Source organism: Neoarius graeffei, chromosome 1 (assembly GCF_027579695.1).
Source record: "Neoarius graeffei isolate fNeoGra1 chromosome 1, fNeoGra1.pri, whole genome shotgun sequence".
Lineage (NCBI taxonomy): Eukaryota > Metazoa > Chordata > Actinopteri > Siluriformes > Ariidae > Neoarius > Neoarius graeffei.
Window position 1 is genome coordinate 71,239,727 of NC_083569.1, and position 64,136 is coordinate 71,303,862.

Consider the following 64,136-nt stretch of genomic DNA (forward strand, 5'->3'; position numbering starts at 1 on the left):
CCCTAATTTGAGTAAAACTGAAAAATATGTAATCTAAGTTATATTATTAACCTTACTTTCACGTTATAAGTTAAACAGATGTTATATTAAACTTTGTCTTTTCAACATTTTGGAAATTGGGAGTTTTCATGTTCTCCCTGTGTGGGTTTCCTCCAGGTGCTATGGTTTCCCCCACAGTCCAAAGACATGCAGGTTAGGTTAACTGGTGACTTTAAATTGACCGTAGGTGTGAATGTGAGTGTGAATGGTTGTTTGTCTCTATCTGTCAGCTCTGTGATGATCTGGTGACTTGTCCAGGGTGTACCCCACCTCTCACCCATAGTCAGCTGGGATAGGCTCCAGCTTGCCTGTGACCCTGTAGAACAGGATAAGCAGCTACAGATAATGGATGGATGGATGGATGGATGGATGGATATACAACACTGACAAGTGAAGTGTATAACATTGATAGACTGATTTTCATTACAGTGGCACCTGTGAAAGGATGGGATATTAGGCAGCAAGTAAACAGTCAGTTGATGTGTTGGAAGCAGAGAAACTGGGCAAGTGTAAGGATCTGAGCAAATCTGAAAAAGGTCCAGTTATGATGGCTGATGGCTAGGTGGCTGGGTCTGAGCATTTCCAAAACAGCAGGTCTTGTGGGGTGTTCCCAGTATGCAGTGGTTAGTACCTACCAAAAGTGGTCCGAGGAAATATAATCGGTGAAACTGCAACAGGGTCATGGTCACCCAAGGCTCAGTGATGTCTGGTCCAATCCCACAGAAAAGCTATTATAGTACAAAAATTTGAAAAAGTTAATGCTGGCTATGATAGAAAGGTGTAAGAACACCACAGACTAGTCAGAGTGCCCATGCTGACCCCTGCCCACTGCTGAAAGCACCTACAATGGGGATGTGAGCATCAGAATTGGACCATGGAGCAATGGAAGAAGGTGGCCTGGTCTGATGAATCATGTTTTCTTTTACATCATGTGGACAGCCGGGTGTGTGTCTGTCTCTCACCTGAGGAAGAAATGCCACCAGGATGCATTGGGAAGAACGTTAGCCGACAGCCACAGAGTGATGCTCTGGGCAATGTTCTGCTGGGAAACCTTGGGTCCTGGCATTCATGTAGATGTAATTTTGACACATCCCACCTACTGAAACATTGTTGCAGACCAAGTAAACCCCTTCATGGAAACGGTATTCACTAATGGCAGTGGTTTCTTTCAGCTGGATACTTTGCCTTGGTACGCTGCAAAAATTGTTCAGAAATGGTTTGAGGAACATGACAAAGAGTTCACTGTGTTAACTTTGCCTCCAAACTCCCCAAATCTCAATCTCATCGAGCATCTATGGGATGTGCTGGACAAACAAGTCTCATCCATGGAGCCACATTGCAACTTACAGGAATTAAAGAATCTGCTGTGAACATCTTGGTGGCAGATACTGCAGCACATTTTCAGAGGTCTTGTGGAGTCCATGCCTTGACAGGTCAGAGCCGTTTTGGTGGCACAAGGGGGACCTACATAATATTAGGCAAGTGGTAGTAATGTTATGGCTGATCGATGTATATACATACTGTGCATACAAAAAGAAAATAAAGAATTGATGAAAGAAAGCATGTATGTGTGTACAGACAGCAACAAGTTAAAGGAAAAAAACGTGACTTTCTTATGCTATAGGGTAATTATGCTGCTGTGGTTTGAGTCCTCTTGTCCCCTTAGAAGAAAGAGTCACTACACACTAATAAATTAATTATTTATTCCTACTGATCACCTTTATCCTGACGAAATAATGAAACATTTCTCTCTTGGTAGGAGTGGTCTCTTCCAGAAGGACTCCACTCCCATCGACAGGGCGTGAGGCTCACTGAATAATTTGACGAGAATAAAAATGAATGGTTGTCTGTGTCTATGTGTCAGCCCTGTGATGACCTGGCGACTTGTCCAGGGTGTACCCCGCCTTTCGCCCGTAGTCAGCTGGGATAGGCTCCAGCTTGCCTGCGACCCTGTAGAACAGGATAAAGCGGCTACAGATAATGAGATGAGAATGAATGAGAATAAAAATTATGTAAGTCATATGCTATGGCTTTGCACAGTGATCAGATCTCAAAACAATAGTAGAATTTAGACAGATGTGTTAAACAGCACTCTCCACCACCATCATCAAATCACCAACTGAGGGGATGTGATTTGAAATAATGATACTTAAATCTTTCCAGTACAGTTGCAGAGAATTGTAGAATCTATGCAAAAATGCATATGAGCTGCATTGTCACAGGTCTGCGTGTATGTGTCACTATTTTGCATATTTACTGCATCACCTTAAAGAGCCCAGTGCTACAACATAGCATATTTGCTGTTTGAAAAAGCCATATTCAGTCGTCAAAGCCATAATCAACTGGTTCACACATAGAAGCCCTCACCCTTCTGTTTTATCTCTTTACATCTATCAGCACACAGACTTGTCCTCTCCCACCTTTGACTCAGACAGGAAGTCAGTGAATTGACTGACAGGAAGTGTTCCATATAGATATACTGGAAAACTGTTCATGCTGTACATCGAACCAGGAAGTGATTTGTCGCTGACCCCAAACCCTTCCTGTATTGTTTGCCACCCTTCCGCTTTCTAATGGCCAACACCCAAGGCAGAGTGAGAGTTGTCTGGGACATGATGTCTACAGTTTACAAAGAACAGAGTAAAATAATTATATCCCTACTCCGAAAGGGAGCGGGGGGGGGGGGGGGGTTATACTGATTTACCTCTGTCCGTCCATCTGTATCTCTGTATCGCTGTATTTCCGTCTGTCCGAAACACCATTTTTCTCAGCAACCACAAATCATAGCCAGTTGGTACTTGGTACCAAACTTCAGCTTGGGGTTCTATACCGTGTGTACCGTTTTCAGGTCTGTCGCACATCGACTTCCTGTTTACGGACTGAATGTATTTACGAAACATATAGGGTGGATTTACAAAATTTTAGTAACACTTTTCTCAGCAACTACAAATCACAACTGCTTGATATTTGGTACCGAGCTTCAGCTTGGGGTTCTATACTGTGTATACAGCTTTCAGGTCTGTCACACATCAACTTCCTGTTTACTGACTGAATGTATTTATGAAATGTATAGGGTGGATTTTGACGCAATTTCAAGAAGCAAAATGCTATTTCAAAATGACCGTTTACCAGGACGCTATTTGAAATCCCTGGGGAGAGACACTGCTCTTTACTGACTTGTTTCAGGGTTAATTATTTGTTGAAGTCAACATGCATAATAAGTGTCCTGTTTCTTCGATTGCTTGCATTCTGATATAATCGAGAGCAGGGGGATACGTAAGTGAGCAGTAGCTCACAGCTGATCTTGTTCGTAGCAGTTAACTCCACACCGACAGTGCTTTCACAGTTGCAGGAGCAAAAACCGATTTATCGGATATCTCTGGGTGTGTGTATGTGCAAACAAAAGTACTGACATATCAAACAAGTCTGAAGGTCTTTTCCATCCTCAAGTGTTCCTTCCTGATCAGACTGGCCTGTACACTGTGCTGGAATTCTATAAGCATCAGAGTGATTGTATACACATGTGTGTGTGTGTTGGTGTAGTGTATTGTGCTCTCCCACCCTTGGCTTTCCTGTGACAAATTTCCACCGTTCATGCATGCACACCCACAGAAACATGCACGTACGCACAGTTACAATCCCATTCCATTATAACACAGACTCCTAATTTTCCCCTTCCCCCAAACTGCCAAAGAGAAACAACTTGCTGAAGGATCAAATCCAGTTTCACTCTGCGTATGTGTTGTGGCAGCTCTGCGCATGTTATGTTGGTGGAGTGTATGTGTGTGTGTGTGGATGACAAAGTACAGAGTAAACATTTATTTGTTGACATTTTCAATATGAGCTTTGTGTGGTTTGTGCGAGCTAGATGTGTGTATGTCTGTGCACGCACACACACACACACACACACACACACACACACACACACACACATTTCTCCAGAAAGTGACTATGATAAATAGCCCCCTTTGAGCGTGCACCTAGCCCCTCAGCGAGCCTTTTCAGATTAGGGATTCGGATGAGTGGAAGGAAAGGGGTGCAAACAGTATGTAGCTTGCCGTTTTACCCTTGTGCAATCTGAGCCCCTTCAACAGAGACAGAATAAATCAACACAACTCCGCCTTTCCTACCACACTGGGAAACAGTAAGAACTCTGGTACAATTACAGCTGAGGTTTTACAGCAGATTCCAGAAACTTCTGCATTAAACCTCTAAGAGTGCTTACACATTACAGTGGAAATTATATTTACATATGGATCATGTCTGGTTCATTTTTCATTGTGGGTGCCCTGGTTTGCCCCTAAAACACACTCACAGTACAAACGTCAAGAAAAAATAAATCTCTTGTGGAAGCAAGTTAGGGAGCTAAGAATATAAGCAGTGATTTTTTTTCTGGTGTTGTTGAGACCTGGCTGATTTCCTAGACATTCTCCATTTAACAATTATTCCACAAAAGTGAGTTGTATATGAGCTGATAGCCGATGAGGTGCGTAGCGCTGAGTTGGCTATAAACCATGTACGACAAGATTGAGCGGAATAACTTTTATTCTATCCACATTCACTGGATTTTGAGAAACAAATCATTTTTATGTTTATTTTTTGTAAATTCGATTAATAAAAACTTTAGACAAAACTCATCTCACCTCATCTCATTATCTCTAGCCGCTTTATCCTGTTCTACAGGGTCGCAGGCAAGCTGGAGCCTATCCCAGCTGACTACGGGCGAAAGGCGGGGTACACCCTGGACAAGTCGCCAGGTCATCACAGGGCTGACACATAGACACAGACAACCATTCACACTCACATTCACACCTACGGTCAATTTAGAGTCACCAGTTAACCTAACCTGCATGTCTTTGGACTGTGGGAGAAAACGTCCGACAAAATTATTTCTAAATTATAAATTATATTTAAATTAGAATGTAAACAAACCAGCGAAATGACAGTAGCAATTTGTGAAAAATGCTATAATAATAAGTCTTGAAAAAAAAAAAGATATGTTCTTACTGTGAAATACTTATTACCTCATCCGCTACGGAGTAAGCGGGGCGAGGTATTGTTTACGGTCAGGTTTCTTTGGGTTTTTTTGTTAATGATATTATGGGAAAACAGCTGGATCAATCTTCATGAAACTTTCAGGATGGATGCACTTTAGTCTCAAATACAACCTCCAACATTTTGAGGGTCATCCAGTCAAGGTCACCAAAAAGGTCAAAATCGTTTTTGTTGTGGCTACTGCCTCATATAGAGGTGCTAGCCACTACGTCATCGTGCTGCAAGCATGTAAGAATGTAACAGTCGCACACTGCACATGCGCATACATGTGTTCAGATTAAAATGGCCGGTGAGTGTATACAATTTGGTTCACCATTCGAAATAAATGGACTAGACTAAAGAAATCGCTTTGTTTATGCTTATTACAGAGGGAAATTGCGTTCCACTGAGCTCTAGCGCCGGGCCATTTCCAGGAAATTAGTTCCGGTCATGGCGACAGCGTGTGTATGTCAGCCTTGGTTTGGAGGTTTCAGTTTCAAAAACTGTAAGAGGTAAGAATAGAATAATATAAAATACAGACACTTGGTATATTTTACTTCTGTGATTTTTAAATTGTTCATTTTTGGATTATGCTTCATTTTTGTTGCTACTGCCTCATAGAGTAAATATATATGCTATATTTACTGTATGGACATGGGATCAGAAAACAATTTTATTTATAAGCAGTAGCCACATGTACCCATAGAGTACCTTTTTTTTTTTGCAATATCTTCCTTCATCTTCATCATAAATGCTACCGGGCTAGGTTTGTTTTGCCTGGCAACACTTGTTCCATGTTTCTGTACCCTGGGGTCACAAAGGACCCCAGGGTAACTTCTAAGCAACTGAAGGCCTCTCTCACATTGGCTAATGTTAATGTTCATGAGTCCACCATCAGGAGAACACCGAACAACAATGGCATGCATGGCAGGGCTGCAAGGAGAAAGCCACTGCTCTCCAAAAAGAACATTGCTGCTCATCTGCAGTTTGCTAAAGATCACATGGACAAGCCAGAAGGTTATTGGAAAAATGTTTTGTGGACAGATGAGACCAAAATAGAACTTTTTGGTTTAAATAAGAAGCGTTATGTTTGGAGAAAGGAAAACACTGCATTCCAGCATAAGAACCTGATCCCATCTGTGAAACATGGTGGTGGTAGTATCATGGTTTGGGCCTGTTTTGCTACATCTGGGCCAGGGCGGCGTGCCATTAATGATGGAACAATGAATTCTGAATTATACCAGCGAATTCTAAAGCAAAATGTCAGGACATCTGTCCATGAACTGAATCTCAAGGGAAGGTGGGTCATGCAGCAAGACAATGACCCTAAGCACACAAGTCATTCTACCAAAGAATGGTTAAAGAAGAATAAAGTTAATGTTTTGAAATGGCCAAGTCAAAGTCCTGACCTTAATCCAATGGAAATGTTGTGGAAGGACCTGAAGCGAGCAGTTCATGTGAGGAAACCCACCAACATCCCAGAGTTGAAGCTGTTCTGTATGGAGGAATGGGCTAAAATTCCTCCAAGCCGGTGTGCAGGACTGATCAACAGTTAGCGCAAATGTTTAGTTGCAGTTATTGCTGCACAAGGGGGTCACACCAGATACTGAAAGCAAAGGTTCGCATACTTTTGCCACTCACAGATATGTAATATTGGACCATTTTCCTCAATAAATAAATGACCAAGTATAATATTTTTGTCTCATTTGTTTAACTGGGTTCTCTTGATCTACTTTTAGGACTTGTGTGAAAATCTGATGATGTTTTAGGTCATATTTATGCAGAAATATAGAAAATTCTAAAGGGTTCACAAACTTTCAAGCACCACTGTAAGAAGAGGAGTGAATTTTCTGAATTTGTCTCCAGTCTCAAGACACTCTGCCTATCGCACTGCATCTGACATTGTTTGTACATTGGCCACAAACTTCAGAAACTTCTAGTCTGGAATCAATTTGATATCTGCACTTCTGTATACCAGTGCTAAACAGGAAAACAAACTTTTGAAACATTGGCACTTTGTTGTACACTGTTGCAGAAGAAGCTGGCAGCAGGATAAAAGTAACACACCATGTTCACATCAGAGAATGAACTTCCTCCTTCTCATTACTGGCTTTGGGCATTTTTAGGATGATTGTGAAGTATTTAGAACTGAATTGTTCCACATTGTCAGCCCCAAAAAGCTGTCCTTTTAGAAAGCTTATGAAAAATTAAGTGCAATCCTTTGATTGTAATAGTTTGATGCTTATGTTCTGTTTGCTTCTTAACATGGACGCATTGTTCACAGGTCATCCAAATGACCCAAAAATAAAACAGATAGAGGTACAGTGGTGCAGTGGCTGGCACAGCTCCAGGGTCCCAGATTAAATCCTGAGCTCAGGTTTGTGTAGTTTCCACTGGTTTCCTCCCACCTCCCAAAAACATGTCAGTAAGTGGACTGGCTAAAGATAAATTGCCCCTCGGACAAGTGAACAAATCCCATCTTGGATGTAGTCCTGCCTCACACCCCATGTTCTCAGGATAGGTTCCAGACTCACCATGATCCGGACCAGGATAAATCTAAAAGTTAGTAAAAGTGAATGAGTGAGTAATAGATGTATCGAAAGTAAACTTGTCCTTTTTGGTGTTCAGTATACAAAATTAACCATTTTCTGCCATTTTTACATTTCAGTGTAATTATTCATTTTGACTTGAACAGAACACAAGGGATAAGAGTAAGATAAGTTACCTATTGAGAGGGAAAAGAAGGGAAGGCTTTAAGGAAATGTCAGACCAGTGTATCCAGTGCACCACCTGCAGGATAAACGTACACTGAACATCTTAAAGCAGATACGTAGAGCCTTTATTTTTAAATGCATTTCTGAGTGGATAGTATCTCCATCCTTGACTCTTGTATGCTGCATAAATGGGAATTTTAAAAAATATATTTTTGAGAGGGGGCGTCACGGTGGTGTAGCGGTTAGTGCTGTCGCCTCACAGCAAGAAGGTCTGGGTTCGAGCCCCGTGGCCGGCGAGGGCCTTTCTGTGCGGAGTTTGCATGTTCTCCCCGTGTCCGCGTGGGTTTCCTCCGGGTGCTCCGGTTTCCCCCACAGTCCAAAGACATGCAGGTTAGGTTAACTGGTGACTCTAAATTGACCGTAGGTGTGAATGTGAGTGTGAATGGTTGTCTGTGTCTATGTGTCAGCCCTGTGATGACCTGGCGACTTGTCCAGGGTGTACCCCGCCTTTCGCCCGTAGTCAGCTGGGATAGGCTCCAGCTTGCCTGCGACCCTGTAGAACAGGATAAAGCGGCTAGAGATAATGAGATGAGATGAAAACGTAAAAGGCTAATTAAATAATCACATGAACTGAGCCAATCACATTCTGAAGCAAATTAAATAATCTTATACCGGTAACTTAAACACACAATACAAGTTACATGCATTAATCTAAATGCAGGTAAACAACGTGTTTCGTTTTTGTTGTTTTGTATACAAATGAGAGTCGTTTCTTACCCGTCTGTGCGTTCTCGCTTCTTGAAGGCCGATCTTGTGGCCAATTGTTTTGAAACAATCTGACTTTCAGTTGTTCGTTCAGTTCTCTGTTCATTCGCTTCTTCCACGTAAGGGCAAGACGGCAGCAATATCCAGCGCAGAAATAAGATGGCTGCTCCACTCATTCTCCATTTTCTCGATTACTGAGTACTCCGCCATTACTGCTTGGCTCAGGCAATTACTAAAACCCGGGATGGAACGGGATGTCACCGGTTTTAGCAACAACTGCGGGGAGGCCACTGCCTGAGCGATATGTCACATCCCGTTCCGTCCCGGGTTTTACCAACAACCCTCGGCTCACTCCAGAAGAACTGGTGCAACTGAACTCACTTTCCTTTAATAAATAAATAAATAATTTCCTTTTCTTGTTTTCTTTTTCTTTAATTGTTTGTACTGCACCCTCTTTCAATACGGGCTTATAGCCAACACTCCTCAACAGATCAGAGGTCTCGTACCAGTCTTCAGTAAAATGTACAGAGCAGAGGAGAGAACACTTCGTAGGCGCCCAATGTGCCCGTCAACTTCTCACAAAACACATCCAAAATCTTTGCAGTTTGAGCATTCTTGGTCCATGAATGCAACATAAATCCACCTTCTGTCGTGTTGCTGTACCAGCCAGCAACACATCTACGTGGCATGGTGATAAATTAGCTCATAATGGAGGATCGGAGTTGCAGTCAGCTCTGTGTTTTAGTATAGCGGAAATGGCGATGAGACCGATAGACTTCCTGCTGTGACGTTACGGACGTCAAGGTCATTCACTCAGATCGCTACCTATATGAATCATTTTAATCGTAAAAATTACTATATTAGATTTATTGTTAACGCTTAAAACTATTCCTGTGCCATTCTTGAGGTCTCAAGGCATTTATAAACGAAAGTGAGGCCATGGTTCTGCATACTGTATATGCTTTAACATTAGGATTGTGTATAGTATTTTAGATTAGTATTATACACAATATCAAGTCAAGTCAAGTTTATTTGTATAGCGCTTTTAACAACAGACATTGTCTCAAAGCAGCTTTACAGAAAATGAAGGACTTTAAACATGTGCTAATTTTATCCCAGATAAATTTATCTTTCTGTTCCTGATGAGCAAGCCTGGACAATTTATGGGTGAATGAATCCCATCTTGAGTGTACTCCTACCTGCCTACAGTATATCAAGTCAAGTCAAATTTATTTGTATAGCGCTTTTAACAACAGACATTGTTGCAAAGCAGCTTTACAGAAAATCAAAGACTTTAACCATGAGCTAATTTTATCCCTAATTTATCCCTGATGAGCAAGCCTGTGGTGATGGTGGCAAGGAAAAACTCCCTCAGACGACATGAGGAAGAAACCTTGAGAGGAACTAGACTCAAAAGGGAACCCATCCTCATTTGGGTGATACCAGACAACGTGACTATAAATAATTTGCTTCTATAACTGTCTTATATAGTCACAAAGTACAACTGTGAAACCAGGAAATTCATTATAGTTTTAACATGAAGTCCGTTTTGTTGAAGTTATCAGCTGTTCATTGATGGAGACTTGAGTGCAAAACTGTTCATGACAACGGCAGTCCTAAAGTTATCATGGCAATTGTAGTCCTCCGCCATCATAGCAAAACTGTAAGTGTCCAGAGCCATCTTCCAAGTGCGACTTTCGACTGTCCATATGGGGTACAGTATATCCCTAGTATATCCCTGTACTACACTGGAATAATCATAATTAATAAAAGAGCTTTTGCTATTTTATTTCAAATGCACTTTTATTGTGATTTTAAGACAAATTATAATTTAAAATATCTGTCACTGCATTATAATTGTTCAGCTGAAATTGTCTTCTACACCAATCTTATTCTCATGGTTGACCTTGTCAATTTAGAGTGAAAATCACGAACTTGGCATTGAAAGAGCTCAATGGCATCCGTCAAGTGAGAAACGGACACAATACAGAAAAGCCCATAACTCTGATACCGCCTTTTCACTGCTTCCGACAAACAACCAGACTACAGACCGGAAGTTGTTCATTTCCAGTGGAGAGTCGGACACAGCCTGCTGGGAGTACAAGCTCTACAAATGTGACCGTGTGACAGGAAGTAGGCCTGTATATTTCAATTAAAAATGTGTGCAGGGTTATTGAGTGAGTTCTTAACCATACTGAATGTTGAGTCACGCATCCAATTAGTAACAGGGATGCAAGTGATCAAACTGAGTAACATGATCTTTGTAACCCATAACATTTTGAAAATCTTTCCCCTAGGTTCTGTTAACCTTTAAATGATTTGAACCTCAGCAGCACAATGAGTGGTTAACACTGTCGCATCAGAGCAAGCAAATTCTGGGTTTGAACCTGCTGGTTCACCAGGGCCTTTCTGAAGTTTACATGTTCTTGCTGTGCCTGCATGGGTTTCCTCTGGGTGCTCTGGTTTCCTCACACAGTCCAAAGACATGCAGATTTATTCAACTGGCTACTCAAAACTGCCCATAGATGTGAATGAGTGTGAATGGCTGTCTGTTTCTCTGTGTTAGCCCTGCGATAGACTGGCAACTTGTTCAGGGTGTACCCTGTCTCTCGCCCAGTGTCAGGTGAGATTGGATCCAGCTCACCCATGACCCGTAATGGATAAGCAGTATAGAAAAAAAATGAGTGAATGAATGAATGAATGAATGAATGAATTGAACCTCTCAGGAATCTTGCAGTAACTAGGGATAGTTTAGAAAATGTTCTACCAACTGTTAGGGAAACGTGTCCAAACCAACTTTCTACTATCCATCATATAATTTCCATGTAAATGTTTATGTAAACAGGTTGTCTGTACCTGGAATGTTTGTTTGTAGTTTGTTTAAAAAAACCACTGAAAACAACCTTTGGTGAACTTCAAGAACTTCCCATAAGAGAATGTTATTTGGGAGCATTAGCTTGTAGATACAAATGTGATACCTACAGTATAAAGCAAATGTCCTGTTATGAGACCATGATCAGAACGTTCCTGGAATGTTAGTTTGTAGTTATAAAAATAGTTCCTGAAAGCGGCCTGTGGCTTACATTATAGGCCTACACTCATTGAGTACTTCATTAGGAACATGTACACCTACTCATTCATACAATTATCTAATCAGCCAATCATGTGGCAGCAGTGTAATGCACAAAATCATGCAGGTAATGTTCACATCAACCATCAGAATGGGAGAAAATCTGATCTCAGTGATTTTTGACTGTGGCATGATTGTTGGTGCCAGACAGATTAGTTTGAGTATAACTCAAATGACTGCTTTAACTGCTGGTCTCCTTGGATTTTCACACACAAGTCTCTAGAGTTTACTCAGAATGGTGCAAGAAAGAAAAAACATCCATTGAGTGGCAATGCTGAGGACAGAAATGCCTTGCTAATGAGAGAAATCAAAAGTGAATGGCCAGACTGGTTTGAGCTGACAGAAAGCCTACAGTAATTCAGATAACCACTCTGTACAATTGTGGTGAGCAGAAAAGCATCTCAGAATGCACAACACCTTAAACCTTGAGGCAGATGGGCTACAGCAGCAGAAGACCAGGTCGATTTCCATTTCTGTCAGCCAAGAACAGCCATCAGAGGTTGCATTGGGCACAGGCTCACCAAAACCGGACAGCTGAAGACTAGAAAAACATAGCCTGGTCTGATGAATCTTGATTTCTGCTGAGGCTCACAAATGGTAGGGTCAGAACTTGGTGCCAACAGAATGAATCCATAGACTCAACCTGCCTTGTGTCAACAGTCCAGGTTGGTGGAGGTGGTGTAATGGTGTGGGGAATGTTTTATTTGCACACTTTGGGGTCCTTAATACTAATCAATCATTGCTTGGATGCCACAGCCTATTTGAGTATTGATGCTGATCATGTGCAATGATTATGTGCATGTTTCATGGAAACAATTTACCATCTTCTAATGGCTACTTCCAGCATAACTTTGAACCATGTCACAAAGCAAAAGTCGTCTCAAACTGGTTTCATGAACATGACAATGAATTCAGTGCTCTTCAGTGGCCTTCCCAGTCACCGGTTCTGAATCCAATAGAACACCTTTAGGATGCAGTAGAACAGGAGATTCTTAGTATGAAAATGTATCTGAAAAATCTGTAGGAACTGTGTGATACAATCATATCAACATGGACCAGAATCTCAAAGGGATGTTTCCAACATCTTGTGGAATCCATGCCATGAAGAATTGAGGCTGTTATGGGAGCAAAGGGAGGCCTTACCCAGTATTACTATAGTGTCCTGAATAAAGTGTTCACTAAGCGTATGTCAGTTGTCGCATAAACACTTGTGATGAATGATGTGGTTTAAAGTTTCCAGAATGTTTCAAGAACAGCACAACATTATAAACTGAAATATATCAGTCCTGGAAAAATAATTAAATTCTAATATTATTTGTTTGTTTTTGACTTTAAGAAGGCTTTTGACTGTGTGTGGCACAGTGGCCTATGGCAGGTCATGAGAGACTTCCATATAGAAGAAGACCTGATCCAAGTTATCCAGGCGCTTTACCATCAGGCCCACAGCGCAGTTCTATTGAACAGACAGGTTGGAGCATCTTTCCGCACCACCGTCGAAGTGAGACAAGGATGCCTACTTTCCCCCATCCTCTTCAACCTGTTCCTAGAAAAGATCATGCAGAACACGCTAGAAAACCATCACAGCACCATTTCCATTGGAGGTCGCAGCCTATCCAACTTACACTTTGCCGACAACATTGACTTGCTAGCTGGGAGCAACCAGGAGCTTCAGAACCTGACCAACAGACTGACAAGAAGCACAGTAGTATATGGAATGGAAGTCAGCACAGAGAAATCGAAGGTGATGGTGAACTCCACTGCAGGCAGCCAAGCCAGCATCGTCATGAATGGTGAACCCTTGGAAGTTGTGTCAGAGTTCAAGTACTTGGGCGCTACACTCACACAAGATGGCACTAGCTCCAAGGAAATCCGGATCAGAATCGGGGCAGTGATGGCAGCAATAGCAAGACTCCAGAGGATATAGAAAAGTAACATGAGTTTTAAGACCAAATTCAAGCTGTTTCAATCACTTGTCATCTCTATATTCCTGTACGGCTGTAAGACCTGGATGCTGCTGGCTGAGAGCGAAAGAAGAATCCAAGCATTCGAGACCAAATGCTTTTGCCGACTCCTACGGATAAGCTACAGGGAGCGGAAAACCAACGAATTTGTTAAGAGCGAAGTCAGGAGACTAGTAGGACCCTACGAACCTCTCCTCATCACAGTAAAGAAGAGAAAGCTCGCTTGGTTCGGCCACACAACATGCCACAACACCTTTAGCAAAATGATCCTGCAGGGAATGGTTGAAGGCACACGCCGAAGAGGAAGGCAGAGGAAAGCCTGGATGAACAATATCACCGAGTGGACCCAGAGGAGTCTCACAGAGAACATCTGAGCCACAAGCGACTGGAAGAATTGGAAGAGGATATCGACCTCAGCGCCTGCCACATCTCCCCGATGACGCCAGTCAAGGGATGAGTGATTGAATGAGTGATTCTTTGTTTGTTAACTAGATAGCTGGTTAGCTAGTTAGCAATGCAACATTTGGGCTCTACACAAAGCTACCTTCTAATTTACACACACACACACACACATCACATATAGCCTATTTGTACTTTTTTCCTGTTTGTTTGGTTTTTTTTTTTTTAAATCAAACATGTAATGTAGACTCTTTTCAATCCGCATGTTAGATTTGGCACAGTTTTACGCCAGATGCTCTTCCTGACGCAACCCTCTCCAATTTATCCGGGCTTGGGACCAGCACCAAGAGTACGCTTATGCACCCCCAGTGGCTGGATACATGTGCATCAGTGAGAATGAGGATGAGAGTGTAGTGAAGATGCAAGTAGTAGACGTAAAGAAAGTTAGTGAATTCAAGTACCTGGGGTCAACTGTGCAGGAAAATGTGGGCTGCGATAGTGAGGTGAGAAAGAGAGTGCAGGCAGGGTGGAGCAGTTGGAGAAGGATTTCAGGAGTCATTTGTGATAGGAAAGTCCCAGCAAAAGTGAAAGGCAAGATGTATAAGACAGTAGTGAGACCAGCTGTGATGTCTGGATTGCAGACCGAAGAGACAGGAGGCAAAGTTGGAGGTGGCGGAGTTGAGGATGTTAAGGTTTGCGATGGGAGGTTGGACAGGATAAGGAATGAGCACATCAGAGGGACAGCACATGTGGAGAGCTTGGGAATTAAGCTAAGAGAGATGAGACTGAGATGGTCTGGGCACATCTTGAGAAGAGATGCAGAGCATGTTGGAAGGAGAATGTTGAGGATGGAGCTGCCGGGTAAACGAAAACGAGGAGATGCATGGATGTGGTGAGAGAGGACATGAAAGTGGTAGAGAAGGATGCGGAAGACAGGGAGCAATGGAGATCCGCTGTGGTGACTCCTAATCAGGAGCAGCCAAAAGAAGAAGAAGGAGAAGAAGAAACATGTAATGTAGACCAACAATATATATAAATAAATTAATAAATAAACAAATCTGTGGCCATCATCACTAACACCAATGTGGTTAGCGCTGTCGCCTCACAGCAAGAAGGTTCCGGGTTCGAGCCCAATGGTTGACGAGGGCCTTTCTGTGTGGAGTTTGCATGTTCTCCCCGTGTCCGCGTGGGTTTCCTCCGGGTGCTCCGGTTTCCCCCACAGTCCAAAGACATGCAGGTTAGGTTAACTGGTGACTCTAAATTGACCGTAGGTGTGAATGTGAGTGTGAATGGTTGTCTGTGTCTATGTGTCAGCCCTGTGATGACCTGGCGACTTGTCCAGGGTGTACCCCGCCTTTCGCCCGTAGTCAGCTGGGATAGGCTCCAGCTTGCCTGCGACCCTGCACAGGATAAAGCGGCTAGAGATAATGAGATGAGATGAGATGAGATGAGATGAGATGAGTGTCTCTGGGAGCTCTAACACTGCTGCTAGTCTAGAACTCGTTGCGAACAAAATGTAAATTCAACACAACCGCCACTAGGGGGCGGATTCCGACTGTCGTATCCGGAAGTCGAGAGCAGTGAGAAGGCGGAAATGAAAAACGCCTACTTTTGTTCCAGTACCAGAAGTAAACAACTGCATATGAGTGGGGGAAGTGGTGACTCTGTGGTAATGGCTTTGGGCCAGTCAAAAACATTTATTCCTCAACTGCTCAGTTATTCTGTCTCAGTCATAACCCTGTCTTAAGTGTAAGTCACTTTGGATAAAAGTGTCAGTCAAATGAGCACATGGAAATATGTGTAAAACACATTTACATAGGCTTTCTGAAAGTGGTGCTGGTTCAAACAAGATCTGAAACATGAACAACCTTATGCAAAAAAATAAATAAATAAAATAAAAATACATTTAAAAATGGAATTAGTATTCCAGATTTGGCTTTTATGAGTAAATTTTATTTTTATTTCCATTATACAGCAATGTGCTTTTTTATTTGTTTGTAGATCAGACTTTGTTGTCATTGTAGTTATACAACTGTAGCAGATTTAATATGAGCTTTAAAATGCATGTTATCCCCTCGGGGACTCTCCATAGGACTGCCATGTATTAATGCTCTCGCGAGATCTGTGTGTTTTTTTTTTTTTTTTTTTTCATTTCATGCATTCCCTCCTTGTTTTGTGTCTTGTTTTGTTATAAACGGGACGTTTATTCTCGTTGGGGGGACGTATGTAGCAGATTTAATATGAGCTTTAAAATGCATGTTATTCCCTCGGGGACTCTCCATAGGACTGCCATGTATTAATGCTCTCGCGAGATCTGTGTGTGAGAGTTGGAATGGTGGGAAAGTGTTCTAATAACGGATGTAGATCTGTGTCTCCTCAGTTATTACAAAACTCTATTTATAAGATAAGTACCAACGCTCGGTTACACGACAAAACTTAGTTTGGTAGCACTCAGAAAACAGCAGCAATAAAAATAATATAAATAAAATACAAGATAAAGGAAGTGGGGGAATTGCAGGGTGGGCAGATATTGCACAATTGTAACAGATTTGTATTGACATTCCTATGTATAAAGTGATCAAGTAGAATAAAGTGTAGTGGAAGCAAATTTTGCACAGATTGTAATAATTGTAAATGTAAAGTGATGCGCGTGTGTGTTTGTTTGTATCTTCTTCCCTCTGTTGATTTGTTTACAGTGTCACCGTTGTGTAGATTAGATTAGATAGAACTTTATTGATCCCTTTGGGAGGGTTCCCTTTGGGAAATTAAAATTCCAGCAGCATCATTACAAGATAAACAGAGACTAGAAAATAGAGAAAACTTCTAGATAAATTAAATTAAATTAAGTATTTACATATACAAATATAAAAAAGAATAAGATATGGGGAGGGGGAAAAAAGTCCAGCAGGAGAGGTATTGCACATTGTCCAGTATTGCTTTTTGTCAGGCTAGGCTACTGCTCCTTCCTGTTACCCCCCCAGAGAGGAGTTGAAAAGATCTCATCTCATCTCATTATCTGAAGCCACTTTATCCTGTTCTACAGGGTCGCAGGCAAGCTGGAGCCTATCCCAGCTGACTACGGGCGAAAGGCGGGATACACCCTGGACAAGTCGCCAGGTCATCACAGGGCTGACACATAGACACAGACAACCATTCACACTCACATTCACACCTACGCTCAATTTAGAGTCACCAGTTAACCTAACCTGCATGTCTTTGGACTGTGGGGGGAAACCGGAGCACCCGGAGGAAACCCATGGATAGAACATGCAAACTCCGCACAGAAAGGCCCACGGGGCTCGAACCCAGGACCTTCTTGCTGTGAGGTGACAGCGCTAACCACTACACCACCATGCCCCCTTTTTTTTCATCTCATCTCATTATCTCTAGCTGCTTTATCCTTCTACAGGGTCGCAGGCAAGCTGGAGCCTATCCCAGCTGACTATGGGCGAAAGGCGGGGTACACCCTGGACAAGTCGCCAGGTCATCACAGGGCTGACACATAGACACAGACAACCATTCACACCTACGGTCAATGTGACCATAACCCATGCGGACATGGGGAGAACATACAAACTCCACACAGAAAGGCCCTCGCTGGCCATGGGGCTCGAACCCAGGACCTTCTTGCTGTGAGGCGACAGCGCTAACCACTACACCACCGTGCCATTTATTCATCTAATTTACGTAAGAATACGTCTGGAGAAGCCTACAGTATGACATGAGCTTGAAGCCCCTGAGTTTCTGACAAACCCTGCTTGATGATGCGCATGCGCAGTGAGAGGAAGGCGGGGGCTGCATGTTTGTTTTAGCCCAGAGACCACGTGACTATCGGGTCCCTAATGCATTTAGCCAGCAGCAGTTAGCTTCCTCAAGTCTGGGCTGGGAGTGAGGAGTTACCCGCCTGCCTGCGCGCGCTCTGTGCGGATTATTGCACATTTTCTTGGGGTTTTTTTTTTCACGGATTTGAGAGGACGCCATGCCAGGTAGACCACTTTAGACTTTTTAACATTGTTGGGGCAGGGTTTTTTTTTTTAATTAATCTTGGGCTGGGATGTTTGTACTTCAGTAAGAACATGTTTGGACCCATTGCATGCATTTTTTTGCACATTAAACAAGTGGCGCAAACACACAAACAAACACGCGTGCACGTGTCTAAAGGGTTCACACGTCGCGTTTGCCTGTAAATCAGCTGCCGAGAGAGAAATAACTTTAGCCAGCTTTTTTTTTTAAATCCTATTGCTGTTTTTTTAACTTAATTTGACTCGACCTTTTGTTGGTTCACCTTTAGACTAATAAAATGTTGTTTGAGGCTCCATATGCTTCTCATTAATTAGGTCCACATTTCTGCTCGCGGTGTTAGAAAAGGGTGTAAAATTGTTCCCACCAAACAACTGTCTGACATAACGGCAACAATCACAATGTCCTACAGACAGACAGACAGGAAACACTGGGACACAAACATTAGCCTGCTAGCTGCTCTTTGTTTTGGTGAGACGGGTTCCACAGAGCAGGGCTACACACCAAACCGTGTGCAAGGGTTTAACTGTTTCTTACATGTTAAAATTAATCCTGATTGCGGCTTTGAAAGCGGAATAATGTTTTGTGTTTGCGGTGTTGGATCTCGAGGACATTTTGTTCGAGTCCTTCCAGCTGGCCTACGCGCTCTGAGGCTTGTTAGCATTCAGTGCTACAGGAGCGGAGTGAGTGTGAACGTGTCTGCGTCCTGGTTCAGCGCTCCATCATCCCTCCACCGCGAGGAGCGAGCGGTCTCCCGGTTACATAACCATCCGGCCCACTAGCATGCAGTTAGAACGCGTAGCACGCTTTAACAGTGTCTCCCAGGTGCAGGAGCTCTTAGCCAGGTTTATTTCTCTATCACTTTTAACAATAAACACTGTCTCAAAGCAGATTTCTAGAATTTGAATGAGCTGATCTGTCCTGTGGCGAGGAAAAACTCCTTCAGACCACATGAGGAAGAAACCTCAAAGGGAACCCATCCTCACTTGACTATGGGACAGAGCAGTTTTTAACAGGGACTCCTTAAAGTGAATGACGAATGACAGCTAGTGATTTGAACAATAAATGGTCCCTTGTCATTCAGATTCTTATAAATGGAATAACGATTGAAATGTAGGTGGAATGGGGGCGGCACGGTGGTGTAGTGGTTAGCGCTGTCGCCTCACAGCAAGAAGGTCCTGGGTTCGAGCCCCGGGGCCGGCGAGGGCCTTTCTGTGCGGAGTTTGCATGTTCTCCCCGTGTCCGCGTGGGTTTCCTCCGGGTGCTCTGGTTTCCCCCACAGTCCAAAGACATGCAGGTTAGGTTAACTGGTGACTCTAAATTGACCGTAGGTGTGAGTGTGAATGGTTGTCTGTCAGCCCTGTGATGACCTGGCGACTTGTCCAGGGTGTACCCCGCCTTTCGCCCGTAGTCAGCTGGGATAGGCTCCAGCTTGCCTGCGACCCTGTAGAAGGATAAAGCGGTTAGAGATGATGAGATGTAGGTGGAATGACATTGTTTCCAAGTGGAATGACATACTTGTAGGTTATGTTATCAGTGATATCCCCTTTTACAAATGGAATGACAGTGTTTTTAGGTGGAATGACATACTTTGAGGCAATGTTATCAGTGATATCACCTATAACCTAACCCTAGAAACAATGTCATTCCATTTGTTAATTTGATATCACTGATAACATTGCCTCAAAGTATGTCATTCCACCTAGAAACCTTATCATTCCATTTGTAAAAGGTGATATCACTGACATTAGCTCAAAGTAAGTCAATACATATATGGCCCTTTTCCACTACCCTTTTTCAGCTCACTTCAGCCCGACGCGGCTCGCGTTTCGACTACCAAAAACCAGCACGACTCGGCTCGCTTCAGCCCTGCTTAGCCCCTAAAACTCGCACGGTTTTGGAGTGGGGCTAAAGCGAGCCAAAGCGAGCCGAGTGAGGCTGGGGGCGTGAGCAGACACTCCCCTGTGCACTGATTGGTGAGGAGGAGTGTCCTCACATGCCCACACACGCCCCACGAGCACGCTGGGATCTGTAAACACCGTAAACCCGGAAGAATAATAATTACGAATTACGAGAATTTCTGAAGGCTTATGCGCCTCGCCTCATCTATACGCTCTTGCCAGTATCTGTCCGCGTTGTCGGTGACAACAAGCCACAGCACCAAGACCAGCAACACTAACGACTCCATGTCCTCCATGTTTATTGTTTACTATTCGGGTCGTGAGACTACCGCTTAAAAGCTCACTGATGTCACTGTTTGCGCTGCTTAACGACATCACATGACGTCCACCCACTTTCGCTAACTCCACCCAATGTGTCCACCCACTTCCAGCCAGCACGGTTCAGCGCGGTTGTAGTCGAAATGCAACTCCAACAGCCCCAGTCAGCCCGACTCAGCACGGCATGGCTCAGCCCGACTCAGCCGCGTTTGTAGTGGAAAAGCGGCAATAGAAACCCTGTCATTCCATTTGTAAAAGCTGATATCCCACCAAGCACCCACTTATCTTATCCTAGGGAGGTCTAAAACTAAAGATTTCAATCGTTATTCCATTTGTAAGAATCTGAATGACAAGGGGCCATTTATTGTTCAAATTTACTACCTATCATTCACTTTAGAGAGTCCTTTTTAGCATAGTTACTGCACATCTCACTTTACCTCACTCATTTGCACTATTCCGCACTACCTCATCTTAACAGCTGCTAGTTTGTTTTATACTGCTTATTTCATGTTTACCTGCTATACCTCAAGTGCCCTTGACTTGTTTATTTGAACATGTATATAATGTGTGTATGTACAGTGGTGCTTGAAAGTTTGTGAACCCTTTCTGCATAAATATGACCTAAAACATCAGATTTTCACACAAGTCCTAAAAGTAGATAAAGAGAACCCAGTTAAACAAATGAGACAAAAATATTATACTTGGTCATTTATTTATTGAGGAAAATAATCCAATATTACATATGTGGGTGGCAAAAGTATGTGAACCTCTAGGATTAGCAGTTAATTTGAAGGTGAAATTAGAGTCAGGTGTTTTCAATCAGGTGTGAGTGGGCACCCTGTTTTATTTAAAGAACAGGGATCTATCAAAGTCTGATCTTCACAACACATGTTTGTGGAAGTGTATCATGGCACAAACAAAGATTTCTGAAAACCTCAGAAAAAGCGTTGTTGATGCTCATCAGGCTGGAAAAGGTTACAAAACCATTTGTAAAGAGTTTGGACTCCACCAATCCACAGTCAGACAGATTGTGTACAAATGGAGGAAATTCAAGACCATTGTTCCCCTCCCCAGGAGTGGTCGACCAACAAAGATCACTCCAAGAGCAAGGCGTGTAATAGTTGGCAAGGTCACAAAGGACCCCAGGGTCATTTCTAAGCAACTGAAGGCCTCTCTCACGTTGGCTAATGTTCATGAGTTCACCATCAGGAGAACACTGAACAACAATGGTGTGCATGGCAGGCTTGCAAGGAGAAAGCCACTGCTCTCCAAAAGAACATTGCTGCTTGTCTGCAGTTTACTAAAGATAACATGGACAAGCCAGAAGGCTATTGGAAAAATGTTTTGTGGATGGATGAGACCAAAATAGAACTTTTTGGTTTAAATGAGAAGCGTTATGTTTGGAGATAGGAAAACACTGCATTCCAGCATAAGAACCTTATCCCATCTGTGAAACGTGGTGGTGGTGGTAGTATCATGGTTTGGGCCTGTTTTGCTGCATCTGGGCCAGGACAGCTTGCCATCATTGATGGACCAATGAATTCTGAATTATACCAGCGAATTCTAAAGGAAAATGTCAGGACATCTGTCCATGAACTGAATCTCAAGAGAAGGTGGGTCATGCAGCAAGACAACGACCCTAAGCACACAAGTCGTTCTACAAAAGAATGGTTAAAATAGAACATGGTTAATGTTTTGGAATGGCCAAGTCAAAGTCCTGACCTTAATCCAATGGAAATGTTGTGGAAGGACCTGAAGCGAGCAGTTCATGTGAGGAAACCCACCAACATCCCAGAGTTGAAGCTGTTCTGTACGGAGGAATGGACTAAAATTCCTCCAAGCCGGTGTGCAGGACTGATCAACAGTTACCGGAAACGTTTAGTTGCAGTTATTGCTGCACAAGGGGGTCACACCAGATACTGAAAGCAAAGGTTCACATACTTTTGCCACTCACAGATATGTAATATTGGATCATTTTCCTCAATAAATAAATGACCAAGTATAATATTTTTCTCATTTGTTTAACTGGGTTCTCTTTATCCACTTTTAGGACTTGTGTGAAAATCTGATGTTTTAGGTCATTTATGCAGAAATCTAGAAAATTCTAAAGGGTTCACAAACTTTCAAGCACCACTGTATGTATATATGAGTGTTTAGTCTACATCTAGAGTTTTTCTGTTTCTACTGTCAGTGTTTAGTCTGTGTAGTTCTTATCGAGTGTTTATACTGTTTGGTTTTTTATTATTCTATTTTTATTTATTGCATTGTCAGTTTGCACTGTGGGTCAGAGAGGACTGAAATTTCATCTGTGCTGCATGTCGAGCATGCAGGCTTTCGTCTAAACAGGGGAACAGGGGCGCTGCGCCCTCTTACTCTCGGCGTGCACCCCCTTACCGAGTCTGTGAAAACATCCCAGCAACACTACGTGACAATGTGTCTGAGCATCAAATACGTTATAATTGCTCCAAAAATATTCCAATCATAGTAGATACACCGCCAGACAGTGCAAAAACAATCCGAATTGGCGTTTTCCAGACTGAGGTGCCATGTTTAGTTGTTTACTTGTCGCGGCTGCTCTTGTGAGATTTGACATGGGTTACATACAAGGTCAGCTGACTTGTAGAGTGAGATTTCTCGAGACTGAATGACCTTTCACCCACCGGCGCGGGAGCTTTTGACAGAAGTAGTTCGCGAGTTGTTTTTGTTGACACTTGGGCATTTAAAGATGTCATCCAGCGTCATGAAACGGAAGAAAGCCAAAGACTGTCCAGGGCAGAAGAAGATTACTTCTTTCTTTTTCAATGTTGACAGACAATTTGTTACAATTTCCCTCTCAGATAGCCTCAGAATGTCCCATTGTAGCATTTTTCAAAGGCTTTGCACAGCGGGGGGGGGCAACCGGCACCATCCCCCCCGCTTCGCTCCCTCGCCAGGGTGAGCGCCCTCATACTAAATTTTTCTAGAAAAAACCCTGGAGCATGTATAGCAGGGGTGTCCAAACTGATCCATAAAGGGTCGTGTGGCTGCAGGTTTTCATTCCAGCCATGCAGCAGCACACCTGATTTGGCTTATTCAATCAACTGACACACCCACCCTTTAAACAAGGGTGGGTGTGGCTGCAAGTATTTGACTGTGTGAAGACAGTTCAGTTGATTGAATGAGCCAAGTCAGGTGTGCTGCTGCATGGCTGGAATGAAAACCTGCAGCCACACAGCCCTTTATGGATCAATTTGAACACCCCTGATGTGTAGCATATTTGACGATAAAGTTGACTTGACTTGGGAGACCAAATGGTCTCCCATACCCCTTTTCCACCAAATCAGTTCCAGGGCTGGTTCGGGGCTGGTGCTGGTTCACAACTCATTCAACTTGCGAGCCAGCTGAGAACCAGTTTGCTTTTCCATAGCTCGCGGTGCTAAGCAGAGCCACGTCAGTTACGTCGCTGTATAGAGGGCTACCGCATGATGTCACCGCGCTGCAAGATTTTATTAGGTGCCATATTGGAAGACCAAGTACATGCACTCGCAATATAAAACAAAGTATGAGCGAGAGTAAAGTGACACGATGGCTGATAATTCTGGTTATGTGAGTACATTACCAGTTGCAGAAAGGGCACGGTATGTGGAGAAACTGGCTGAGATTGATGGGTTTGACCCATATGATAAGACTCGGGGCAAGGGAGAATGGAAACATAAGGAGGACCGGACACCAATTCTGCCATCTGTTTGCTACCCAGACATTGTAAACCAGGGGTGCCAGGGTGAAATTGGTCAGGGGGCCAGATTGTTTTCAAGTGGGACCTCAGGGGGACAAGACCAAACACTAAACAAATAGACATACTATTTGATATCATTTATGAATATAAATATTTATAAATGTTTTTTTAAATAATAAAAAAACAAGATGGACAAGGACACATAAAAACACAACTAAACTGTAAATTATTTTGATCAGATTTATTGACAACTTGCACATAAAACCATGTCAATACACAGGCCTAATTAGGCCAATTAAAAAAGATGGCCCTAAGTAGCCCTAAAGAAGTCAAAAGATGTGCCAAGGTTAAGTACTCCACCAACAGGCCAAGTGACTAAATATTCACTAGAACTTAATAATAAAAAGACATAAATAACAGATGGTACATTAACTTAAACAACTCCCACAAACATACCCTCCCAATCATTACTTCACAGCACTGTTATGGCCCTTTTCCACTACCCTTTTTCAGCTCACTTCAGCCCGACACGGCTCGCGTTTCGACTACCAAAAACCAGCACGACTCAGCTCGCTTCAGCCCTGCTTAGCCCCTAAAACTCGCACCGTTTTGGAGTGGGGCTGAAGCGAGACTGAGGCTGGGGGCGTGAGCAGACACTCCCCTGTACACTGATTGGTGAGGAGGAGTGTCCTCACATGCCCACACACGCCCCGCGAGCACGCTGGGATCTGTAAACACCGCAAACCTGGAAGGAGAAGAATTACGAGAATTTCTGAAGCCTTATGCGCCTCCTCGCCTCATCTATACGCTCTTGCCAGTATCTGTTGGCGTTGTCGGTGACAACAAGCCACAGCACCAAGACCAGCAACACTAACGACTCCATGTCCTCCATGTTTATTGTTTACTATTCGGGTTGTGAGACTACTGCTTAAAAGTTCACTGTCACTGTTTGCGCTGCTTAACGACATCACCTGACGTCCACCCACTTTCGCTAACTCCACCCAATGTGTCCACCCACTTCCAGCCAGCACGGTTCAGCGCGGTTGTAGTCGAAATGCAACTCCAACAGCCCCGCTCAGCCCGACTCAGCACGGCACGGCTCAGCCCGACTCAGCCGCGTTTGTAGTGGAAAAGCGGCATTACATGGGCAGACAAGCCAGCTACATTTTACATGTCGAAGCCAGAAGCCTTTTATTTTTCACCAGCTTGTCCACATTGGGGGACAGGCTCTGGGCCGTGGCTATTTTCATGACATCATTGAGATGTCCATGTGTCATACGATTGCGCATTTTCGATTTATTAATATTCATAACTGAAAATGCCTGCTCACATATGTTGTCCCAAACATAGAGTATTTTACCTGCAAATGCAGTGATGGTCGAGTACTCAGGTGGCAACGATTGGTAGAATGATTCAATACCAACAGATTTGTACATGTCCTTCAACCGCGTGCAGCATTGCAAGTCTATCAGTTCCATTTGCATCACCTCGGGGACCTCGGAAGCATCCGTGGTGAATGGAGAGCCAAAAAACACAAAGTCCTTTTCCAGTTCAGTGAAAACCGTGAATCGATTGGCAAACTCGTGCATGAGACCGGAAAGCAAGTTTGCATACTTGTCCATGCTCTGATGACTGACAGACAGAGATTTCAAACAGGGGAAGTGGGCTGCATTGCGCTGACAGAGCTGTGCCTTCCATAACGCAAGTTTACGTTGAAACGCACGGACACCGTCGTAATACTCGGTAACGAGTTTGTTGCGACCTTGCATATTAACATTCAATAAGTTCAGGTGTTCGGTAATGTCCACTAAAAAGGCAAGGTCCCTGGTCCATTCGGTGTCATCCAGTTCCTCCACAGGCTTCCCTTTAGCCTGCATGAACTCGGCTATCTCTTTGCGCAATTTGTAGAACCGTTTGAGCACTGCGCCTCGGCTCAACCAACGCACATCAGTGTGATAGGGAAGGCCCTGGTGGATGTCATTTTCAGATAAAAATGCATCGGATTGCCGGTGGTTGAGCCCTCTCGCTCTGATAAAATTGACAGTGGCAATAACAACACTCATAACATGCTCCATTTTCAGACTCTTGCAGCACAAAGCCTCTTGGTGTAATATACAGTGAAAATTCCAGAATACCTGGTCTGGGTTGGCCTCTCGTACCTTTTCTCTCAACTTAACAACCACTCCGGCCTTTCTCCCTACCATGGAAGGTGCACCATCCGTAGCCACACTGACGGCACGACTCCAGTCCACCTCCAGATTGTCAAGGGCCCCGACAAGGCTAACAAACACGTCGTTAGCTGTAGTGGTGTCTGTCAAAGGCACGATGGAAACAAACTCCTCGGTGACATGTAAGGAAGCATCCACTCCGTGAATAAATATCGCCAACTGGGCTGTATCAGTCACATCAGTGCTCTCATCGAGAGCAATGGAGAATGCGATGAAAGACTTAATCTTCTCTTTCAGTTGGCTGTTCAAGTCCCTGGAGAGCTCCTCCACTCTCTCGGTCACTGTAGGTCGGGATAAGCTGATGTTCGCTAGAGCTTGTCGCTTTTCTGGACACACTAGCTCCGCTGCCTTTATCATGCAGTTCCTCACGAATTCCCCCTCAGAGAAAGGCTTGGATGCTTTTGCTATCTCCCATGCGATGGCATAGCTTGCCTTCACTGCCCCTAAACAAGAAATAAAATGAAAAGTTATATAGAATTCCCATTCAAAAACAGCTGCAGTTAACATAAAAATTAGACTTGAATGAGATATACAATTAAAACGAACCTTCATGTGTATCTCGGCATCTTGAGAAAGCTGCTTGTTGTTTTTGGAGGGATGAGGCGAGCTCGTTTAGCTTTTGTATTCGTTGTACTTCTCCTGGTGGGTCTCGTAATGTCGTCTGATGTTGTACTCCTTTGGCACAGCCACTTGTTGCGAACAAATTAAACATACTGGTTTGCCCGCCACTTCCCAAAAGAAATACTTTTCTTTCCATCTCTCCTGAAAGATACGGCATTCAGCGTCAATCTTCCGCTTTTTTGATAACATCCTGACTGACTGATAGTGAGCGAGCGGCTCGTCCCTTGGTCAGTGCACGCGCTGCGACAAAGACGAAGAGAAGGCAACGAGGAGATAGAGTTGAGAACAGAGAAACGAGAGAGAGAGCAAGCGAGAAAGCAGAGATGGATTCAATAATTAATCTTGCGCTGGAGAAGTATGGAGTCCCCGTCCGATGTTGTGATCTGACTTTCACTGTTCGGCCGCTGCTTTTAAACAGTCTGTGGTGCGAATTGGACCGATGCAAATGGCAGGGCCATCAGGCAAATCTCCACCTCTGACGTCAATGCGATCGGCAGTGAAAGACAGGTAATTGTTCTGTAATAATTGTTCGATGGGGTGCGGCAGACATTGATGGCTCTCTGCCGGCCGAACGATTAGAGGGCCATCAGCAAGGGGGCCGGATTAGATATTCATTCGGGCCGGATCCGGCCCGCGGGCCGCCACCATGGCACCAGTGTTGTAAACTATTTGTTGTTTACACCCAGTGCCTACACTGCTGATGACTTAAAGGCCTACAAAGGGCTACAGGCTTACAATTATGTTAGTGGCTTGGTTCGTGATATTACAGCTGTTGTTAAGAATAACCTACACATAGTTATGGCCAAGGTAATCTTGTTGATATCTTAATATCTTTTCAGTTGAAAAATTAATACTTTTTGTTACTATTAAGGTATCCATAATTTAGGTTAATTTATCCATTATACATATGTATTTATGATATATGCCTACACAACAACTATGCTTTATTTATATAATAGGAGGGAGAGCAAGCCCCAAACCATCCTTTATTATTATTATTATTATTATTAAATTGTAGAAGTCTGGGAGGCTTGCTCCTCATACAGTTATCAACTTGGGACCAATTTAGCATGTTTTAAATCTGAATTTCTTGCGTTTGCTTACCTCAAAGTGTCCGCAGATCATGCACAGACTTATCCATTATATCCACAGTTTTTTGCCAAGTCTCACACAGGTTACTTTCAAGTCTACTGTTGGGGCAATAAATCATGAAACGGCTCAGATTTAAGTTGTTTGCCACTCCACTTTATTCTTGTGGGTTCACATACCGCTGCCGTTATTTCCCCCTAATCACGAGTTTGTTGGTCTTCCAAAATGGCACAGGGTCTGTTTACTTCCGGTTTCGGGTGACGTCAGTGAAATCCCTCTATGCGTCAGTTACGTTGCTACGTTTACATAAACCTTGGTGCGAATATCAAAGCAAAAACAACACGGAAGGAGCAGCAGCGGCAACAAGAAGAATAGTAATGGATGACTTCGCGTTTGTACGGCTGCTGCTTCTCGTCGCTTAAAAATGGCGATCTTTCACGATCTTGTTGTTGTTGGTCTTAACAACTCCGCCCCCCCCGCTGACGTAAGCGGTTCTTTCCTCTGGCCCAGCAGAGAGTTGGTGCTAGCCTGGAACCAGTTTTTCTGGCCCCAGAGCCAGTTCTTTGTCAGTGGAAACAGAAAACCCGGTTCCAAACTAAGCACTGGCCCCGAACCAGCCCTGGAACTGCTTTGGTGGAAAAGGGGCACCAGTGGCCAGATTTGGTCTCCTAGTCAATGCCAAACCAGCTTCACTGGTACCCCTTTTCCACCAAATCAGTTCCAGGGCTGGTTCGGGGCCGGTGCTGGTTCACAACTCGTTCAACTTGCAAGCTAGCCGAGAACCAGTTTGCTTTTCCATAGCTTGGGGTGCTAAGGGGAGCCACGTCATTACGTCGCTGTGTTTGCATAAACCTTGGCGCAAACATCGAAGCAACAACAACACGGAGGAGAAGCAGCAGCAACAACAATAATAATAATAATGGATGACTTGGCGATTGTACAGCTGCTGCTTCTCATCACTTAAAAATGGCGACCTTTCGCGGTCTTGCAATTGTTGTTGGTCTTAACACCCCACACACACACTAACGTAAGCGGTTCTTTCCTCTGGCCCAGCAAAGAGCTGGTGCTAGCCTGGAACCATTTTTTTTCTGGCCCAGAGCCGGTTCTTTATCAGTGGAAACAGAAAACCTGGTTCCAAACTAAGCACTGGCCCCGAACCAGCCCTGGAACTGCTTTGGTGGAAAACTGGCATGGGAGACCAAATTTTAAACCAAGTTATGTCTTATTTGGTTCAGTCAGTTGCAGTTAATTAACCAAGTACCATGTAAGTATACATTTGACAAGGAAAACTTGGCACTGCATTAACTGTTGATATGCTGGCTGAAACGAGGATTCGTAATGCGGCAATTTGCATCACAGAATATGCCGCAGCGGTGCAGCCGCATGGACTCTGGGGCCTGTGATTGTATTGCCCAGACCAGTTGGTCTCCTAGTGGAAAATCCTTAAATGCTCTGCTATGGGAGCGTGACGTAATATTGTGCATGCGCATAAAATTGGTTGGCAATAACCAACAAAGTGGTGGCATGGTGGTGTAGTGGTTAGTGCTGTCGCCTCACAGCAAGAAGGTCCGGGTTCATAGCATGCTTTAAAGGAAAAGGCAACTTTTGTACAAAATCACCACAAATAGATAAATATATAAAGTAATCGATCATGGAATTTATAGAGAAAGACCGCATAACAGTATCTTTTAATAATATGGGCTTGCGCTGAGCTCGGCGAAGATGCGTTCCGCCATATTGATCTACTGCGTGACATCATGCGGCCCACCACTGAAAAGAACTCTTCAGTGCTTCATGGTGGTAAGGTAAAAAACCAGTACAATCGCTTCTTCAGTTTCACCAAATGGTTTTATTTATGCAACGTAAAGCTCATAATACTGTATAACTTTGGTTGAGTAAAAACACGGAGCAAAAACATGGCTGAATCCTGAATGACTCCTATTTGGATTCGTCCTACCAAGCCTACTGCGCATGCGTGAAGCGGCTCGGCTCGGTTTTCCCTTTCGGGCGCTCTCGTTTTCTGTTAGAATTTGGTAAAGAAAAAAATAAATATTATTTACCAGCTTACCGGGTCCATGAACATAAATCTGACAGCTGACAAGGTCGGGATATAAACGAATCGAATACAAGCCACCCGCCGGGACTCCTAATCACAGTGATCTGCTTGTAAACACTGTTTTCATGGGCCCAGTGACGTCACAGATCAGAGGGAGGCGCATTAACGAAAGATTCTGATTGGTTTATAGTTGCCCACAATCTCAAAATGGCTGCCGCCTCCAACTTCGACTCTTCTGTGTCAATTCATGATTTCAAAGTTAAATATTTTTTCATGTTCGATATATAATGGAAATAATTAACGGAATTGATTACGTACATGTTTTTCTCCTATTACACACCTGGTTTTGTACAAAAGTTGCCTTTTCCTTTAACAGTGTTTCCCAGGTGCAGAAGCTCTTAGCCAAGTTTATTTCTCTATCACTTTTTAACAATAAACACTGTCTCAAAGCAGATTTATAGAATTTGAATGAGCTGATCTATCCTGTGGTGATGGTGGCAAGGAAAAACTCCCTCAGACCACATGAAGAAATCTCAAAAGGGAACCCATCTTCACTTGCCAGTCCCCCCAGGATTTCGTGGGCCTTTTTTGTGATTGTTGCGGGCTAAAATGTCTGTTGCGGGGGTTTTTCCAAAAACTTGCGATGAAAGTTGCGGTGTTTTTTAGATTTTAGTTGCGATTACATTGCGGGAGGAAGTGAAAGTTGTGAGGAATTGTTGCGATTCTCTTTTTGTGATTAAAATTGAGTATGTTAAATATTAAGTTATTACTGAAAAACTATTGATTAAAAAACACTGAGAAATGGTCCTATAAACATCTTTACCAGTATAAAAGATTACCAGGACTACAAAAATGCAGAAAAATAGGCTTTACTTATCCAAATGCACCTGTTGGTTCAAAAGTTAAAGTGCAGAGAACCTCACAGCACAACATGAAGTTACCTTAAAATATAATATAAATGCCTCAGCTTTCATGTAAGAAAAAAAAAAAAACTATTAATACTAGTACTGTGCGCAGGCAGTCTCTCCTGAAGACTAAATTAAACAATTATAAACTAATAAAATAAATGGCTCAGGCTTCATAGAAGAAAAACAATTTGAACAGAATCTCACAGTATGATGCTGAAGCTGCCTAAACAATGGAAAATAAAATACCATTTTGGCAAAAATGTTGGCATCCATTAATTTCTTGTATTAAGTAAAATAATGTAAAGTGCACACAGTCCTTCACTGTAAACGACACACTTTCAGTAACAGAATTTAAGCCTATATAAACACTGACTCGCACATGCTGCTTCTCTTGAACGGAAACATGGAAGTAAGCAGTGTTGCCAGATACTGCTGACGTTTTCCAGCCCAAAATATGTTCAAAACCCGCCAAAATATACTTGAAACCGCCCAATCTGGTAACACTGGAAGTAAGGCGGAAGGTAGTTTGTCGACATCACGTCAAGACGACGCCAACGATTGGTCAAATTTGTGGGAAAGTTGCGGTGATTGGATATAATTGCAATACCGCCCTGAATTCGCGGGGATTGGTTGACTTTGTGTTGAAGTTGCAAATCGCAACATTGTGAAATCCTGGAGGGTCTGACTTGACTATGGGAGCGTGACGTAATATTGTGCATAAAATTGGTTGGCAGTAACCAAGTGGTTAGCGCTGTCACTTCACAGCAAGAAGGTCTGGGTTCGAGCCCCATGGCCGGCGAGGGCCTTTCTGTGCAGAGTTTGCATGTTCTCGGGTACTCCAAAAGACATGCAGTTAGGTTGACATGGGGTGCCCTTGAGCAAGGTACCTAACCCCTGAGTGCTCCCCGGGCGCTCTGGTGTGGCTGCCCACTGCTGAGTGTGCGCGTGTGTGTGTTCACTGCTTCAGATGGGTTAAATGCAGAGGATGAATTTCACTGTGCTTGAAGTGCGCATGTGACAAAGGTTTCTTATTATTAGAAAGCTAATGTGTTCATTATAGCCTTCTACAAAAGGCCAATATTTTTATAACAATTAATAAATACGGCGGTGTAGTGGTTAGTGCTGTCGCCTCACAGCAAGAAGGTCCGGGTTCAAGCCCCATGGCCGGCGAGGGCCTTTCTGTGTGGAGTTTGCATGTTCTCCCCGTGTCCGCGTGGGTTTCCTCCGGGTGCTCCGGTTTCCCCCACAGTCCAAAGACATGCAGGTTAGGTTAACTGGTGACTCTAAATTGACCGTAGGTGTGAATGTGAGTGTGAATGGTTGTCTGTGTCTATGTGTCAGCCCTGTGATGACCTGGCGACTTGTCCAGGGTGTACCCCGCCTTTCGCCCGTAGTCAGCTGGGATAGGCTCCAGCTTGCCTGCGACCCTGTAGAACAGGATAAAGCGGCTACAGATAATGAGATGAGAGAACCAACAAAGTTGCATCACCTAGTTTTCGTAGCGATTTATTGCGGTATGCAAGTTCGTTGCCAACTGATGCTAAGCAAAGCTTCTGTATATCAGTGGCACCAGAGTTTTGCCTGATCCTTATGCAGTTACGGACAAATGGGGCCCAAATCCGAGCACCTGGCCTGATCTGACCTTCGGCGATATCTACCTTTTTTTTTTTTTTCGCAGTCTGGTTTCCATCAAATCCTGCACTCTGATTGGCTAGTGAGCGGGTCCGTATTCTACAGTACGGACCTCTGGCGACTCGCTCATTCACAACAGCAACAAACGTAGTAGCAATTTTTTGTCAACATTTATTTTCGCATTTCTCAGGAGAATAGCATTAATTTTACAGCATGGATAGCGATAACGACAGCCTTGACAGCGAAAGAGAGTTTCACTACCCTGAGGAAGAAGAAATAAAAGAAAACATTTCAGGAGAAAGCTAAAAACCTCTAACTTGCTTACGCCGAGCAAAAACATGGCTGAATCCTGAATGACTCAATTTTGTATAAGGGCAATTCCATGTAAATGTCAACCTCACCATGCAAGAATAAAGCAACATGTAATACATCAAAACCACTCCCAGAGATATCACCTAGGCCTGTATTTTACAGATGTGAATAAGTTGAACCAATTTGTCACAAGAATTGTTCCCTTCGCCTTATGTCGGTCTTTCTTATAATGTAAACCCCAAGCTAAAATCAACTTTGATCATGTACAATTCTATATTATTGCCACAAGCCACAGAAATGTATGCTAAAATCCACAAGACAGCAAAACAATAGCCATCTTAAATATTATTTAAGAACTTTGATAGTTTTAGCTGATATTTAGAGAGTTTTTCAAAGGGTTATGGTGGTTAAATTGCTGATTTTCTAAACATATGCCATGTCTATTTCAGACGTGTCACATCCATAACGGAATTTCGTCACATCCATAACGCTGACTTTTCCTTCCGAAACTCTGCATGAAATACAAAATATTTTAAATGAAGATTTTTTAATATTCACCTTGGACCCCTCTATCAAATGGATATCTCCATTTCGACATTAGGTTTACGATTTCACAGAGTTTGATAAAAATGTACAGCCACCCAAGAAAAGTGATACTTTTTCTGTCACGTCCATAACGCATCTTTTATTGGCATTTTCTGGCATGCCCTAGATGTACTATGGGAATTGTTCTTGTTCTATCACTTCTCCAGTATGGTACAGCCTTAAAATATGCAACACCTGTTTAAATACTGGGAGACAATAAAACATGCACTGGGTCATTTGTTGCCATTTTGAGTTCAAGTGTCACGTCCATAACGCTGGAATTGCTCATAAATAGGGGACGACATAGGTGGCAAAATGTAGGGGTTTTTTTTTTTGTGTTTTTTCCCTGCAATGGAAGTGCACTTGTATACCGAGGAGAAAGCAATTTGCGTTATAACCATGAATGAGGATTCAAAATTGTGGCTCGGCTTGGTTTTCCCTTTCAGGCACTCTCATTTTCGGTTAGAATTTGGTAAAGAAAAAAATAAATATTTACCAGCTTAAGGTCGGTCCGTATCGTGAAATACCATGACCTCGGCCTTGAATACTGACCTCGGCCCAGAGGACCTCGCTCAGTACTTTCAAGACCTCGGTCACGGTATTTCACCATACGGAGCTCCCAGCTGGGAAATAACATGTATGCATGTGATTTGACACGCCTTCAATATACACGCAAGAATCAATGAAAGCATGCAAGTGTTATTCGGTTGTTTTATTGAAATACTCATTTTATATTTGCTTTTTGTGCCTAACAATAAAAAGACACAGATTTAAATAGGCACAATATAATCTTTGAAACATAAGCTAATGTTGTTGCTTCATAAGCACACACCAAAGATGTACAGTACTAAACTTGAGTCAGTTCTACATTTAGAATGCACAAGCAGTGTTCTAAATCCAGGCTATGCTATTTATCTTCAAATACATATCATGAAAAGTTCGACCAGTCTTCTAATGTCAAATATTTATACTGCAAAAAGTACATAAATTTGCCGCGAGTGCGTTTGCAGAAATCGTACTTGTGTACTACATACAAATCAGCTGCTTGTGCATTTTTACTCCTCTTTTGGTTAATATCTAAGCAATGTCATAGCACAACAAATTATTTCTTATGAGGAAATTTTATCATATTAAACTGCAAAACAAAATAATAAAAAATCGTGTCTTACCAGATAGTGTCGAAAGCAAACACGGTCGTTGTCAGTAGGTTCCCACTTGTCACGCTTTAATTACTGCGATCCAAAACTTTCGGCAAGCTTCAGGTTTCTTTGGTATACAGTAAAAGCTCTTGGGATCATTCTTATCAAATCTGTATGTACAGCCGATAACACAACACTGCACTACCATAATTAATTAACGACCTGATAACTCTGATCGGCCATTTATAAATAGCTTCTTGCCAACCAAAACATCACGTGACCATTTCGTAACGTCACGGCGAGCGCTTCCATAACATTAACTGTTTTCGTTGATGGAAACTTGAGTTCATGACAACTGTAGTCCTCAAGCATTACTGTAAGTGTCCAGAGCATCTTCCAGGTGTGACTTTCAACTGTCCGTATGGGGCCGTCCTCTACAGGAGCGATGTGATGAGACTCCAACCAGATGTAGGGCATCAGGATGGATCAGGCAGGTCCGAGGAGCAGAAGAGGTCAGCATCTCGGTCTCAGGATTGACATGTAACTCAGAGGGACAGGGAGAAAACACAGGTCGTTTGGTATGCCCAGTGTCACCTGAATAAGTAGGAACAGTAAACATTTTGCGCTGAGTACAAGCAGGGACTCTGGCAAAACTAAAAGAGGAGAGTTAATGCGTATTCTATGTCTTACTGAATACCCCCCCCCCCCCCCCCCAAAAGCATGTTAGTGTCTCGGACTGACACCAAAATTTGTTAGCAGTGAAAGTCCTCTACTTGAGATATAATATGCATGCTTTAACTTTTTCCATGGCTCTTCTTGTTCCTGTCAAATTGGCATATGCAGGTCCGAGTGATAAAATGTCATTCCTTTAACACTGTGTAATCCCAAATACATTTCTCCTGCCCAGCTTCTTTCTCCTTATGAGAAAGAAGAGCTGTGAGACAAGCCATCATGATGAATAGCTGGAATTGGTTGTGATCCCAGCAGACTACCTGATGCCAACAGCAGCCACGGTGAGAGGACATAACCAGCGATTCATCTTTTCCCTATGCAATGAGGCATATCAACACACCTTTTGTCCCTGATACCATCTGCATATGGAACAGTCTACTGGCTCATATCGTGGCAGACGACTCGATATAGTTTTCACTGACATCACGGCATTCCGGGCAATGCCCCCCCCCCAGCCGCCATCTTGTAGGGCAAACAAAACGGACCATCGCTATTACCGGCTACGTTATCTCAGACGAATTTATGAAGTTATATAGTCGGTTTTCTAAAATAAAGATCAATGTCGGCAAAATCAAGCAAACGGAAGTATATAGATACATTGGACGACATCTCACGACAACAGTATGCAGCCAAACTGGCCTTGATTGGGGGAATTGACCCCTACAAAGTGGACAAAGATGCATTTTCAAGTGACTATGCAGGGTTGCCATCCATATCGTACCCTGATATTGTGAACTATTTCATGAATACTAAAAGCACCTACACACTTGACGACCTCAAAGCATACAAGTCGCTGGAGTCATACAATTATTTTGTCTGTGGCTGGGTCCGTGAAGTCCACCATATAAAAACAAGTGACAGTCGTGTCCTAATTACAGCCAAGGTATGTAAATATTGGAATTTTAGAGCTCTCAACACTGCATATAAATGTGTATAATATCGAGTTGATTTAAGACAAATTTTACATCCATTAGTGGTATTATAGTACCATGTCAGTATAAACTTTGTAATATAATTAACTGGTATGTAGGCATGTTACACAATTGATTGTTTATTTAAACAACTTATAAAATGATCGGGGGGCGGCACGGTGGTGTAGTGGTTAGCGCTGTCGCCTCACAGCAAGAAGGTCCTGGGTTCGAGCCCCGGGGCCGGCGAGGGCCTTTCTGTGTGGAGTTTGCATGTTCTCCCCGTGTCCGCGTGGGTTTCCTCCGGGTGCTCCGGTTTCCCCCACAGTCCAAAGACATGCAGGTTAGGTTAACTGGTGACTCTCTAAATTGGCTGTAGGTGTGAATGTGAGTGTGAATGGTTGTCTGTGTCAGCCCTGTGATGACCTGGCGACTTGTCCAGGGTGTACCCCGCCTTTCGCCCGTAGTCAGCTGGGATAGGCTCCAGCTTGCCTGCGACCCTGTAGAAGGATAAAGCGGCTAGAGATGATATGAGATAAAATGATCGGAGCAGACTTTGCTGTGTTTGGAAGGCTGATAATCCTTGCGGTTGATTCGCGCAAGCCATAGATTTCTCCTTTGTATGCTGAGTTTTTGTTTGCTCGCCTTCGTGCTCCCGTACAGTGGGAATTCCATAAAAGCTCCGCTTGATGTCATCACCTGACCTATTACGACAGCTGTAAATACAACAGGTGTGCACCATTGCTAAGCTTTTAAATAGTAATAATGTAACTATAAATGTAAATAATATATAAATAAATGTAACTCACGCGTTACAATGTGTGCTCAGTGACCCGTACTGTAAGCTTGCCACACAAGATGGCCGCCACCAGGGAATCCTCGACTCTGTGACATCATGTGAAAACTATCTATAATCACCTTCAAGAATGAGTTGCACAGCATAAAAATCTGCTAAACATCAAAGCAAGCATGCTTTTATTTGTAAATACAAGTAATTTTTATCTGCTACTCAACAAGGAAGGTTTGACTACCACGTACAGTATCAGTTCGGTAGTACGCCAGAAGAGAACCTTTTGTCACATGCACACTCAAGCACAGTGAGACACTCATCCTCTGCATTTAACCCATCTGAAGCAGTGAACGCACGCATACCCAGAGCAGTGGGCAGCCATGCTGCAGTGTCTAGGGAGCAGTTAGAGGTTGGGTACCTTGCTCAAGGGCACTTCAGCCCAAGGCCACCCCATGTTAACCTAAGTGCACGTCTTTGAGCTGTGGGGAAAACCATGCGGACATGGGGAGAACATACAAACTCCACTCAGAAAGGCCCTTGCTGGCCACTGGGCTCAAACCCGGAACCTTCTTGCTGTGATGCGACAGTGCTAACCACTGCACCACCGTGTCGCTGCCTTCCAGTACAGTTCAGCTGGTCTGGAAGAAGACGAGAGGAACGTGGATGAGGCAAAAGTTTTCATGGTGATGCCACAACTCCTGTCACCTCCATTCAGCTACTGTTGCACAGTTTTTAATGTAGCTTTGATACAATAGTCACATCAGGCCCTTCAGGTGTGTGCGTTTTTAAAGGAGAACTGAAGGCCATTTTTTTTAAATCAAAACTCTATCTCATTAAATATAGGAATGCATTTCTGATGGCCATTTTGTCACTGCTATAGCAAGTTCGGAGTGTTTTGAAATATGCTCTGTAATAGATCAGTCCATATGTCAAAGCAATGGCCATAAACGAGATTCGTTGAGACCTGTGCGAGACATCGTAGGACGGAAGTAAAACGTACAGCGGAAATCAATACGACCAACATTGTCAAAAGACGTGTGTGCCCTCTTTTGAATGCTGATGTAATCAAGCCGGAAGTTGTGTTTTTGTTTTGATAGCAATCAGGAAATTTGAAAAAAGTAGGCAGTAATCGTCATTTTTGGCCCTTTTCCATTACCCTTTTTCAGCTCACTTCAGCCCGACACAGCTCACGTTTCGACTACCTCAGAGCGGTGCGACTCAGCTCGCTTCAGCCCTACTCAGCACCCAAAACTCGCACGGTTTTGGAGTGGGGCTGAAGCGAGCCAAACTGAGCCGAGTGGTGCTAGGGGCGTGAGGAGACACTCCCCTGTGCACTGATTGGTGAGGAGGAGTGTCCTCACATGCCCACACGCCCCGCGAGCACGCTGGGATCTGCAAACACCGTAAACCCGGAAGAGGAAGAATTACGAGAATTATGAAGCCTTATGTGCCTCGCCTCATCTATACGCTCTTGCCAGTATCTGTTGGCGTTGTCGGTGACAACAAGCCACAGCACCAAGACCAGCAACACTAACGACTCCATGTTTATTATCCGGGTCATGAGACTACCGCTTAAAAGATCACGGTCACGGTTTGCGCCGCCTAACGACATCACGTGACATCCACCCACTTTCGCTAACTCCACCCAATGTGTCCACCCACTTCCAGCCAGCACGGTTCAGCGCGGTTGTAGTCGAAATGCAACTCCAACAGCCCTGCTCAGCTCGACTCAGCCACGTTGGTAGTGGAAAGGTGGCATTAAACTCGTTTTTGTGCAATATTTCGTTTGGAAAACTGTCTTCAAAATGGCAGCGCTGACACATCAAGTCTCCTGAAGATCACGCAGATAAGCGACGCCTGCCATGGACCAAACGAACTAAATTCATCTCATCTCATCTCATCATCTCTAGCCGCTTTATCCTGTTCTACAGGGTCGCAGGCAAGCTGGAGCCTATCCCAGCTGACTACGGGCGAAAGGCGGGGTACACCCTGGACAAGTCGCCAGGTCATCACAGGGCTGACACACAGACACAGACAACCATTCACACCTACACACAGCTAAAAACCGAATAGGCCGATAATGTTTGATTGCAATTAGTTGCCAATCCGAGTCACGATATAAGGTTACGAAAACTGAAAATGTAATTGAATAACACGTTAAGAAATAAAGCAAGTTTAAAAATGACTTCACTTCTCCTTTAACCAAGTCAGTTACTTTCTATACTGATGTTGGCCATGACTGTGTACACCTGGTTGAAGAATGAATTTGACCTGACTTGCATTCAATGAAAAATGGCTTTCCTAACTACATGAATTGAGCCTGGTTTTGTCATGGACAACAAATTTGCAGCATCAGACCCGAATATGATCCTCCGGCGCAATGACCAGGCCTTGTAGTGTGACCTAATCTAAGAACAGTGATGTGGGTTCTGGGATACCCCATGACACCCTAAAGAAAAGTCAAGCTTGTCAGAGGTCAAAGCCCCCCTTCTCCCCCCCCTTCTTTTTTCTATTTTGACCGCTCCTGTGGCGTGTTCCTTGAAGTTCCTTCTGTAGTGGTGATTAATTTCTTAACCCTCCTCCCCAACTACACACAAGGATGTGAGCAATGATTTGGTGGAGGTCAAACTTGTAATGACGCCAGTCGCCCAACCATGGCCTAATCTGACATGATCATTGTGAAAGGCAAAAATGTAGTCTGATCCTGGCATAAGAGAACCAAGATCCAGCCCGCGCATGCCTTTTTTTTTTTTTTTTTTAAATTGCCCTTTATTTTAGATTTATTCTGTTGTATTGTTTTCCACCTTGAGAATCAAGATGGTTTAAAAAGCTTTTTATATTTATCCCATGTTATATGAAGCCTGTCATGTCGCAAACAGCATATTGCAAATATATTGTGACACATTGTGACCTAATCTGTTGCAAGGTATTGCAAAACAGCCTGGTTTTTTTTTTTTTTAAAAAGATATGAATCATGCCAATGTTTAATACACCCACAGAAATCTTATCTGGAACCTGAGGCTGGTGTGGTTTGTTAGTGTATGTATGTTGTAGGCTTCTGTAAGATCAGTATTGTAAAGCTAATAGTCGAATTTATAAGCGCTTTTTATATTGTGCATCCCTAAAACCCGATGAAGAAATATTGAAGTGTTTTTTTAGAGTGTAAGTGATCTGAGGATCTGTGCCCAAAGTATCTACAAAGAGTTTTTCCCAAGTTGCTATGAATGACTGCATGCTTCATGAATGACTCAACAGCAAATGAGTTGTTTTCACTCAGTGCGTTTACATGCACATAGAGAAAATCGGATTTCTGCCGTTGCTCGACTGAAATCGAAGTTCTAAATGCCATGGAAACACCTTAGCTAGGCTGAAATTGAACCGAACTGGATTTCTCGTAATCGAGCTACACGACCTAGATTATGCAATTTTTGCCGAGCTACTTAGTGCATGTAAACCCTATCGAGCTATGTAGTCGAGCTACTTCAGCACTGCCCCTTCCGGAAGTGACGAGACCACAAGCGGGAAACACAACTGCCTTGGTTGGCATGACAACGGCATGAATCTTTTCTTTTTGTGGCATTGTTTGCACTGTTAAAATTTAGCTCACTTACTGTTTCACCAAATACAGCTGTTGCATAGCTGTGAATTGTGTACATAAACAAGTCATTGTGTGTGTGTGTATATATATATATATATATATATATATATATATATATATATATATATATATATATATATATAAAAAAACTGTGTGTTTATTAAGACACAAGTTAAATTGTAAGCAAAAAATGGACTTTAGAAAAATGTACAATTGTGCAAAATAAGTTGTCTTACAAAACAGTGGTCTGCGCAGGACAGTTTGTAGCCATACAGTCTGTTAGAGCAAGCCTAACAGCTTGAGCACGGAACTGCCAGTGTTACCAGATTGGGCAGTTTTAAGTGCATTTTGGCGGATTTGAACATGTTTTGGGCTGGAAAACGTCAGCAGTATCTGGCAACACTGCTGGTAACTTTGTTTATAATCTTGAATAGCTCTTCATGATGACAACCAGACGTGTACCAATACGATGGGGCGTGTAGCGCCACCTGTGGCTCGGGTGCACAGTGTACCTCACACAATAGCTCGATTTCCTTGTGTGCATGTAGGATTGGATTTCTCTGGCACCCCTGCTGGGACCCTTAGCTCGATTACCGACAGTAGCTCGATTTGGATGTGCATGTAAACGCACTGACTGTGGTCTGAAATCAGGTTGTTTTTTTGTTTTTTTTTTAAAGTGATATTGCACCGTGCAATGCAAACCTCTACATCAACATTCATTTTTACAGCAATTCTCATTTTTGGTAGCGAAGGGCATTTTGTTTTAAAACTCTATTTGCAGTAATGAGTTGGGAAAACATTGCTCTTTTGTACTGTATTACTTAATAGATGAGGTAATATCTGTACAACTCTTATTGAAATGCTCCCACAGTTAACCAATACCCCCCCCCCCCCCCCCCCCTTTTTTTTTTTTTTTTTAAATGTATGAAATACAAACTTGACTATAATGTTAAATTGCCAGCAACAACTTTTTAGGATTGTTGGTGACTAGTTTTTGCAGGTTTGGGACCTACTTTCAGTACAATTCCTTTCCTTTATCCTGTGGCCAGGAAATCGAGTCTGGAAGGTTGGATAAGACCAACTTGTAAAGCTAGGGTAGGTAACTTTGGAGAAATCCGCAAGAGTAAGCTAGATTTTTGAAAGTATCCAAATGAAAAATCTTACCCTTTCCCTTCAAAATGCAGGCACTCGAACTGCAAGGTTACTGGTGAAGGAGGATTTCATGATAGGATTGGGGGTAGACCTAACATTTTGATAAATGTAAACGATGAACATGGCTATTGTTAGTGGTCACAGCTGTTGACTAGCTCACTAGCTTTAGCAATATGTCTGCCTAGCCTTGTAGAAGAGTGTGCATGGGTGGACAGGCAGGTAGGCCGTCTGAACATTTTGTTCGGGCTGAATGAAGTGATTGGACGGTCTTTTTATAGCCCTGTGACTCAGATGATAAAACTTTTTTTCATTGTCGGAGCATTTGATTCATGTAAAGAGAATTTGAAGAAATATAACACGTGCTTCGGGGGGGAATCTCTACCCTAGCTTTAACTGTAAGCTTCTTTGTGAACACTGCTCTTCCTCACCATTCATCTGGTTGTGATTCTGTCCCTGTAGAAATGCATGTTTTCAGACAGGCTGAAGGGTGGATGTTTGTGTGTAGCCAGGTGGTTGCCATCAAACCTGTCTCTTTTATAGATCTTTGCGTCATTGGTGAACGAGTCCAGAAGGCACAGCCAGAGCAAGATTCTTGGCAGGAACAAGTTCACTGTTGGGGACCAAAAGTTCCCCTGCCAGACAGTCTGGTACAACTGACAGATTGACATGACCGACTGTATCAGGAGCTTCATTGGTAAAGCACAAGATCCTCCTGAAGGGCAAAAAGCTCCAGTTTGTGACCATTTTCCTTAGATCATCAGGTGATTGCAGGGTGATTTTTGTAATTGGTTATTTCTTCCTAAATTTTAGCCGTAAGAGCAAAAACAACTTTTCCCACCGTTCCCCTGAGGTGTGTGCTGCAATATAATTTTTCGTTGTTGAGGTACATTGGTAAACCATTTGATGTACACCAGGGCTGGGTTCAAAAGATCGGTTCACGTTCAAAAAATACGAGATTGATTCAGAAGCGTGTGGGTGGCTCGATCTCTTCCAGGTGGCTATAGGCACTATTTTCTCGACTGCGCAAGGGCCGCTATAAAAAGTGGGTGCCGGCAAACGAAACTTAAGAACGCGAGATGGCTGAAGCTGTACGGCTAAAATCACTGCCTGGCCTGAAAGCTGATGTATGGCATTACTTTGGATTCAAACGTTACGAGGACGGAGACGAGCTCAGAGCTGCCTCCCCCCCCCCCCCCCCCCCCCTTTGTGGTCAGAAACCCTGCCATGGGTATGTTATTCAACCAAAAGAGGGCCACCGAATGTCATGGTTTTGATTTAGAATTCAAATAAAACCTGGATTTTTTTCATTCCAAAATAAATCCTTTAAATCCTTGACTCTTCTCTGTGTCCCTCTTACACACAGATGCATGCACAAACACACATGGGGCTGTTCCTGTCAATAGGGACTTTTTTTTTTTTTTTTAAACTTTACTTTAAAGTGACAATCCAGCAATATCTAAATAGATCGAGATCGGATCATGACCTAATGAATCGGAATCGAATCGATCCAGGAAATCTGGATTGATTCTCAGCCCTAATGCACACCAAAGCCTGTATGACTATATAAATAAATAAACTGCATTCCCACGTTTGTTGCCTTTCAGGGCATCCTGCTGTGTAAACGAACATTGCACTAATGATCAGCTGCACAGTGCTCAGTATTATGTGCGAGAGAACCAGTAACAAATGTTTTTCAGTCATGAGTCTTCTTTCATCCTTTAAGAATTTATTTGCATAAATTGCTCCGTTGTTGGAGGCCAAGTATTAGAACCACACTCTTGGCATATATTGGTGTAATTACAGCCAAAGAGAGTGAAAGGACTTTTAAAAAAAAAAAATTTTCTTTGAAGAAAAGGCAGTAACACCTGCTAGAAGTCTATCTGAAGCCAGGAAATAGCATCGGGAAAGCAATTAACACAGGCTCAAAGTGGCTTTATCCTGAATGTGGAAATGAGGTCGTGTTCACACATCTGATCTGATCTTCTGTAAGATGACGGCTAACCTTCAAACAGTCCGGCTGGTCGTATATGTCCTGTGGGAATTGTCTTCTGCAGTAAAAGATCTCTTTAAATTAGGGTTGGACTATGAGACAATCATAGCATTTTACTTGAAGGCATTCATATGATGTATGCTTGGGATGGGTCATGATTATTTGAAGTCATTTAAATTGTATTTAAAAAAAAAAAAATTAAAGTTTATGCAGTCTTCAAAGAAGCATGGAATAGTTCTCAGTGAATATCAAATGGTATTTTTGCTTGAAATGCCCATCTCTAATACACACATCTGCTGAACAACTGTCAGCAACACCAAAACATGAGAAGTCTACAATTATTACTTTAAACTGAAAATGACGACTGTTTTTTAATAAATTTTGCAATTGTAATGCTTGAGGATAAAATTAAGACGAAATTATTAAAATGTTTTGTAACTGCAGGGGCGTCGTGGCTCAGGTGGATAAGGCGCCACACCATAAATCCGGGGACCCGGGTTTGATTCCGACCCGAGGTCATTTCCCGATCCCTCCCCGTCTCTCTCTCCCGCTCATTTCCTGTCTCTACAGTGTCCTATCCAATAAAGGTGAAAAAAGCCCCCCAAAAATATATTTAAAATGTTTTGTAACTGCTATTAAATAATATTGGCAAAGGATATCCCCATACCCAAGGAAACTCAGAAATGGGTACGTAAGGGTTCACCCAATTCACAATTCAACTGATGAGCTTGTGTTCACGGTTCAATTTCCTCCACAATATTTTTGAAATATTCAGTGAAATTTCATTAGCAAAAAATGTAGTATTTTCATATTAATTAGCTTAAATATTCCTTTTGTTAAATTAAACTTTCATTTTCTTAACCGTTTACCCACATTTGTAAAGGTTGCAGTAAAATATAATGGCCTGTGAACAATTCTTTATTAATAATGGAAAAAGGCTAATAACAAATGGGCCTTTTCTTAATAAACCTTTGTGAACATTTGTATTCTCCATTTTTACCATCACTTGGCTTTCAGCAGTTGGAGAGCTTGGATTTCTTTTTAAATTTATTTGTACAGTCTATCACAACAGCTCTTTCTCATTTTAGAAAGTTTTGGGTGTTTTTGTGGCATTAGCGCTTTGTTACTTCTGCATACAGTGAAGTTATGCATGTTCCTCCTATTGTAGGTTCTTGCACCCTCTAAACAAAATTACAGCGTAGACAAAAATGAACATTACACAGCCTGATATCAATTCACTTATTTCATTGTTTCAAGTCATTATGAAATTATATTTTTAAAAAGTGTATCAATATTGTAATAAATTATGACCGTGTACTGGTTATCAAACACAGCAAGATTCCCCCTGCCCTTTACTCTGAGCAGTGCATCTTTTTGCAACCAATCTTTGTTTAGAACATGATACTGACGATATTGAATGTCTGGAGGGGGAAAAAAATCATTCTTGAAAATATTTTAAGAGTGATGAAGAAATGTGACTTGATCTTTGTGTCTTCAAATTCTTTACTATACATCCAGCAAGGTTTCAAGACTTTTTTTTTTTTTTTTTTTTTTTTTAAATACCTTTAGCTAAATTGCCCAGGTAGCTCACTAGATATTCAAAGAATTGACTGAAAATCAACAAAACAGTCCTCTATGTCCCCTGACCTATATATCAAGTTTCAAGATATTGTCACATTTTTCAAGTTGTGCTGCAGGAAACCAACCCTACTGCTTTACAGCCCATGGCATAAGCCCACTGGACCTTTGGTCCAGGTGAGCTAAAAATTAAAATTTCTCACATTTTAGTATCAAAAGGCACATATACCAACTTTCAAGACCGTACCACTCAGTTTTCAAGTTCTGCTCTGGAAACAAACCTACCCCTAAAACTAACCTGAGAGACCAAGTCTGAAATTGTTTCCATGGAAACATGAAAAATTAAAATTTCTCAAGTTCCTTAGTATGAAAAGGCACATCGACATCACCTTGTTAACATGTGTACCAAGTTTCAAATCTGTATCATGAATAGTTTTTGGATGTATGCTCCAGAAATGAACTTTGCTCTTAGAAAATAAGTCAATTATTATTTTTGTTTTAATATGAAAATTTGAATTCCCCCCCCCCCCCCCCCCCCTTCAAAAACCCAAAATCGCAAAAGGCACCAGTTCACATGTTGCTTGATTGTGTACAAAGTTTCATGAATATATCTTCAGTAGTTTTAAAGATATGGCTCGGAAACAAAAACGTGACCAACCGGACAAAGAATCTGTTTCTGTATCCCCCACCAGTTTGGGCAGGGAATAATAACAATGTCCCTTTTTCTGGAAATCTCTTAGTAGTTAAGAAATAGAATTTATAGGTTGAAGGCAGAGCTTTGAGTGTGTTCACTTTATTTCATGGTACTTTCCCTAGTTAACATCAAGCTACAGAATTAAAAAAAATAATTAGCTGCTAACTGCTTGGTTATGTGCGCTCATGTTTAAGAGTCCGATCAGGGAACAAATACTGATGTTTCATTTCCAGTTAACTAACTGTGGCAACTTGTTTCTGCTAAAACTTCCAAGAAATCTATCTATTGTGTAATGTTTCCTTAATGTGTATAAGCATTTTTGAAATTATGTAAAATGACCTGGCGACTTGTCCAGGGTGTACCCCGCCTTTCGCCCGTAGTCAGCTGGGATAGGCTCCAGCTCGCCTGCGACCCTGTAGAACAGGATAAAGCGGCTACAGATAATGAGACTTGACTTTTTTTTTTTTTTTTTAAATGAACATACTGTAATAGAAATGTTGGCAATATTGTTTACTACAAGTGTAATTCCAATATTATTAAATTAAGTCAGACCAAATATTAAAGGTAGCCTGCCTTTCGAATTTTAAGTGTAGGTCATGCGTAGAATTTTCCCTGACACCCAATTATTTTTGTTTAGTGGACCGAAAGCAACTGAATTTAAATCAGACTTCTAATTTTATTAGGGTTTATATTTTATTTATATATATATATATATATATATATATATATATATATATATATATATATATATATATAAATAAAATATGAATGAACCATGTGGCCCTAAATTTTTATTTAATCCCCCCCCCCCCCCCCCACTTCACCATGACCCAATTCAAGATATTGCATCATGCATCACGTGGGCTTTCCCTGTTCACGCAAGGCATTGTGGGATACAAATTTAAAACAGGAGAGGAAAACTGAGGACGCGAGTGTGCGAATGAAACGTGAAAGACCGACTACAGTAACAAAGTGAGAAGAAAAGACGTTATGTTGCAAAGGAAAGGAAACTCGGGACCAAACTAATAAATATTGGCGGTCAGCGAGCAACTTGGTGTGATCAGCTGTTTGTTTAGCGACAATGATGTAACGGTCAAAGATAAACCTGTGCATGCGCACACGGACTTTCTGTCTATGCACATTATTTGCTCGGGAATCCCCTCAAATTAAACAACTTCCCAGCCACAGAATGTGGGTTTTTTTTTTTTTTTTGTTTTGTTTTTTTAAAGATACTACAGAAATAAATGTACATCACAATGACCAAATTTTAGACGGAACTAAATTTCACTGATTTTATGAACTCGAAAGGCCGTCTAACTTCTAAGGAGAATGTTCTTATAGTTTATACAATTGAAACTTCACACACACGACCTTTCATGAAAGGATAGTTATGCATTCATTAATTACACATTTGTGGTACGCTGCTTTACTGTAACGTTTATCTGCCTCTGATACATGAAGCCATTGATCGCTCATCTTTGTCTCTCTCTTTGCTGCTGGTGTCTGTGATTAATACACCCTTGATGAACTGATGAATACGGTGTTTTGCTTTGAGTTTCATACTTCACATTGATTTTTTTTTTTCTTCGATACGTACTTCGTTAGTATGATTTTCTTCTGTATTTTGAAATAAGATCTGATCCTCTGGTGGCGCTCACTTTGGAGCAGGTTTGTGTTTTGAGTGGATGTGTCAGCATGCAGTGAGGGGTATACTGTAAACCCTTATTTGGGCACGTTACACGTGTTTTAACACGCAGACCTGATGGACGTGTAGGATCGTCACTGTGTGACCTGTTCTTAAATTTCTCCCTGTTTAGCTGAAATAAAACACAATAACTGATTGTGATTTGATGTTAACTTGCTTTTATTGATGCTCTATAAAACGTCTTAAATATGTATCATCTTTGCCTTGTCTCTTAATTGTGCACACATCCTGCTATATAAATCCACCACGCCTTCTTTGATCTAGCTCTTTCTCAGGAAAGCCACAAGTGGCGTAAATCAAATAACCTCCCTGCTTCAACTCTCGCTCATGTCTGATTTTAATGAAAATCCTTTTATGTGGCTCTGAAATGCTACTGCAAAGGCTGTTCGTTTGAAAATGTATTTTGTAGTCAAGCCGGAAGTCTGCACACCCCTTTCACCTTCACGTTTTATTACATTACAGACTTGTTCTACAACAGCTGCTTGCTTTTCTTTTTTTTTTTTTTTTTTGTTACAAAATTCTACACAAGATAGCCCATGGCAAAGTGAAAGCAGGTTTTTAGAAAGTATGCAATTTTATTTTGACACAAATGGGTTATTTAGGGGTTACATATCTCTTAGCCTAATACTTGGTTGATGCACCTTTGGCAGCAATTACAGCTTCAAGGCGTCTTGGGAAAAGAGCTACGAGCTTGGCACACTTGTTTCTGGGTATGTTTGCTCATTCTTCTTGACACATCCTTGCAAGATCAGTCAGGTTGGATGGGGAGCATCGGTACACAACCATTTTCAGCTCCTTCTACAGATGTTCAATTAGGCTCAGGTCTGGGCTCTGGCTGGGCCACTCAAGGACATTTGGACCTTCTCCAAAGCCACTCCTTTGTTCTCTTGGCTGTGTGCTTTGGGTCGTTGTCATGGAAGGTAAACCTTCGCCCCAGTCTGAGGTCCAGAGCGCTCTGGAGCAGGTTTTCAAGAATCTTAGTGTACATGGCTGCATTCGTCTTTCCCGCTGCTGAAAAACATCCCCACGTCATGATGTCACCGCCATGCTTCACTGTGCGGATGGCATTAGCCAGGTGATGAGCAGTGCTTGGTTTCCTCCAGACTTGATGCTTGGTATTCAGGCCAAAAAGTTCAATTTTGGTTTCATTAGACCAGAGAATCTTGTTTCTCATGGTTTGAGAGTCCTCTAGGTGCCTTTTGGCAAACTCCAAGTGGGCTGTTGTGTGCCTTTTTACTAAGGCGTGGCTTCTGTCTGGCCACTCTACCATAAAGGCCTGATTTGTGGAGTGCTGCTTGGATGGTTGATCATCTGAAAGATTCTACCATCTCCACAAGGATATGCTGGAGCTCTGTCGGAGTGACCCTCAGGTTCTTGCTCACCTCCCTAGCCAAGGCCCATCTTCCCCAATTGCTCAGTTTGGCCAGGTCTAGGAAGATCCTTGGTGGTTCCAAACTTCTTCCATTTACGAATGAGGGTGGCCACTGTGCTCTTTGGGACCAGTAAAGCTGCAGCAATTTTTCTGTACCCTTCTCCATATCTATGCCTTGACACAGTCCTCTTTCTGAGGTCTGCAGATAATTCCTTTGACCCCATGGCTTGGAGTTTGCTCTGACATGCATGGTCAACTGTGGGACCTTTTTATATAGGCAAGTGTTGGCAATCCCCAATCATGTTCAAGCACATGTGGACTCCAAATAAGTTGTAGAAACATCTCAAGCAGCATCAGTGGAAATAAAATGCACCTCAGCTCACTTTTGGGTGTCCTATCAAAGGGTGTGTACATATGGTTTGATTTTTAATAAATTAGTACATGTCTAAAAACCTGCTTTCACTTTGTCGTTATGGGCTATTTTGTGTAGAATTGAGACAAAAAATGAACTCAATCTATTCTAGAATAAGTCATGTAATGGAAGGTGAAAGGGGTGTGCAGACTTTCCAGCTTGGCTGTACATGCAGTAGCATCCGCATGCAGCTAAAATGGTAGAAAAGTACAAATGGATTCATGCACTGTTAAATTTTAATGCTTTCTAAAGTCTGGTATTGCCAAATAAAAAAATTCAGTCTCCCACTGACCTGGCAACACTGCCATGTTATGAATTCTGCTCAACTTGAACTGTTCTTGAACTGTTTTACCCTTTAAGACCTTGTGTAACAAAGTAATATTAGTTGGACACAAACGATTTTATATTAAGCATAAGCCTAAAGTGAGTGTGTTGACCTATAGTAAGGACATGGAAGAAGGCCAAAGGGTTTAGAGCACCATTTGTGAGTCTGCGCTCACCTTGTGCTACCCCAGGCTACTTGTATCTGTATTGTCAATCACATGATAAATGTTCATGCTCATAAAATGAGTGCTGTGGAGTGATGGGCTGTATTCTATACACACACTGCCACTTTGATGGAAAACTTGTACTTTTCATGTAGTTATGCAGTCAGCCAATCATGTTACAGCAATGCAGTGTATATAGTTATGCAGATACAGAGAATTGACAAATTTTAAAATCAGTTGACCAATCATTATTAACCTTCTAAGGTTGAGGGCTTCGCCAGTGAAGCGCGACAGTTTAGAATGAGGAGGTCATGTATTTGGATAAGTATCCTTGAGTTTTTCACCATACAAGCATGATAAACACATTGAGACACTTTACGTTTCCTATGTGCCCACTGCCAAATATATTTTAAGTTACCTAAATTAGATGAAACCTAAAACTTGTCGTCTTACTCAGGCCCTGTCCACACGGCAACGGATTCAGGTGAATCCGATACAATTGTTTATCATTTCGGCCTGGTGTCTACACGGCACTGGCGTTTTGGGTGCCCCAAAACGCAATCTTTTGAGAACGGGTTCCAGAGTGGAAAGATCTGGCAACGTTGCCGTTGCGAAGTCATCTGGATGAGTAGAACGGATTTGTTTACAATGACGTCACAACCACATGACTGTCAGTGCTTCACGCCGGGTAGAAGTGTAACGAACTCTATGCGAGTTGTCAACAAATCCTATAACTTGGTTCATGAAACGCGCTTACAAAATATTTTCACTGAATGTTTATTGTGTAGTGGTGCAAAGTGAGAGAGAGAGAGAGAGAGAGAGAGAGAGAGAGAATAGCTCTTAGGGCAGAGTCAATCCCGCCAGCAAAAATAGGGGGGGAAAAAAGGAGCGATCTCACCTCTTCAGATGTGGATTTAAGTCCTACAATACATTCCTCAAAAAGGGCATAGAAAAACAAATTAATCCATCAACGTGTAGCATTCAATTTATTCCGGACCATTAAAGACGCCGCCTTCCGCGTAGAATCATACGTCATCCTCGCCGCCGTATTGGATAGGTCAAAGCGGAGAATAAAGATGCCTCATTCATGTGCTGCGTTTAACTGTACCAACAGGTTTACCATCCAAACAAGATCACAGGTGAGACTGGAAAAATACTTTTCATTGTATTTGGTCATTATAACGTAATTTTACGAACAGATTTTTCTGACTTTGTGGCTAATATGAAGTCTCGCGCATAAGTTTATGCGCATGCGTCCTTACTACTTCTATTGTTCTGGCGTCTCCGAAGAGACAGTCTTACAGCGCCCCTAGAGGTGTGGGATGTGTATTGCATCATTTTCAGCAAGCGTTGCGTTGCCGTATGGACCTGATATTTTACTGATCGTTGCCCATGTGGACGCGATATATATATATTTTTTTTAAATAACATCTCGTTGTCGTGTGGATGTAGCCTCAGTCACACCGGAGTCAGAGTGCTGAGTGCCCACTTGGGCAGTCATAAAAGGCTATTCGCATGGTAACGGCATGATCATCACTTTCACTCTTTTGGTTTTCTCTTTCTCAGTGGGAACACCCATCGTAAACAGGATAAAATCTTTCAGCCAAAGCTTAGGTTATTTGGAGGTAAAACTTGTTGCGAAATGGCACACTTTTTTTTTTTTTTTTTTTTTTTTTTTTTTTTTTTAAACGCACTGCATGATTCAGGACAGTGACTCAATTCAATCTTGAGAACTGTAACACTGAGCTTTTTTATATAATTTATTTAAAAAAAAAAAATTGAACTTGGACTCAATCTAGCTGAAGATCAACTCGAGTAAGTGTAAATATTTATTATGAGCAGATTGGTTGGTGTGCACATGTTGTGCATACACAGGAAAAATGACTGCAGTTTTTTCCAGAGTTAAGTATTTTCCTCAAAAATAGTTAATTTTGCTCTATTTTGAGTTTAGATGGTAACATGTGGAAGTGGAAGCAAAATTAGAGTAATTGTGTAACAGATGGTTGTGGCTCTGAATGGAGTAAAATGGTAAAGTTAATTTCAAGACGCACTGAATGGTGTCAAATACCAGATAAATGAAGCTGTTGTAAAAAAGAAAAAGCAGTTTTAGAACAATGTTGGAATGGGTGAAAAAAAAAAACATGACCTTACCCATTGATTCAAGATGTTATTTGTCATACACAATAACAGACACAGCAGTTTATTATTGTGTAATGAAATTCTTATTTTGCAACTACCCGACCAAACTACATTGTATAAAAATACGAAATATAAAATGCATATGCAATGCAAAATATAGAAGTAGAATGAAAAACATAATAAAAAAAAGCAATCAAACAATATGCAAACATGGAGGTAGATATAATGTGCAATGTCTCTTGTGCAAAACTGCAAATATAGAGGTAGATGGTGATTTTATAATCCGTGGTTCATTGGGACGTGACCTGATGGGATTAAGAGATGGCAGTGGGAGGGGTTTTCACTCTTCTCATTGAAATGGAATTTTTTTTTTTTTACCTTTCTCATTGAATGTCAACCCTTTTATCCCAAAACAATAGGGGACAAATTTTTGATGACCAGTTAAGTGTCCAAATTAATGGAGCAAATTTTAACTTTTTGTGCTTGATGCATTCCTCAGACTGAACAGAATCACCTCAAGTGATCAAAACAGTTCATCGCAATGGGTAAGGTCGTGTATCCGCGCGCGCGCGCACACACACACACGCGCACGCGTACGTACGTACATTCCAACATGGATCTAATGCCCTGTCCACACTAGGGATTTTGTACCGCAACACCTGTCCACACTAGCAACTATACCGGTACTGTAGCGCTTCGCTGTAGTGTGGACAGATGAAGCGGCTCTGTATTGATACAAATATAATGCGCATGCGCAAAGTCACACACCTCAATCGATGTCTTCACTGAATAAAATAGTGAAGAACGGAGATTCGTTTGCTTCTTTCTCAACTGCCTCGTGCGTTTTATACGATTCGACTAAATAAATGACCACCAGAAATAGACTGTACGTTGACGACAAAAAGTGCACACACGTTGTTTCATCCGCCATATTCTCGGAAGGAAGTTACTCTGTAACCACGGAAACATTTCACGCACGCGCATTTTGACTATCGTGAAAGAAAACCGCAAACATTTCTCGCTAGTGTGGACAGATGCACTAAACTGTACTGGTATACTTTGTATCGATACAGTTGTACCACTATCGTACCGGTATATATGTGTACACAGCTTAAAACTGCTTTTTACATTTTCTTTGTACTTAAAAATCACAGACCTACTACTAGGGTTGGGCGGTATTACGGTAAGAAGGTATCCCGAGGTATCCAAAAGTACCAACGGTATCGGTCTCATTACCGTCATTTAAAAAAAATATATATCTAAATAAATATGGAGTACATGAGGTCATAATATAAAATAATAAATTGAAGATCATCCCGAATAACTGTGTGATCGTATTTTCACTAATTCTATCAATTTCCTAAAGAAGTTCTCATCGTGTGCAGGGTTGTTTGTCGTTACCATGGCAACCCTGCGTGACATTTGGAGTCTGACAGAAAGCTTCGCAAGAGACTGAGACCGGGGGTGTCATGGCTCAGATGGCTAAGGCACCGTACCATAAATCCGGGGACCCGGGTTCGATTCCGACCCGAGGTTATTTCCCGATCCCGTCTCTCTCTCCCCCGCTCATTTCCTGTCTCTCTATACTGTCCTATCTAAAAAAAAAAAAAAAAAAAGACTGAGACCGCGGTTGAAAGATGGCAAGTCAAGATAACGAGTTAGTGGCAAAAAAAAAATACAACATCGGCAGTGTGGCAGTATTTTGGTTTCAAACCAAACGAAAAATCTAATGTGTCCCCTAAGGCACACCATAGCCTGGGGTACTCCACTTCCACGAGATCTCTCCAATGAGTTGTGTTTTGAGTAGGTTACATGAGTAACAGCAAGGTAAAATAATATAACGTATGACATTTGGGATGTGGGTAATAAACGTTTGAAATGTCATCTACTGAAGAAACGGAAGAATACGCTACGATGTTAACTGTTCGGTTTCTGGTGGGAATTAGCAATGCGCTTGCTATCTTTGTTGGGTGTGTTAAACCGTATGGATTTAAGTGGAATAATTGTAAGGAGTTATGTGATCAAGACAACGTTTTAAGCAAGGTAAGGCCATTTGATTATTAATTTCCCCGCCATGGCATGACGTGGGCCCATATGATTTTGCCTTGTGCAGCTATCACGCATTTGAATTAGGTTCGCCTCATTTGCGCTGAAGAATATGGTTTATCGCGCAGTCTAAACGGACTTGGGTGTTGGTTGATTCTTTTTCTTTTTTTTATTTCCCATGCTTGAAAGGGTATGATCCTGCTCATCGTGTACTTTTTTTGATGGAGTAGGTGAAATAGTGCTGCAAATGGCGTTTCAACGCAGACATGTGTAAACGACAGTTGAATGCTATTTTCAAGATGAAGGAAGAGTTGCGTGATGCTTTGAAATATCTCTTAATCCATTCACCAATGCACAAAATTCGCTTTGCTGCTTAATCCATACCACAATGCACACAATTCGCCATGCTGCTTTTAAATAGTACATTTGAGGCGTAGGCGCACGTTACACAGTAGGCCGAAACAAAATATTTTTTTCTCGGTAATACCGTATACCCCGGGAAAACACACAGTTTAAAGGTATCAAAATTTGGATACCGCCCAACCCTACCTACTACATAGATGATATTGTAGCTGAACTTGTGCTGAATACAAAAGTCATATGACTTTGCAAATACTGCTTAGATTTGTTGAAATTGGCATGATCTGATTTTCTTGTCAAAATCATTAGTGCCAGAAAACACCCTCAGACCCCAGAGGGTTAAAGCAGCTATGAGCATATTGGTGTTTTACTGATGGGTTTGTAGTTATTGCCGTGCTAGTGAATGTTACTTGCGCTCTAATCCTTGTTAATAATTGGTGTTCAGGCAAGTATGGTTCAAAGGATGTCGTAAATGAAGCTGTAAAAATTCTTTCTTTTGTACCAGATTTGTAGGTCTCGATGACCTGCATTTTCCTGTAGTTAGAGAATTTTAGAAACATATGGTGGGTGTTTCATATAAATTATAGGCAACTATTTGCACACAGGATTACAAACCGAGAAACTATTCCATCCTTTGAATTATATGGACAAGCAGTGATGAGTAAAACTAGACATGTGATGACTCTTGAGCTTTATAATGAGGGTTTTCTTTTTCTTTTTTTTTTTTTTAAATAACACGGCACTTCACATGGCCATCTAACACACTCCCACTGCTCAAGCACACTACAGGAAAAATACATGGCTATTACAGCAATGTCAACAAACCTGTTGGCTTTAGAAAAATTCTAAATATTGCAGTACAAAATAACCACCCAGCATATATTCAATCCCGTATAGTGTATGGATACTGTATATTGGATCACTAATACCCCTTTTCCACCAAATCAGTTCCAGGGCTGGTTCGGGGCCGGTGCTGGTTCACAACTCGTTCAACTTGCGAGCCAGCTGAGAGCCATAGCTCGCGGTGCTAAAGGGAGCCACGTCAGTTACGTCGCTACGTTTGCATAAACCTTGGTGCGAATATCGAAGCAAAAACAACACGGAAGAAGCAGCAGCAGCAACGACAATAATAATGGATGACTTCGTTTGTACAGCTGCTGCTTCTCGTCGCTTAAAAATGGCGACCTTTCGCGGTCTTGTTATTGTTGTCGGTCTTAACAACTCTGCCCCCCCGCTGACGTAAGCAGTTCTTTCCTCTGGCCCAGCAGAGAGTTGGTGCTAGCCTGGAACCGGTTTTTCTGGCCCCAGAGCCAGTTCTTTGTCAGTGGAAACAGAAAACCCGGTTCCAAACTAAGCACTGGCCCCAAACCAGCCCTGGAACTGCTTTGGTGGAAAAGGGGCATTAGTAAAATCCAGGTGAAATCTTATTTTATTTTTTTTTTTTAATGGAGGTTTTTTGGCCAGGAGTTTTAACTTGCTTTGACCCCATGATGTGTGCTGAGGGATTCAGCCAGTGCTCCTTTGTCCTTGTGTGTGTGCAGTCTTCTCTGGTTGATTTTAATCTGTCGGTCTGTCTGCTCGTAGCTCTTTTTACACAGGTGTTCTGCAGTATTGGCATAAAGAAGGCACCTCAATGTTCCAGCTTTGGTTGTTTGTGACTTCATTTGATTCGGTGTACACTGGAGTGCTGGGTTTTTGTTGTGCGTGTGTGTCGTGACCAGAGGCCTGATGTGTCACAACAGAGCGTCGGCATCTAGGGTGACCCATCTACACACTGGAAATGGGAACACTCCGAACATACCGGCGCTGCTTTAAAAACAGCAGTTGGTACTCTTGTTAGCCATGCACATTTATACCACTCTTCATACCCAAGTAACGTTTTGTTGAGCATCATGCACAACATGTATTTGTGTGGCACGGTGGTGTAGTGGTGGACACTGTTGCCTCACAGCAAGAAGGTTCTGGATTTGAGCCCAGTGGCTAACTGGGACCTTTCTGTGTGGAGTTTGCATGTTCTCCGCGTGGCTTTTCTCCGGGTGCTCCGGTTTCCCCTACAGTCCAAAGACACGCGGGTTCGGTAAAATATGCAGCCACTGGGTTTATACAAGAAAGTGCATACTTGGTGCCAGTCCCAAGCCTAGATAGATTTGAAGGCCCAGTGTGAGATTAGTGTGAGCTAAACTGGTTTATTAACCTTTGGAAATTATCACTTCCATTAAATAACTTGCATCTAAGGCTACGTTCACACTGCAGGCTGAAGTGACTCAAATCCGATCTTTTCGCCCATATGTGACCTGTATCCGATCCTTTATTGACAATATGAACGACACAGATCCGATTTTTTCAAATCCGACCCAGGCCGTTTGGATATGTGGTCCTAATTCCGATTCCTATCCGCTCTTTTCATATGCGACTTCAGTCTGAACCGCCAGGTCGCATTCATCCGACTTACACGTCATCAACAAGCCACAAACGTCACTATTCTGCGCTGAAGTAGGCGGCGGGTCTCTCAAAGTTACAACATGGCGCATAATCACGGGCGCAGATAGAGGGTGGGACGAGTCATATTTAAATTCACCTCGTTCGGTCCCCCCTACTTATAGGGAGGAAAAAACGTCTATGCTGTCTGTCTTTGCATAAGGCAAACCTCACGGAAAAATCAAAAGACTAATTACCATTCGGTTTATTGAGGTGCACAGCAGTGTATACATAGTTGCAACAATTCACATAAAACAAGACTGATATTCGGTTGGTTGAGCTGCGCAGACTGCACAGGTTGCGAGCTCGAGCTTGGTTGCTATGGTTACTAACAACAAGTTTGACAGGCATATCGAGGTTGGGGTTGGTTTGCTGGCAGCTTTGTCCCCCCCAGTTTTTTGTCCCCCCCAGTTCAAAAACCGTATCTGCGCCCCTGTGCATGACGACAATGCGAGGGACGCTTCGGGCTGTGAAGGTTCTGAATCTTCTCAATGGAAGGACGCAGAGGTTAGGGAGCTGATTTCCATTTGGGGGGATGCAGCTATTCAAGCTAGATTGGATGGGTCATACCGCAACCGGGCGGTTTTACTTCCGTAAACACTGGCCATGCTCACTGCGTGTGACGTCGTCGTATCCTGCAATGCGCATGCGGAACACTTTTAGGTCGCTTTTCGTTCATACTGAGGATCACATACAAGTCGCATATATTTGTTAATGTGAACGACCTCACAAAAAAATCGGATTTCACAAAAAAATCGGAATTGAGCATTAAGCCTTGCAGTGTGAACGTAGCGTAAGAGACGTCATAGCCACAATATAACAGGTTTGTGTCCTTTAGCTGAGCTGCTTTTTTTGGGGGGGGGGGTCGCAGAAAACTGTCGTGTGGTGGGTATTTTTATTTTTTAATGATTTTTTTTTTTTTTCTCTCTCTCAGAGCCGACGGATCTGAATGGGCCTGATCTAGCAAAGACGCTGGGGGGTGGGACTCCAGGGAAAGATGGAAAAGACTCTGTAACCAATGGGCATGCAGAGGGAGACATTAACCCGTTTGCTGAGTACATGTGGATGGAGAACGAGGAGGAATACAACCGGCAGGTGAGTGCATGCACCATTGTCTGGCAGGCTGTGTAGGTGTGCGAGTGAGTGATTTGTAGCAAAGCTGGTGTGAACCAGCTCTCCTACTTCAGCACACCTTTTTTGTTTTGCTTAACCAGTTCTGTGCTCCACATGCTGACATGCAGTGGCCTGTCTGCAGTATTATCCTGACCTGCATCAGTTCATTTCTTAAAAAAAAAAGCACACCCTTTTGAGTGAGGGTGAAGGTTTTGCTACCAGTCCTTTTGTGAGTCAGAAATAGTTCCCCTCCCCTCCCCAAATCCCCCTTTATTCTCTTATTGTGGCCTTTTGTTACTGTTTCTCAGGTAGAGGAGGAGCTGTTGGAGCAAGAGTTTCTAGAGCGCTGTTTCCAGGAAATGTTGGATGAGGAGGATCAGGATTGGTTTATTCCAGCGAGAGACCTTCCTCCAGGGATGGGACAGATTCAGCAGCAGTTTAACGGCCTGTCCGTCAGCGACAGCAGCACAGAGGAGATCGTGGTGAGCTTTAAAGTGCATATCCTGGACCAAATTCGTTTTTCTTTTTATATGAAAGTATGTCCCTTTACACACTCATCCAGAAGGGTAATTTTGCACAAGGCCATCTGTCTACAGCAGAAAATAAAATAAAACGCGTCTGGAAAAATCCCAAGGGAGTCTGGAGCCAGATTCGTGACGTCACCTGCGAAAGCGCCAGCAGGCTGTGAGAGCTTGCACGGTTTCAGTGCACAGCCTGTGTAGACCAAGTTTAGCAGCGAGCGATTTTGCATTGAAATATGGAATTGTCACCCGAGCGCAATGTTACTTCACCTTTGGATGAAGAATGTAATGTTGCTACACCCTCCTCTGATACATCTGTTAACCATTTTAATAATTACGCGATAACGTTAAAGAAATTTGCAGAAAAGCACCAGGTCGTTTTCTCATAAACAAACCAGCGCTGACATAGGATTCAGAGGGAGGCGTCCCGCTCGCGACGTCACGATAATCAATGTTTCTCGGGAAATCCAAACGCCAAGTTTTTTCAGAGGCGGACCAATTCGCCTCAAATGGCTTGATTTCAACTGAATTTTTCTGGTATTGCGCAAGGTCAAAAAAATTGCACAAAATGTGACAAATATTTGACCAAAGTTTAATATAAAATAGGAGAATTACATTGATCTCGCTCCTGAATTTACCCGTGGTATGCACTTTTTAAGACCTGGCAAGCCCAGTTTTGCCTGAATGTCTTTGTCGACACGTGTTTTAGTGTCGGTGGTACAGGATTACAGGACTGCGCAGATGCTTAGCTTTACTTGCTTAACATGAACGTTTTGGTCCCACCTTTAAAAGTTTAAAGTTTTCTAACTCGGTTGTTTTTATTTAAAAAAAAAATTGTGTATTTTTACCTGCTTTGGCCATAAAATAGCCACAGATGCTAAAATGGCAATAAATTAAATAAACAAACATGAACGTTTTGCTAGTTGAGCCATTTGGGAGAAGAATGACAACCCCAAAATTAAACGTGCGGCCCTAGCATGGATCATATTACAAAACAGCAGCATAAAAATGACCATGAAGTTCATGTTCTGGAATGTAATGTGCTATAATCTGATACAATGTCCCCTCTCTCTCTCTCTCTCTCTCTCTCTCTCTCTCTCCAGCGCAAGAGCAGCTTAAACCCTGAAGCCAAGGAGTTCGTCCCAGGAGTGAAATACTAGGGATCATCCTCACCCTCTGGAGTGGAGCCCTCTCATGCACATAGAGACTTTTTTTGGCTGGAATTGACCCAGTCATGTATACGCGCTCATAAATATGTACACACACACACAGCTGTGAGGGCTGGAGGAGGAGGGTGAGGGTTTTTGGGGGCGGGAGGGACGAGGGTTTATCTAATAAGCTTTTTATTTTTCCATTTGTTACATGTAAACCAAGGGCAGGGAGTTTAGACACAGCCTCTAGGAGGTGCCATGGCATCCTGACATTGTACTCAATACAGAGCCGATTTTCTTTCTTCCTTTCTATTGATAAGCCGAGACGACAGATCAGCCCAGCTCTCACTTAGAAGTCCGTGCCTGATTATTATGTATTTACTTTCTCCTTGCCTTTTTTTTTTTTTTATAAGGGAGGTTTGTCTGGCTGGGATAATCATGCCTCATAACTGTGGGTGCGGAGGGCAGTTTGGGGTGTGACTGGATGTAAAGTGGTTCACTGGATAATGGGCCAGTTTGAGTAGAATGGCAAGAAAAAGCTGTGGAGGTTTTCACATGAAAACATTATTTGCTTTTCGAGTAGAAATTCTTACATGCAAGTATGCAGTTATTTGAAACAAAAAGAAGGAAAAAAGTAAATAAAAGTTTAAAAATGTTCGTAACTTGCTGAGCATTTGTGTTTTTCATGGATTTTTTTTTTTTTTTTTACTCAATTTTCTAAAGTTACGATAAGCATATGCTAGCGCGCTGTTAATCCTGCGTGCTGCGCTTCTGTTTTCTCCCGATACGGCTTAATTCTCTGGAGTTTTGTCATTTATGGAAAACACTTCCTTATGTTCTCTATAAACAGTTGAATAATTTGGAAACGTGCCGAGCATATGGAGTTTTAGGCTATTATTTATGAAGCACAAAATGCATTGAAAGGTTCCTTTTGTTTCAAGTCGGTGAAATTTGTCATTTTCAGATGAACCTTTTTTTTCTGTCTGTCAGCTTGAATTTGTTGCTGTGGTAACCATGTGAACGTGCCTGCTTCAACACCTCCAGGGGCATCAGAGCCAAGCAGTGGACTGGAGTAGTGTTGAGTGTGAGGGTATAGTCTTGTACCTGGCCATTAGGACTTCACAATGTATTCTCAGTTACACAATACGTCATTTTACACAATTTAAAAAAAAAAAAAAAGTGACAGCCTAAATTAAGCTTTGATCTCTCTTTTGGCCAAAGTTTTCAGTCCCCAAATGGCCACCAGAAAATAGCACACGGTTACAGATCTTGTCAGACACGTCCATTTTGACATACGATGATAAAGCATGTAATAACATACAGTGGAGGAAATAATTATTTGATCCCTTGCTGATTTTGTAAGTTTGTCCACTGACAAAGAAATGAACATTCTATCATTTTAATGGTAGGTTTATGTTAACTGTGAGAGACAAAACATCAAAAAGAAAATCCAGAAAATAACTTCATATAAAAGATATAAACTGATTTGCATTTCTTTGAGTGAAATAAGTATTTGAACCCTCTAGCAAACAAGACTTAGTATTTGGTGGCAAAACCCTTGTTGGCAAGCACAGCGGTCAGACGTTTCTTGTAGTTGATGACCAGGTTTGCGCACATGTCCGGAGGAATTTTGGTCCACTCCTCTTTGCAGATCATCTCTAGATCATTAAGGTTTTGAGGCTGTCGCTTCGCAACTCGGAGCTTCAGCTCCCTCCATAGGTTTTCTATGGGATTAAGGTCCGGAGACTGGCTAGGCCACTCCATGACCTTAATGTGCTTCTTCTTGAGCCACTCCTTTGTTGCCTTGGCTGTATGTTTTGGGTAATTGTCGTGCTGGAAGACCCATCCATGACCCATTTTCAGTGTCCTGGCAGAGGGAAGGAGGTTGTCACTCAGGATTTTACGGTACATGGCCGCGTCCATTCTTCCGTTGATGCGGTGAAGTAGTCCTGTGCCCTTAGCAGAGAAACACCCCCAAAGCATAATGTTTCCACCTCCATGCTTGACAGTGGGGATGGTGTTCTTCGGGTCATAGTCAGCATTTTTCTTCCTCTAAACACGGCGAGTTGAGTTAATGCCGAAGAGCTTGATTTTGGTCTCATCTGACCACAGCACCTTCTCCCAATCACTCAATCATTCAGGTGTTCATTGGCAAACTTCAGACGGGCCTGCACATGTGCCTTCTTGCGCAGGGGGACCTTGCAGGCACTGCAGGATTTTAATCCGTTACGGTGTAATGTGTTACCAATGGTTTTCTTGGTGACTGTGGTCCCAGCTGCCTCAAGATCATTAACAAGCTCCTCCTGTGTAGTTCTAGGCTGATCTCTCACCTTTCTCGTGATCACTGATACCCCACGAGGTGAGATCTTGCGTGGGGCCCCAGACCGAGGTCGACTGATGGTCATTTTGTATTTCTTCCATTTTCGAACTATTGCACCAACAGTTGTCTCCTTCTCACCCAGCTTCTTGCTTGTGGTTTTGTAGCCCAGTCCAGCCTTGTGCAGCTCTACAATCTTGTCCCTGACGTCCTTAGACAGCTCTTTGGTCTTGCCCATGTTGGAGAGGTTGGAGTCTGACTGATTCTGTGGACAGGTGTCTTTTATACAGGTGTCAATTTAAGACAGCTGTCTTTAATGCAGGTAACGAGTTGATTAGGAGGGTCTAACTGGTCTTTGGGGGCCAGAACTCTTAATGGTTGGTAGGGGATCAAATACTTATTTCACTCAACGAAATGCAAATCAATTTATATATTTTTATAAAATGTGATTTTCTGGATTTTCTTTTTGATATTCTATCTCTCACTGTTAAAATAAACCTACCCTTAAAATTATAGACTGTTCATATCTTTGCCAGTGGGCAAACTTACAAAATCAGCAAGGGATCAAATAATTATTTCCTCCACTGTAACTCAGTTAAAGTGCATATCTTGGACCAAATTCATGTTTTTTTTTGTTTTGTTTTGTTTTTTTTAAATATGAATGTCCCTTTATACTCCTACAGAAGGGTAATTTTGCACAAGGCCATCTGTCTACAGCAGGAAAAGAAAAAAAAACGCGTCTGGAAAAATCCCAAGGGAGTCTGGAGCCAGATTCGTGATGTCATCTGCAGAAGCGCCAGCAGGCTGCGAGAGCTTGCAGGGTTTCAGTGCACAGCCTGTGTAGACCAAGTTTAGCAGCGAGCAATTTTGCATTGAAATATGGAATTGTCACCTGAGCGCAATGTTTATTCACCTTTGGATGAAGAATATAATGTTGCTACACCCTCCTCCGATACATCTGTTAACCATTTTAATAATTACGCGATAACGTTGAAGAAATTTGCAGAAAACCACCAGGTCGTTTTCTCATAAACAAACCAGCGCTGAAGTAGGATTCAGAGGGAGGCGTCCCGCACGCGACGTCACGAAAATCAATGCTCGCCGGGAAATCCAAACGCCAAGTTTTTTCAGAGGCGGACCAATTCGCCTCAAATGGCTCTATTTCAACTGAATTTTTCTGGTATTGCGCAAGGTAAAAAAAATTGCACAAAATGTGACACATATTTGACCAAAGTTTAATATAAAATAGAATTACACTGATCTTGCTCCTGAATTTACCCGTGATATGCACTTGAAGCTATCAACTAGCAGGAAAAAGTCCTTTTTTTTTTTTTTTTTTTTAAATTGTCCTTAGTTGAGTACACAGGCTTACTAGGTGTATTTGCATTTTACATTCACCAGCCACTTGAACGGCTGTACACTTGTTCGTTCCAATGCAATTTTCCGGTCAGTCATTTCTGTGGCAGCAATGCAAAACAAATTCAAGTGGCTACTTATTCGCTTCAGTTCATGTCCACATCAAACCGCACAGCAGTCTAGAGAGTTGACATGGAACGCTACGAAAACAGACGTACAATGAGCAGCAGGTTTGCTGATGGAAATGGAGAGCTGAGGCTAGAGGAAAGTAGGTAGACTGGTTTGAGCTAACAGGAAGGTTAGAGTAACACACAACTGCTCTTTACAACTGTGATGAGCAGAAAAGCATCTCCGAATGCATGATGTTACAGCAGCAGCAGATAACATCAGGGTCACTCCTGTTAGCCAGAAACAGGAATCTTTAGCTGCACTGAGCACAGACTTGCTAAACTGGACAGAAAAAGACCAGGTGACTGACTGGAAAAAACAATCTTCAACAATCCGGTTTAGCCTCTTGTACCAGAGAAGAGCACCAACGGTGAGGGAGGGAGGGAGGGGAACAGTTTCATTTATTTGGCTTCATAGTAAAACCTTAGGAGAGATTCCAGCTAACATGCAGTATGTCATTACTAGGTGTGTAGCCAGACCTTTTACAAAAGGGAAACCATGT

General features: G+C 42.5%; 1 protein-coding gene across 1 annotated transcript; it reads left to right on the top strand.

Annotated features, from left to right (window-relative positions):
* The first annotated feature begins 17,892 nt into the window (after positions 1 to 17,892).
* Positions 17,893 to 60,455, top strand: LOC132885092 (polyadenylate-binding protein-interacting protein 2B-like). The gene is made up of 4 exons (XM_060919439.1): positions 17,893 to 18,028; positions 57,943 to 58,103; positions 58,430 to 58,603; positions 59,746 to 60,455. Exons 1-4 carry the CDS (start codon positions 18,022 to 18,024, stop codon positions 59,800 to 59,802), a joined length of 399 nt encoding a protein of 132 aa, XP_060775422.1. The 5' UTR covers positions 17,893 to 18,021; the 3' UTR covers positions 59,803 to 60,455.
* Positions 60,456 to 64,136: the final 3,681 nt, after the last annotated feature.

What these genes read in the sequence shown, in the direction of transcription:
- LOC132885092 (XM_060919439.1), top strand. An exon ending in AGGAGGAATACAACCGGCAG is followed by an intron (nt 58,104 to 58,429) that starts GTGAGTGCATGC and finishes ACTGTTTCTCAG; the next exon opens with GTAGAGGAGGAGCTGTTGGA. An exon ending in GCAGCACAGAGGAGATCGTG is followed by an intron (nt 58,604 to 59,745) that starts GTGAGCTTTAAA and finishes CTCTCTCTCCAG; the next exon opens with CGCAAGAGCAGCTTAAACCC.